At 38.8% G+C, this 72,089-nt stretch overlaps 3 protein-coding genes across 3 annotated transcripts in view; 2 read left to right on the plus strand and 1 right to left on the minus strand.

The window, feature by feature from the left end:
* Positions 1-415: 415 nt before the first annotated feature.
* On the minus strand, positions 416-33,852 carry LOC139713164 (cullin-2-like; the record flags this gene model as incomplete). The annotated part of the gene is made up of 20 exons (XM_071624913.1): positions 33,709-33,852; positions 27,770-27,934; positions 26,466-26,568; positions 25,964-26,058; positions 25,191-25,296; positions 23,780-23,862; positions 23,034-23,130; positions 22,326-22,436; positions 16,632-16,794; positions 14,876-14,965; positions 13,417-13,451; positions 12,198-12,305; positions 10,370-10,435; positions 9,274-9,402; positions 8,358-8,444; positions 7,138-7,284; positions 3,359-3,436; positions 2,326-2,392; positions 1,642-1,841; positions 416-517 (listed from the first exon to the last, which is right to left on the minus strand). Coding segments are annotated over exons 2-20 (1,986 nt in total), but the record flags the coding sequence as incomplete, so codon positions are not given.
* Positions 33,853-42,312: 8,460 nt separating this feature from the next.
* LOC139713166 (uncharacterized) lies at positions 42,313-50,957 on the plus strand. The gene is made up of 4 exons (XM_071624914.1): positions 42,313-43,064; positions 45,474-46,038; positions 50,207-50,345; positions 50,873-50,957. The coding sequence occupies exons 1-4, from the start codon at positions 42,369-42,371 to the stop codon at positions 50,955-50,957; spliced, it is 1,485 nt and encodes a 494-aa protein (XP_071481015.1). The 5' UTR covers positions 42,313-42,368.
* Positions 50,958-61,649: 10,692 nt separating this feature from the next.
* The window catches only part of LOC139713167 (uncharacterized), a gene marked incomplete at its 3' end in the record, with an annotated part of 15,403 nt that continues 4,963 nt past the window's right edge, over positions 61,650-72,089 (plus strand). Inside the window, exons 1-5 of the mRNA XM_071624915.1 lie at positions 61,650-61,769; positions 64,769-64,892; positions 66,744-66,836; positions 67,657-67,841; positions 70,959-71,123. Coding sequence (XP_071481016.1) covers positions 61,691-61,769; positions 64,769-64,892; positions 66,744-66,836; positions 67,657-67,841; positions 70,959-71,123 — 646 coding nt within the window. The remainder of the gene's footprint in view (positions 61,770-64,768; positions 64,893-66,743; positions 66,837-67,656; positions 67,842-70,958; positions 71,124-72,089) is intronic.

Raw genomic sequence — 72,089 nt, forward strand, 5'->3', positions numbered from 1 at the left:
AGATAGATACAACTGTAGATAGATAGACAGATAGATAGACAGACAGATAGATACAACTGTAGATAGATAGATCAATAGATAGATGGATAGATAGATAGACAGATGTATATTGTAGATAGATAGATAGATACAGATATTTAAGGAATTAAATTAACTGATATACAGATTAACAGGTAGTTAGGTAGATACATACAGTTGTAGATAGATAGATATGATAAATAATACATGTATGATACTGTAGATAGATAGATAGATAGACAGACCTCTGTAGATAAAGAGATACACTTGCAGATAGAAAGATCAATATTTTTCGGCTCTTGACCGATTATTGGCTGAATGTTGCCTAGATGTTGTAATTAGGGAAGCGACGATTGTGCCAACTTTGCTCATTAATCAAATACGCAGAATACAGCACCTGCGGTGGCTCCCTCTGTACGGCCATCGTGATCTTGAACTTTGTCCTCTTGTTGGAGTATGCCTGGTTCAGCGTGAAGCACGTGGTGTCGGTGAAAGCACCCTGGCAACGAAACAAAAACAAAACGAAATTGAGCTGGAATCAGATTCTCTCGATTGCTGTTCACAGTGTTTTTTATAACCACTCATCACATCCTGGTTTGTTATCGTATTTCCAATTTTGGCTGCCAACTTTCTCATTACACATCAGGCCGCAACATGGGTGAAAATTTTTAATATTTGCATCATTGTACAACAGGTATTAAAATATTTGTACCTATCAGTACCAATTTGATCTGACTTCACTTTCTTCTTTATCTCAAAGCAATGCATGATGTTACAAACAAATTCAGATACAATGTATTCGTAAATTTGACAAATACTTTTTTTTCTTTTTTATCCTATCTTTCTTTCTTTTTTCAAAGCAATGTGTGGTGTTATTAATAGAATTTATATATTTGTAGAACATTTTTTTTTTCATTACAAAGAATAAGAAGACATATGAAAAGATATCAAATAAGTCAAGGGTATTTTAGAGTGAAATCAACAAGCCAAGCTGGAGTGTAAAATTCTGGGCCTTATGCTAAAACTTGTGAGATTAGAAGGAGAGAGAAATGCTCTTCAAAGACTGAAAACGTACAAAGACTGAAAACGTACAATCTGCAACATTGAGTTATTCTTCACATTAACCTTTTTGCTTCAGTCCATGTGTTTTAACTTAATCTAAACCAGAAATGTGTACACAACACATCATTCCAATCAACCATTCAAGGTTTTGTGTCAAGATATTTGTCCAGATAATCAACGATGTCAAAAACTGCTGCAGTATCTGTGTTCAACAATCCAAAAATTTGTTTACCTGCCCTGTAGCTTGCAAGGACTGTATCTGTTTCTTTGTAAGAACATCTAAAGCCCATAAAATTCTCTGGATTAACATCACAAACTCATTCAAGAGACAGTTTTTATATTTTTTTTTTCTATTCAACTTGGATATCAAAATATCTGTGCAAATAAAATTGCCACTGATGTCTATTTCATTTATTTATTTATCTATTTTTTTTTTTTTTGAGGGGGAGGGGGGTTAGGTCTTTGATTGCTGAAAACAAATTTTTGTAACTTTCAGTGGTTTTCAATTTAGACAGATATTAACAGGAGGAAATCCCATGGCATGTCATCTGAGGAACTTACTGCGGGCGTCTGTTCCAGGAACTTGACGTCCACGAGGGACTGGACCGTCTTGGCCAGTTCTTTCTCGTTGATTAAGGCGCTGTTGACCAGCTCTGAATACTGGACACTGTCCTGGCCGTTGAAGATGAGCAGAACGGCCATCTGGAAGGTCGTCGCGGTGACAATGTAAGGCTTCTTCAGGAAGTTCAACTTCAGCTCAGCTGTCGGACGGCACGATGTGGAGACAAGTACGTGAAGGGCGCCGCCATTTCAGGTGAACGCAAAGACACAATTTGCAAGGCAAGAGGAAAACACAGTAAAAATATGTTTAATCCCTGCTGCGCTTCATTCATGAAATGAAGCATATCAGTGATGGTACTGATTGGTACAGAGCATTCTGAAAATGTATATCAAGGGGCCTGAAAGAATGAAACCCTCCTAATCCTTATCCTACCATGGTGTCTTGAATGCAAAAGGACTGCCACTTGCTACACCTGAATGGGATAATATAACTTACTGCAAAATATAAAAATTTTCCCACAAGTAGTTATCTATTCTTGTTCAGGAACATCGTGATTGATAGTCTGTGTTTTTATCCATTGAGCCATAACAACTCCTCGATATCTTTCACTGTCAACAGATCACGCTCCATTCACATACAATATCTGCAACATCCATGCCACAAATAATCCATATCGCACTTACCTGTACATAAATGATGCAGCCATGTTAGTTTTCTACCAGGAAACTTTTCACTGTAGAAAAGTTCAAACTGTGATAAAAATACAAGAAAATAATGATTGCTGATTCATTGATCCATAAGCACGAATGAAACATGAAAAACACACAACACTAAATATACATGAATACTCCAAACTTTCAGAGCTGTGGCTGAAATATAGTAGCCCTCTATCAGAAGATGACATTTCATTTCCACATATTAATCATAATACTTTCCCAATCAGGGATGAGATATCAAAAAGTAGTTTCTTTTCTTTTCTTTAATGTTACTATCAAATTGTTTCATGTGACCACCCAAAGCATCTTCAAATGTATCACCACATCGTGATCCAGTGGAAACAACGACTATAGTGTAGCTCCTCAGTTTAATAAAGGTCCTGTTTACCTTTGGGAAAAGTGATCTAAAAAATTTTCGAGATATGACATTTAATGCATATGTGTAGGTCTGTTGTACCACAAAACATCCCATCATGTAAAATTTTCGTGATAAAGCCTAGAATGTAATGAGATATCTGTATTTTTCTCAATAAACCGTAACTGTAGATGGTTAATAGTGGAAACATTTTTTATTATAACTATTGTGTTCGCATTTTGTATATTTAACAATACTTCACATCGATTTTACCAATTCAAATGTTTACAGTGATTGTTTCTATCCCTGACACATTTTAGAACTATTTCAAAGCACTAATGCTGGGTTTTTGTTTTTCATCTGCAAATGGTAAATTATGCCTTTAAGAATAGTATCAGCATAACATACCTTGATATGTGTCAATTATACTCACTGATACAATAAAGTCATCTATTGGACACACATCACGAAAGAAGGGATCACTCAAAGGTGAAATGATTCACAGCAAGACTATTCATACACCACCAGAACAAATGGGTCTATGGATGGCTACAAGGACTGCAACAAACACGCACACACACACACACCCCAACTTCATACACAGGTACTGTGTATATGGAAGCTGGTTGTCATGACGACACTCACCATTCTGACACTCTTCTCCAGCTCCTGTGATATTGCAAAGTGTGTGAGAGCTGACTGGCCGAGGGGCCACGAACCAGTCTGAAATGGAAAACACAGAATAAAGGGGGTACCACCTTACAGATAAATATGGAAATGAGGTTGCCAAAGTGCATAGGGACCATTGTCCAGACAACCCTTTGCCCATTTCAGACAAAATAAAAAAACAGCTGGCAAAATACTCAGAAAGATAGATTTGCAACAAGTTCTATAATGCATGTACAGTATTCTGAAGTCGGTCATTATTAATACAGAACTTTTACCTTTTCTCATTCTATACTTTACATGTACTTTGTATATTTGTGACCCGCGACAACGGTTTCAGGCAAAAGTCGCAAGAGCAAATTCCCTCCTAGCCGGTGTACAAAGTTTTTGACCATTATTTTTGTCGATTTTGGATTTTTGCAGAAATTGAATATTTGATATGTTTTCTACATCTACACTAAATTTCACAGCATAACACTACGTTTTTCCTACCCAAAATGGAATTTTAAACACCCTATGCTGGATCGCACTCGTCAGGTTCGATCTTCTCTCGAACGCCGCGCCACTATGCCCAGTGTTGCTACGGCGCAGCATCTCGCGTGCGATTGGATAGTGCGTTGCACACATTTACATAGTTCGGCTTTCGGAGATAAACCTCGCAGCGTGTCGGAAATGTTTTGTCCACGCATGCATGTTCCATTGTTGTTGCTACAATAGATACCAGTACGCTCGGTCTTCAATAGTGTAAGCTCTTCGTTTGGCTTTCTATCCGAGCTTTTCTACCGCAATGTTCGACAACGGAAGTGAAACAAAAGGTGAACAGCAACACTAGGCAGCACTAACTTAACGTGAAAATAGATACAATAGGGAACATGATTTAAGCGTATCAGAGTGGCAAATTGCCACACAAATCGTGCAACATACGATCGGAAACTGACTTGTTAATTGTGCGTGTAGTAAATATGACAGCAGCTTGACTCAAAGACAGCAGAAGAGAGAAAAGGAGTGGTCACAAATTACCAGTATTCAAATAACACTCTGTCGTAAACGTCAAAATTGCACCAAACTAAGTAAAGTCGTGTTTATTTGTTTGCTAGTTTGCTTGCTTGTTTACCGCATAATGCAACACATGTACAGCTTAAAAAAAACAACAACAGGAAGCATGACCTTTTTCATCTTTCTGCCTTCGAAAGGGTCAGAATGATAGAATTTACAAGACAAATCAACCGCTATGAAAACGTGATTCGTAAAGATGTGGATACGAATGTGCCATCCGCTCCCGTGACATACAAGTATACACACAGGCATAGCGTGTGGATGCCATTGAGTAATATGTGCACCATACACACGTAACCAGCAGTTTGTAATTATCGTATCCGCCATCTTGAAAGACGTACTGGTAAAAAACCCCGAGCGAAATGCATTGTGCATTCGGCACCATACGCCGAGTTCCGAGGAAGGTGCCCGGGAAATTTGACTCTCTCAGTGAGCCAATCAGAAGCCGCTGTGGTTGCTAAAGGTGGAGCTTAATCTCGATTGGCACCATTGTACGGATGGGTGATTCTCACCTCGCATCGCCGCTGGGCATTGTCTTCAAGCATGAGGGGAATCTTCAAAGCCCGTTTTCTCGCACTTTAGTCAGGCTAACAAATCAAAAAGTGCACTATATTTCGCTTTATATGACCAATTACAGTACCAAAGAATACAAGTATTTTATATCAATGTAAAGCTCAGGAAATGGGCAATGTGATTCAATGAAAAAATGAATTTTCAAAATTCCCAACTTTTGCCTGAAACCGTTGTCGCCGGTCACATTTCCTTGTCCATGCATATTTCTACAGTCAAGTACTTTCTTACTTTCACAAGATCCTGCTTATTGGTATGTTGGTGTGTTGTTGTTGTTGTTGTTTTTTTCATTATTCATGTTTATATGAGTAGGGAGGTACTTCTAAGCACTTTCATTGAGTCCTGTGCCACATCAGAAAGAGGATGGGATTACCTGTTGACACAATGCTTTTACGGTTCATGTTCATATACAGGAGGCAAGCACTTTTCTGAGGTTATATGTGACCGTGCATCACAAAATGAACAAAAAGTCGCACACACTGATTTTGTGTGAGGACTGAAAAAAGGTGAAATGGGTCAACCTAGCCGATCTTGACTTTTTCATATTTTCTGAAAGACCAAGTTTTCTTCTACATTATGCTAAAATTTGGGAACATAAAATGGGCAGGATAGTGTGTTTTGTAGCAGTTTATCTTGAACATTTTTTGGTAGAATAGTGTGATTAGGTGTGTCTTTAGAGTCCCCTTTCCATTTCTTAAAAACCTTGTACACGCTCTTCACTTTCAACTCTAATAACTTTTGAAAAGATGATGCTACTGCTAAGAAAGTTGGCATTAATTATGGTCAGAATGTGGTAATAAGGCATGTTCAATTTCAGTTTAATCTGATAATCCCTTTATTGTTGTTACTCCCGTGGTTTACATCCTGTTTTTTGTCCCATTCATTGCACAGCCTGCAGGGCTTGGTAAAGATTAAGCGCTTGAATAGACACTGTACTTCAGAGCCTCTTTTCTCAGTTCACACTTTTCCTGAGTGTGTGCTTTCTTTCCAATATTTAGATAGGTTAGGACAGTCCATTTGATTTGAGTTACACATCATTTTAAAGCTTTAAGTCTGCTCTTTCAGAATATACTCTTAACTCAAATTTCATGTCTGGTGACTTTCTGTTTGTTTTGTGATGCAGGGTCACATATACGTGTGAAGGACTACATCACACTGCAAGAGAAATGTTCAAGCAATTATTCCCTTCAACATCTTCATTCACCTTCCTCATGTAACCAAATACATAACCGCTAACGTTTAGAATGTGAATGTAATGTTTATACAGAGATGCAGGTACAATAATGTATGCACTTTTCAGAAGGCACATAAAGCCTTCTAAATTATACTATAACAGAAACATTCATCTAATTATGTCCTTCCACATCTTAATCCATCTTGCTAATTTAGTCAAATACACAACCACTCACGGTTAGAACGTAGACATAATGTTCATAGAGAGATGCAGGCAAGCACTTTACAGAAGGTACGTACAGAAAGCCCTCAAAATCACACTACACAAAGTAAGAGAAACAAATCATATGATTAAGCCAGGGCCATCCCCTGTCTGAAATCGTCACACTCTTTTTATAGTCAAATGCTTAACCAAGTGTAGCAAAAACAGCTGCTGAAAACTGCTTATCCAATAGTGGTGAGTCAATGGAAAAAAATGGAGTAAAAAGGGGCCTGAGCTTTCGATCCTAGCAGAATCTTCGTCAGAGGCAAAATGACAAACAGGCAGGGAAAGCAATCATATATAACAATTACAAACAACAAGAACAGTCAGGGGAGGGCTAGGGATACAGAACGAAGAAAACAAAAGGAGAGGGTTGGGGTCATGGGCAAGGAGCCTAACAGGTAAAGGGAGGGGGATTAAAGGAGGGTGGACAGACAAAAGGCAGAGGAGGGTCAGTGAGGATCCTGAGGACCATGGGGGGCAACCTTTGAAGGATAAGGATGAATAGGGAGGCAACATCAAACAAGATAAGGAACAACAGAGGGATACAGAAAGGAAAAGAGTGAAATAGCAACAGCAAGAATGGGGGGGGGGGGTGGGCTGAGCAATCAGCAAGCCCTATTACCTGGTGTACTATTAAGGGGCAACAATATGAAAGTGAGAGTCAACCAACAAATGCAAGTTATCAACCACTCACAGTTAGAACGTAAATGGAGAAGTTGATGCCGAGGTAGGTCTCCTTCTCCTGGCAGAAGTTGCTGAACTTGGCGTTGAGGTCCTCACTGACCCCCATGTCGGTGAACATCCGATGCAGCTTGTTGGTGAACTCGTACCCACACGCTTGCTGCCAGGGTCATGACGGCAAGAGACCAGGAGAGAGAAAAAGTAGCAATTGAGGTTCATGCAAGTTAGAGGGATACAGACCCAGGATTCAAAAGGGCGCTGTTGCGGAGACCCACAGCAGTTTCATCCAATTAACACCCATATAATATGCTATATCTTTGATGCTCATGCATCTGCAATGTTACGAAGATCCAAGTAAAACTGATTCATACAGTGATTATGTCAAAAGCAGACAAAATAGTGGTTACCTCAGTTCATCCCTTGATTGGGGGTGAGAACATTGAACAAATCTAACCCACTGCATATGGCAAATCTCACCACTGTTATTTGATTTCCCTCCAATGTAAGGTACACGGTGTACATAATGACATTCAGAGGTGGCAATTTGAAGATGAAAAGGTTACAATTTCTGCAGGCAAAGTTCTCTGAGAACTGAAAAGCGGACAAAATAGTGGCAATCTCGGTTCATCCCTAGATTTGGGAAGTAAACATTGAACAAATCTAGCCCACTGCATTTGACAAATCTAACCACTTTAATTTGATTTTCCTCCAATGTAAGGTTCAATGTACACAGTGACATTCAGAGGTGCCAATTTGAAGATGACAAGATTATAATTTCTGCAGGCAAAGTTCCCTGAGAACTGAAAAGCGGACAAAATAGTGGCAATCTTGGTTCATTCGTAGATTTGGGATGTAAACATTTAACAAATCTAGCCCACTGCATTTGACAAATCTAACCACTTTTATTTGATTTCCCTCCAATGTAAGGTACACAATGACATTCAGAGGTGGCAATTTGAAGATGACACGGTTACAATTTCTGCAGGCAAAGTTCCCTGAGAACTGAAAAGCGGACAAAATAGTGGCAATCTCGGTTAAACCCTAGATTTGGGATGTAAACATTTAACAAATCTAGCCCACTGTATTTGACAAATCTAACCAATTTTATTTGATTTCCTTCCAATGTAAGGTACACAATGACATTCAGAGGTGCCAATTTGAAGATGTTAACATTATGATATCTGCAGGCAAAGTTCCCTGAGAGCTTATTACAGTCCATATTTCAAAACTCACCTTGAGTTTGTTGATCATTGCTTCCTCTGCATCCATGGATGTGGAGAGACCGTGTATCAGCCTCTTGGCCAGCATCCGTGCGTAGAACTGTTCAGGGCAAGAAACATCCAAAAACCATACTGTAAAATGAGGAATGTTCGCATGCATTTCAATTTTGCAAATTTCGCTAGAGCCCAGTCTCGCAAAATTAAAATGCACGCTAAAAGTCTTGCCTACACTACATGCATTGAATGTCAGAGGCAACTCGCAAAAATGTCATGCAGCCAATAAGGCCGTCAGCTCCTATTCGTGAAAATTTCATGCCGCGAAAGTATTGTGCTTTACAGTATAATGCCGACAAGTGTCTTCTTGTATGAATACATCTCAAGCTTTCAGGACATGATATATAGTGGAACAGGGGCGGATCCAGGAATTCTGTAAAGGGGGGCGCAACTAATATTTCTGGTGCCACTTCCGGGTTTCACTTCATTGTTTTTTCTTTTTATTTCTTTTGTTTTAAAAAAAAAATAAAGGGGGGGCGTGCACCAGTTGCGCCCCCCTCTGGATCCGCCACTGGTGGAACCTTGTTACAAAGACGTCTGCTATAACAATATCCTCTCATAACAAGGAGATATGGCAGGTCCCCATGCTATATATTTCTTTGTTTCTGTACCCTAGTAGAAGAAGATAAAAGCTACAAAACACTCACAAATCCAGAGGGTTAGCTACATCTATACATGTAACAGTATATATAATCATTTTCACTGCTGGGCGACAGCACATTTTGGAAACTCAAATTTAAAAATAAAAGATATCCAGAAAGATACACATGTAATCATCCTTTACAAGTGAATTTATCTTTCTAGAATGCATTCTTTATTTCAGCATTTCAAGAGCCCCCGTGAAAAAAAGTCCCATCCCCATGCATGCATCTCACCCTCTGGAAGATGTCTTTGTCGTCGATGTACCGGAAGACCAGAATGCACTGGCCCAACCTGTCATCCAGCTCCGATTCGCTGCTCCCTTTGGAACTCTTCTTGAGTAGTGCATCGCAATGCCTGGCCAGCTGCATGATGGAAACAGCAAAAACACATGAGCAAAGTGACACAAAATTGGATAAGAATAGCAGCTCTGTTGAAAAAAAAAAAGCAACAACATCAACCAAACAATATATTATATTCAGTTCATCCACTACTCCAAGCGATGCTCTCTGTCAGCACAAGATAGGAACCTTCAATGAAATGCATGTGACTGCCAAGGTAGAAGCCCAAGTCAAGCTCCTTTGTTTTGTTTTGAGAGGGTTTTTTTTGTGAGTGTACGAGTTGTCAATACAGGGTCACATGTGTGCCTCGTCTATTATAATCATACATCAGAAAAGCAAAGTCAATTCAGGATACAAGATAAACACATTCTCCAATGAAATATTAAAGAAGATTTCTATCACAAAAAATATTAATGGCAAGGAGTCAGCAAACTGCACCACCAACAAATGGAAAATTTAGACAAGAATGGGTGTTGGACTGCGATTCAGGAGACAGTTTTAAATGACACATGTAAAAAGATAGACTCCCTAAACATGCTTTGCAAGTGCTTTGCAAATCTAGTTAGCACATTAATGATGCTTTCTGGTGAACATAATCTTTAGAGTCTTTGCATACATTGCAAGATCTGAAACCATCATTATCAAAAACATCATTATCCAAACAGAAAGTCTGCAATTAACTTTCGGGATTACAGGAATTTTACTTGTCTTCACTTTATTACAATCACATTATGGGAGTTGTCTTTGTCTCATTACAGCTATTTTGGGGTTTTTTGTTTGTTTGTTTGTTGTTGTTGTTGCTGTTTTTTTCTTTTTTTTTTTCTTTTTTTTTTTTTTTGGGGGGGGGGGGGGGGGGGGGGGAATACCCAAATGCTATGTAGCTTCATAATACACATACACTGTAGTGTATAGCCTCACAAGGGGCTAAAGTGATTTCACACAATGATACACTGTCAGTAGAAGAAAGCAGTATTGGCCGCTAGGAACTTACCAGTTCCGGCGATCTGCTGGTGACTTGTTTTGAAGAAATCTTGTGGTTGACTACAGATGAACACGCCTGCAGTGTGAATCGATTGTAAAGTCAAAGTATACATTAGTTTTCCTGGCTCTACAACCCTATTAAATTTATCTCTTTTGCAAGCTCTCTCTCACTCTCTCCCTCTCCCTCCCTATCCACATTCCGATCTATGCTTTGATTTATGTGTCCATCTACTGTATATGCCATCTATTTCGCAGTGTTTTTACACTCGTGAATTTTCGTGAGTCGGTTGCTCTTCATGAATATATCAAACAACACAAGAAAATATTATCTCTCATCTCCACATGAAAGTGATGTGCCTCTGTGTATTTCACTGTTCATCACTGTACTCGAAACAGCAAATTTAACCATTCACGAAATTGTCAGAAAGCCCCAATTCATGACAATATACTGTAGACCAACAATTTAAATGGCATATATAGCAGCTCGTTATATTTCTTGGTATATACAGTACCAAAATGAGGTGTATCTTTCTGTTCATAAATATATAAACACATTTCTAGAATCTGTTTTTCTACCAATCAATCTGTCTGTCTATGCATTTATCAACTTATTGGCAACTTAAGTATGAAATGTAACAACGAGGTTTATGCAACCAAAACGATATTTCAACAGAGCATAGTTTCTTACAGGAAATACACACACTCACACACACACACACACACACACACATACTTCAAATGCATGTGAAAAGAGTTTGCAGTGTCAACATGTAAGGGTTCTGAATGAGAGATAACTTCTGAGATATTTTTTGAAATAATTGACCTCACTGGTTTAATAGAAGCATTGAAAGTGATAGAGAAAGAGATTAATTACATGGCGCAGATCATTACTTCAATTACCACAGCTACGACGCTCACAACGACTTTTTTTTTAAATTAATTATTTTTAAATGACACCACAAACTCCTTACATATACACACACGCACACACACATACGCATCTATGGTGGAAACCAAGGACCTGTTTTACCCACAAGAATTTTACCACATAACAGAGGACCTGTGTGTAAGTAGGACTCTTGTCACTCGAGGACTCATTCAAACATTATCACACACCCGAAGACTTATTACAATAATGCTAATCGAGGACCTACAAACATGTACTCCTATATGCAAAAGCAGACCGTTTGGAATGGTCTGCAAACCGAGGATGTCCTCGGTTCTCTGTGTGTCCTCAGTTTAAATGTAAAGTTTGTGTGTGTGTCCTCGTTTTCCACCATGGGTAAGCGCACACACACACACACACACACACACACACACACACACACACCTAGTACCTACAATAATCCTGCAAACCCACACGTTCGAATTACATATGGGCCGTGACGCGAGAAAAGGGCCCTTAGGGCATTAAATACCGAAAATGAGGTTTCACCTCCACATTGTAGAAGAAACTCTGACGCATTTAGATATGCAAACCTTTTTCTGAAATTCCAATATTAAATGACCCCATTACGACATTCAAAAAAGCATGTTTTGCCCAAATCCTGTCACTTTTTGATACGTCTATGCGTGTGCGCGTAGTTATAGCCAGTTGATCTTTTTTGCGCGTATTGCTTTGTCAAACTTCCGCGCAGTTTTCTGGCGTTTGCGCGCAGCGGTGCTAAGGGCCCTTTTCTCGCGTCATGGCCCATATATATTTCGTACAGCCAGTCTGTACCCCAATTCTCGGACTCTGCACTTACAGATCATCACTAGGTAACTCAAATACTATTGTTACCACCATAACCACAACTGGAAATAGAGAGGAAAAAAAAAAACATGGCATCAGCACCTACCATATCGAGTGACTTGGTGAAAAGCTGATCCTTGTTGAAGACAGTAGCAATCATTTCAGAGAACTTTGTATGCAGGGTCAGCATGGCATCAACAAACTGGACTGGTATCTGGAGGACCAAAAGATGAAAAGAGACCCCAAGTCACATCCACCTCTCTTCTAATAAGACAAATATTGTTGTCTTGCTATTCAGTCTTTGTTTTACACTGACGGATGCAAACCATAAAGGCATATGTGGGATCCTAAGATTTGGGGTTGCTTTCATCACTTTTATTATTCTCCCTCTTAAATCTTGTCCACTATGAGATACATGTACATGTACCTTCTTGGTTTGGTGCTTTTAATTTCAGAATGATATCATATGTCTGTAATGCTGATCAGTTACATTCGCAGATTCGAGACAACTTGTGTGTCATATCGCGTGAAGCCAACACTACTGGCCACTACAAGATTTAACAAATGGCAAATGCATATCTGGGCATATGACCACCTGTTGTTGTTTTTTTTTTCTTTCTACGCTGTGACTTTCTACGCTGTGACTTTACAAATATTCACTCTGTGCAGTGACTTCCTTGATCAATTGTTCACATTACACTGTGCATGAAGAAGTGTATACTGTAAAAGTGGAAATATTCACACATTTCGCACTACCAGAAACTAGCGCAAAAATAAAAGCAAGCAAACCTTTTTGCTTGTGATATGTAATACTATCTAATGTTTTGACAGCGCAGATTAAAAACACACCAAAATCATTATACCTGGCCGAGCACAACAAAAAATTACTTGCGCCAAAGTACCCACATTCACAGTACACAGAATTGTAATCATAACATAATAAATGTAACGACACAAATATCACATCCTTAGCACTCTCACTGTCTCTTTTGGACTCAAGCTCCTAGAAACAACCGATATTCCTTAAGAAAAATAAATCTGAGTTTCACTCACTTAAAATACACAAAAAATAAAACATGTGCTGACAAGAACAAAGAACCCATTACACAGCATACAATTGTATCTGCTCCTGATGCTAGCATAGCATCATTCAATTTGTAAGATAAATATAATCTGAATGCATCATCGCATGTATGGAATGGGTCAATTCTCATAAGAAAATTAATGTTCCTTTTTCCTCAATGATATCCTCCATTTCTAAACTAGTCACAAGATTTTTACAGTGGCACATGCAAATACTGAAAGCACAAAAAGCGTTGTCTTACATTATCTCCATGCAGTCCGGCTATGGCTTGCCGACCTGGATGTGACACATTTAGGTGAGGGAAAAAAATTTCAGATACAAGGCTACATTTTTCTGAACAAAATCTTCACCAGAGCTTCAAAATTACCATTTTGACAGTAAATGCACTAAGTCCAGAGTGACAGTTCTCTCTTACAATCAGTGACAAGATTTGAACAGTCACAAAATGTTGGAATCAACACACACGACGAATCATGCTTCAAAACTCTGGACAAGATTTGACATTATGAGCTTAACAACAACAATAAAACAAGATGAAATACATATTACAAATGTATATTCAACTTACTAATGTTTCATTTCTACCACTGACTCTGTTTTGTCAATAACAATATCTCATTTCTTTCATTTACACTGGAAAATACACAGGAAACTTGAAATTGGAAGAGCATCAGAATGCAAGGAAATTTCAAGCAGAGAGAAATCTCACATTCCCGTTTAAATTGTAGATATACATGGGAGAAGAATCATAACCTTTCCAACTCACACTACCCTTCTCCTACACAGGTTTCTATTATTGATAAGTGCAAGTGCGAAGAGCAAATTAAAGGACAAGTTCACCTTTATAAACATAAGGATTGAGAGAATGTAGCAATATTAGTAGAACACATCATTGAAAGTTTGAGGAAAATCAGACAATCCGTTCAAAAGTTATGAATTTTTAAAATTTTTGTGCAGCAACCGCTGGATGAGAAGACTACTGCAGTGTATGAATAACTTGCGTACAACAATATAAGGAAAATATAAAGAGAATTTCACAAAATTCCATCTTTTGAAAAAAGTACACATTCCCCTGACTCGTTACCAACAAATGTTATGGGCAATATTATTCCCCCTGCCTTTAGAAAGAGGCAAGTCAAGAGCTCTTTTATTATGCGAAAAAAGTGAAAATATGTTGAATTTTCTTTTACATTTTCTTTATACTGTTGTACGCATATGACTCACAAGCTGTAGTAGTCTCCTCATCCAGCGGTTCCAACACAAAAATTTTAAAAATTCATAACTTTTGCATCGATTATCCAATTTTCCTCAAACTTTCACTGATGTGTTCTACTAATATTGCTACATTCTCTCAATCCTTATGTTTATGAAGGTGAACTTGTCCTTTAAACTTTCCAACAACCCCGCCCCCTCCCTGGGTGGTAACAGGACATTTGCTCCTGCGACAATTGCTCTGGCTGTATTTTTTTCCAAGGACTTACAGTCACAGTTGTAGGGTTAGGGTTGTGATAGGGTGTTAGATTTAGTTTGATGTGAGGATTAAGATTAGGGTTGGGATTATGTTTGGGGGTAGAATTTATGTTTGGCTTTAGTGTGCAGATATTTAATGAGAGCAATTGTTGCTGGAACAAATGTCATGGAACCCCCATGGATAGTCTAAATCTTGCTGGGAGGTATTCTTTAGCCACTTGAGGTCTCACCTGAGTCTACTATGTGTGCCTCCAGTTCCTGCACCATGATGCTGAGGCCGTTGGGGATAGGTTTCAGCAACTCGTACATCCGTGACAAATCTGCAGATTGCAAGGGGAGGGGGGGGGGGGAATTATTTTGTAGTCGTTTATCTGCAAAATGCTGACAGAAAGATAACAGTGTGTGTCATCTCAACTCTTCTTCAGCTGTTTCACACAGCTTGGTTCAACTAATAATCTTGTCCATGTCTCTGAGAATAAGTCTCTACCATGTCACATACATTAATGTATTTAAAAGCATGGAGCTGTCCAGCTAGTCTTGATGCAAGACATTGACTGGCATTAATCCGAAGATACATCACATCATTTCAGCAACTTGAAATGTCGCTACGGCGACTGGTGTATGCCTCCGCCATAATGCATGGTTCTCCTAATAGGTCTATAGCACAATGGCTTGACAATGTGTGATGACAGTTTCACACAATTGGCAAAATATTAAAATGACAGGTTTGCCACAAATGTGCTGAATGTTCATTTTCCTTGAACTAGGTTCAATTGGATGAATGATTAAAACGTCAGAGTGCAGGTATTTGGGGGAACTGATGATTTTTACTTGACTTTTGACCCTTTTATAAGTTTATGCATTGAGTAATTTTCAAGGTATTGAGAAAAAGTATAATTTCAGTATCAAATGGTAAAACAGTATTATCTAAACCTGGCCTTTGACCTTTGACCTCACAGTTCCAAAGAGAATCACTGTTAGGTAGAACATACATAAATATGTAAGTTTCATGATAATACCTTGAGTTACTTTTGAGATATGGAGGAAGAAGTGCAATTTAGCACTTTCACTTGACCTTTGACCTTTTGACCTTTGGGCAAGAAACTTCCCACAGAATATATATTGGGTTATACATGCATACATCAAGTTTTTTAAAAAAATCCTTCAGGCATTGCATAAATATAAGGAAAGTAGTGATATTTTGAGGAGTTGACCTTGACCTTTGACCCCCTGACCTTTGACCCATGACCCCCAACTTCCCTAGATAATCACTGCTCATCGGTACATGCATAAATACTAAGTTCCATGAAGATACCTTGAACCATTTGCGAGATATGGAGAAAAACATGAAATTTCAACCTTTTTTCACAAAATAACCTGTGACCTTTGACCTTTGACCCCGCAAACCTAAAATCCAAGCAAAGTATCATCCCCCCAGGATATACCCTCATACCAAGTTTGATGCAAAACCACCTCACGGTTCTTGAGATATCGACAAAAACAAAACGGGACGGACGTACGGACGTACGGACGTACGGACGGACGGACGGACGACCCGAAAACATAATGCCTCCGGCCACTTCGTTGGCGGAGGCATAAAAAAGGATTTAAGACAACATAATGAAAATCATGCAGTATGCAGGTATTCTACAAGAGAGAATATTGCCAAATGTGCTCTGATGTTTTCATCTTTCTCAGGGATCAATCAATAAGTCATGTGGGTGGGGAAATGTTGAAAGAGACATGGACTTGATCAAGTATCTTGAGCTTCGGCAATGCATTCTTTCTGACTAAAAGCCAATATAGGCTGATACATTGGTCTCCTAAAACAGTAAAGCATAATCGACTTATTTCAAATGTTGCAATGTGCGACTGGTCTGATGTAATGGTGTGCAGGCTAGCATTCTATTGAGTTAGCAGTCCACTGGACAGACACTTGAAGTGACTTTGGTCTACGGTAGAGACTGGTGCGCAACCACGTCTCACCTTGCCTCTGCTCATTCCGAACCATCGTCCGGCACTCTGCGTGCAGCAGCGCCATGTGGTCGGCCACCATTCTCTTCTGGCACTCTTCGAGCATCCGGTGGTAGGAGCTGGGGTGGAGGAACTTGTGGCTTCTAAGCTGCTCCTCTTGTAACCTCTGTAAGACCTGGGGGGGAGGAGATGGGGAGACAGGTGTGTTAGGTGGGGTGATGAAGGGAACTTAGTATTACTGTATAAAAGCTGTTTAATATTGTCACGGATGAGGAGGTCGCAGACATTTTCGTGAGATGTTGCTTTTCGCGATTAACTTTGAGGCTATCTTATGTGCACTGTTGCCTGTCCATAAATTTAGTGCGATCAAGAGCAGGCGGCGGTAATTATGCAAGTTATCAAATTTGCAGCCCAAAAGAGATTTGCAAAATTTGTGAAGCTTAACCCGTTCCTTATGGGAACCTGGTATACCAGGTTCCCGTGGGAGCAACTGATATACCGGAACCTGGTATACCAGGTTCCCAAGATGAAGACAAGAGTGCCTGCTTTCATGGTCTAAATTCATGTTTCTTTGTGTTATAATGCCCCCCAAAATCGGCTTGATAAAAAGATTAGAGTTTATTCTATCAGCATTTGTTCTCTTTCTGTTGGAAAATGCGTATATCACAGTATTATTACCCACGCCGATGAAAATCGGCAGGGGGTTATGTAAAGGGTTCCGTATGTTTGTTTGTTTGTTTGTTTGTTACCCACGCCGATGAAAATCGGCAGGGGGTTATGTAAAGGGTTCCGTATGTTTGTTTGTTTGTTTGTTTGTTTGTTTTTTGTTTGTTTGTTTGTTTGTTTGTTTGTTTGTTTGTGTACAAGATAACAAGAGAACGGGTAAACGGATTTGCACGAAATGTTATGGGGATGTTTGGATAATGGCAGGAAAGAATCGATTAGATTTTGGTGATAATCGGTTGACCCTTGCAAATTCTGTGTGACCTTGAAGTTTTGACCCCATGGTATAGTGACCACTCCGAAAATTTCCCGTTTCTCACTTTGCGATTTTCCGCTACCATACGAAAACATAAACTCCCAAACGATCCGACTTCGCTGCTCAAATGTTCGTAAGAATTCCGAAATTTACGTTTAGGCCTATTTGAGGGACTATGTCCTTCTAGATTTATGAAAGTTCGTTCTCCGTCATCACAAACTGGCCCGTATTTTGATGATTTTTCAAGTTAACATTGATTGTTTTTTTCGTTGGAGGAGCATTTGCTCGGTCGCAGTCACACTGCACGATATGCGTGCTCAATGTCAATGCGTGTGCAAGGCTGCTGAAAATGCATCGCGCTCTACACTGTTGGTGCAAAATTGCATCGGGGACGTTGCGGTGCTCGTTGGTGGCCGAATACTGGTGCAGTAGACATTTGCATTCAACCCTTGCATTGAATAATTCCCGTAGACACTAATCATAGGGGTAATTGCCTAGGGGGTACGTAAATTTTGTTTTTCTTTTGCGCTTTTGTGGATACCATCAAAGATCGTACACTCATACGACCTTTGATATCATCACACTCTTGGCTTGCTATAATCAAAATATCCCGCAAGAAAACGGCGTATTTCTCGATTTTAGCGCTTTTTCCGCGACCCGTCGCGTAGACAATACTCTTAAAACTGGACTTAATTCGCGCGCGCTTGGAAAAGTTCCGAATCTGCACGTTTGACGGTGGAATTTGGGATTTTCGATGGATTTTTGGAGGAGACTTAAGGACTTTCCTGTACGTGAATGAGTGTTAATACCGTATGTGTAATGATGTGATTTGCGTGTGATGTGACTGTAGAACCAAAGATCGTACACTTCAGTGTACGATCTTTGGTAGAACTCACTGGCTGGTGATAAAGCACACTGGCAATTAAGTGGCCGAATTCTGGTAAATGACCGAATGCACATTATGTTTATCCCGACTTTGTACTTAGGCGTGGGTCTGCCGCCTTAGACGGCCCCTCTCTAGTTTGTTTGTTTGTTTGTTTGTTTGTTTGTTTGTTTGTTTGTTTGTTTGTTTGTTTGTGTACAAGATAACAAGAGAACGGGTAAACGGATTTGCACGAAATGTTCAGGGGATGTCTGGATAATGACAGGAAAGAATCGATTAGATTTTGGTGATAATCGGTTGACCCTTGCAAATTCTGTGCGACCTTTAAGTTTTGACCCCATGGTATAGTGACCACTCCGAAAATTTCCCGTTTCTCACTTTGCGATTTTCCGCTACCATACGAAAACATAAACTCCCAAACGATCGGACTTCGCTGCTCAAATGTTCGTAAGAATTCCGAAATTTACGTTTAGGCCTATTTGAAGGACTATGTCCTTCTGGATTTATGAAAGTTCGTTCTCCGTCGTCACAAACTGGCCCGTATTTTGATGATTTTTCAAATTAAAATTGATTGTTTTTTTCGTTGGAGGAGCATTTGCTCGGTCGCAGTCACACTGCACGATATGCGCGCTCAATGTCAATGCGTGTGCAAGGCCGCTGAAAATGCATCGCGCTCTACCCTGTTGGTGCAAAATAGCATCGGGGACGTTGCGGCGCTCGTTGGTGACCGAATACTGGTGCAGTAGACATTTGCATTTAACCCTTGCATTGAATAATTCCCATAGACACTAATCATAGGGGTAATTGCCTAGGGGGTACGTAAATTTTGTTTTTCTTTTGCGCTTTTGTGGATACCATCAAAGATCGTACACTCATACGACCTTTGATATCAACACACTCTCGGCTTGCTATAAGCAAAATATCCCGCAAGAAAACGGCGTATGTCTCGATTTTTAGCGCTTTTTCGGCGACCCGTCGCGTAGACAATACTCTTAAAACTGGACTTAATTCGCGCGCGCTTGGAAAAGTTCCGATTTTGCACTTTTGACGGTGGAATTTGGGATTTTCGATGGATTTTTGGAGGAGACTTAAGGACTTTCCTGTACGTGAATGAGTGTTAATACCGTATGTGTAATGATGTGATTTGCGTGTGATGTGACTGTAGAACCAAAGATCGTACACTTCAGTGTACGATCTTTGGTAGAACTCACTGGCTGGTGATAAAGCACACTGGCAATTAAGTGGCCGAATTCTGGTAAATGGCCGAATTCTGGTAAATGACCGAATGCACATTATGTTTACCCCGACTTTGTACTTAGGCGTGGGTCTGCCGCCTTAGACGGCCCCTCTCTAGTTTGTTTGTTTGTTTGTTTGTTTGTTTGTTTGTTTGTTTGTGTGTTTGTTTGTTTGTTTGTTTGTTTGTTTGTTTGTTTGTTTGTGTACAAGATAACAAGAGAACGGGTAAACGGATTTGCACGAAATGTTCAGGGGATGTCTGGATAATGACAGGAAAGAATCGATTAGATTTTGGTGATAATTGGTTGACCCTTGCAAATTCTGTGCGACCTTTAAGTTTTGACCCCATGGTATAGTGACCACTCCGAAAATTTCCCGTTTCTCACTTTGCGATTTTCCGCTACCATACGAAAACATAAACTCCCAAACGATCGGACTTCGCTGCTCAAATGTTCGTAAGAATTCCGAAATTTACGTTTAGGCCTATTTGAAGGACTATGTCCTTCTGGATTTATGAAAGTTCGTTCTCCGTCGTCACAAACTGGCCCGTATTTTGACGATTTTTCAAATTAAAATTGATTGTTTTTTTCGTTGGAGGAGCATTTGCTCGGTCGCAGTCACACTGCACGATATGCGCGCTCAATGTCAATGCGTGTGCAAGGCCGCTGAAAATGCATCGCGCTCTACCCTGTTGGTGCAAAATAGCATCGGGGACGTTGCGGCGCTCGTTGGTGACCGAATACTGGTGCAGTAGACATTTGCATTTAACCCTTGCATTGAATAATTCCCATAGACACTAATCATAGGGGTAATTGCCTAGGGGGTACGTAAATTTTGTTTTTCTTTTGCGCTTTTGTGGATACCATCAAAGATCGTACACTCATACGACCTTTGATATCATCACACTCTCGGCTTGCTATAAGCAAAATATCCCGCAAGAAAACGGCGTATGTCTCGATTTTTAGCGCTTTTTCGGCGACCTGTCGCGTAGACAATACTCTTAAAACTGGACTTAATTCGCGCGCGCTTGGAAAAGTTCCGAATCTGCACTTTTGACGGTGGAATTTGGGATTTTCGATGGATTTTTGGAGGAGACTAAAGGACTTCCCTGTGGTGAATGAGTGTTACCGTATGTGAAATGATGTGATTTGCGTGTGATGTGACTGTAGAACCAAAGATCGTACACTTCAGTGTACGATCTTTGGTAGAACGCACTGGCTGGTGATAAAGGACACTGGCAATTAAGTGACCGAATTCTGGTAGATGACCGAATGCACAGTATGTTTACCCCGACTTTGTACAAGGCGTGGGTCTGCCGCCTTTGACGGCCCCTCTCTAGTTTACATTTTTTTTCTGATTTAGTTCACACTTACTCTGCTACTGTATAAAACTCGTATGAACATGTACATTTAATAGCGATCAAAGCTGAGCTCAGTAGATTTCTGTGTTCGCTGACCCCAGTCATCCCATTCAGGTGCCTGGTTTTGTGTAGAACACAAGAGTCTGTGAGCCCATCAGCGCACGCTCTATTCATACCTCACACCCAATCGATATTTTCATTGTTCAAAGGCACATGTAGTTGACCATGGAGAGGGGATACATGCACCGCTTGACTGCTTTTACACAGGTGGATTTACAACCTGTCTGTTTTCTGTCGAAGGGCAAAAAAAAATCTCGTTTGGGGGGCATAAAAACACTCAGAAAATTGCGAAAGGAACGGGCTAAACCCTCGCGAAAATAGCAGCTATAACAGTACATGTTTTAAAGACCCTGTGGCATGGAGATATCATGAAGTGGAAAGGCTGACCTGGCTCTGATATATTTGAGAATCCCTGTAACAAATTGTGTACAGCTTTATCACTGATCTTTTTAAAGTACACATACATCTGAAGAATAGCGGACTCTAGTCAACCATTACCGATGCACATATTTGCTGATCTGTGCTATTTGCGATTTTCGAATGCACCCCCGGTGGCAGCAAATGGATAGGGGCACCCATGAATTTCTAAGCTTCTGGGTCTTAAACCACCCTTCAGCCAAGCCTCTGTACAGTAGCCACTCCTGATATACATACATGGTGGCCTTCATAGGAAGGTGACCACTATAGACAGGCAAGCAGCAAATTGCCTACTACATGTACAGTTGTACATCAAGCTTGACTGCACTACTATATAGTATTGCTTGAGTGAGAATGCAGAGATTTCTTTTTTTTCCCCCTCTCTCTATCTCTCTCTCTCCTTTTTCTTGTTTTTTTTTCCTTTTCTTTTCATTTAATGCACTCAAGACCCGGACAGAATTTGTAGGAAATATTGATGATTACTAGTACTGCATGTAGTTCCCAAAGTACGCTTGCTCTGTACTTTTTCTACAGGACAACACAGCAACTATGTAAATTCTGAAGATCTTCCATATTTGCATAATTATTGTCAATAAGAGCAATTGTTTTTCATTATACATGTCAAGAAACTGAAGAGAACAAACGTACAGTAAATACCCCCAACAACTTTTGTATGGCTTATCATAAAATCTCTACTGCTTCAGTTCCTGGTATTTGACTGTCACAAAAGTGAAAGGTCACAGACTGGCTCGCTGCGCAGCGAGTCCTTACCTTTTCCATGTACTGCGAGCAATTGTGGTTCTGTAATAACCTGGCTGATTCCTTCCTGTAGAAAGCCCCTGTCTGCTCCAAGCACTTTGTTTCAAAGAGGTCTTGATAAAGCTGCAGCGGTCGAAAAGGAAGGAAATCAAGATAGTTTACTGAGCGAGGTCACCTCATTTCTGAAAACCATGTGGCTATTGTGTCATCAAAACTTTACCCTAATACTTCCACAGTAAACAAGGCCTGGTAAACGAGTCCTGAGCTAAAACTGTTGAGAAGTAAGCTTTGCTGTTTGTCTTATTTGGGCATGCACCTCAAAAATATGTTTTCAATTTCCAGGACTATTCATAGGAAGTTTAATTTACATATACAGTGTATATCAGCAGCTTGCCAAGAAAGTGAACATACAATTGCTTTGGGAAACAAATTCTGATTACAATGTGATAGCTGCTAAAACTACACACATCTGTCGAAGGTCAGTTTCACTCTCTGGCGTATTTTTTCTTTAACCAACGTGATTTCCAGGGTAAGATATTCCTAAATCTGAAAATAACAAGACACTCGACACTTGCAGACGACAGTTCTAGACCACACACACACACACACACACACACACACACACACACACACACACACACACAAATAGAACAAAGAAATGCTGCATACTCTTATACTTTGTTTCTTAGATATAGCAACACAAAGGAAGTTTGCTGTTACCTTCAGTTGCTCTTTTTTCCTGTACTGTTCCACTTCTACCAGTGAGTTGATGACACTATGCAACACGGACTGCTGAGTATCCTCCCCGGCTCGATCCCTGCAAACAAATGTGAAACACAGCTTTCATCACAACCAAGATATTAACCCGTTGAGGACGGACTAATTTTGCTACAACATGTATTTCCCATAGACCCCTGCCCGAGTATACTCAGGACTTGTTCTCAATGGGTTAACTGATACTTTGCCAATGCCCTTCAAGTCCCAACATATACATGTCCAACAAGCAGTTACATGGATAAGAGATCATACATTCAGATATGTGGGAAATATTGTACACGAGATGCCTTGATGTCCATTTTCATTGACTCAAGAGAAAATCTTGAACATTTTGCAAAAGAGGATGACTGCAAAAAAGTGAGAGAGAAAACAGGAACTTTCGTCTATAACGTACTGCGAACTTGAAAATCATTTATAGATTTAGCTAATAAAAGGCTTTTTTAAAGCCCTGCGATCAAAACCATAATTTTGAATGAATGACAAAGAGCTCAGATAAAAGACATTTCCTTTTTCTATCTGGCTGTGAAACAAAAACAAAGTACACATACAATGAAAACAGAAATAGATAGATACAGCACCAAAACACAGAAATGTGATTTCTGAAATTTGATGGGTTAACATGAATGAAGCGTGCTTCATGTGAATGGTAGACTAGGTGGGAGAGTGAAACTATTCTTTGCTGCCCTCACCTGTGCATATCTCTTAGTAATAGCCCCTGCAGTTGAGTGTCTAGTGGCATAATCATTAGTCTCTTCCAGATGTCCAGGGCAAGCTGTATTCAATAAGAAAAACAAGAACAAAACAAAGACAGAAAATTGAGAAACAGTTCACTGTCAAGCACCTACATGAACAAGGATGTGCAAACTGGGCCACAACCAAACCTTACGACTTCTTGTATTTCTCAGACAGCATCTGCCATCAGGGCAGGCTATACACAGGAAACTTTCTGAAGGTTGGGGGAGGTGTGTGGGGAGGGTTAAGAGCAAATTTACACCTCATACCCCTATGCTCTGAACTTCATGAAGTTCATAAGTCTTTATATTACAGTGGGTTTTAAGCATCTAATTGATGTGTTAGGCTAGTTCATTTCTAAAAGTATATTGAGTGTATAACATTTGAAAAATGCATCATTCTGATTAATAGGAGGAGGGGCAGCTGTCTGTGCTGCCTCCCCCCCCCCCCCCCCCCCCCCCCATTCCTCCATATCACAATACAGTCCCATCTTATCAGAATTCTGATACACACTATGACAACTCTTCAAGTATTCAAATATTTAAACGCAGATGAGCTGTCTTATAGGGAATGGTGCACCCCGAGTGGTATATGTGACCCTGCATCACAAAACCAACAAAAAGTCACCAGACAAGGATTTTTAGTTGAGGGCAGATTCTGAAAGAGCAGACTTTAAGCTTTAAAATGATGTATAACTCAATACAAATGAACTCTCCTAACCTATCTAAATATTGGAAAGAAAGCACACACTCCTGAAAAGTGTTAACTGAGAAAAGAGGCTCTGAAGTACAGGGTCTATTCAAGCGCTTGAATCTTCACCTATCCGCACTGGCTGTGCGCTGAATGGGACAAAAAACAGGATGTAAACCATTGGAGCACCAACAATGAAGGGATTATCACATTAAGCTGAAATTGTGCATGCTTTATTTACACATTCTGTCCATGATTAATGCCAACTTTACCATTATCCTTTTTAAGTTATTACAGTTGAAAGTTAACGAGTGTGCATGGGGATTTTAAGAAATGAAAAGGGGACTCTCTAAGACACACCTTATCACACTACTCTACAAAAAAGTGCTCAAGAAAAACTGCTAAAAACACAATCTCCTCTTTGTTTTATGATCCCAAATTTTAGCACAATAAAGAAGAAGATTTGCTCTTTCAGAAAATATGAAAAACTAAAAATTGGGTAGGTTGAACCATTTCACCATTTCACCATTTTCAGTCCTCACACATAATCAATGCATGCGACTTTTTGTCGGTTTTGTGATGCACGGTCATATATGTCGTGTGTTCCGATTAAAATAAAAAGAAAGTGTTTTGATTGGGATTTAAAAAAAAAAGAAGAGGACAAAAAGCTGAACTGACCTCTCCAATGTCCATCAAGTCTTCTTCAGCAGTATCTGCATAGGTTCCAGTCCTAAATCTATCTGGATCACTTGTCTTCTGTTTCCTACTATGCTGGTTTAAGTACCTTGAATTTGAATAGAAAACCAAAACAATGAAATCATCTCTTTCAAATGTGATATATATTTTCCTTCATTGCAAACAAGAATATAAAGACAAAGAAGAAGAAACAATAAAACAAAACAAACACTTGAGTACAATCACATAAACACATTTTTCCAAAAGTGAGTAGTAGTTCCATTCTAACAGGCCAACCCTATGAAGATCAATTCCATCGGGTCAACCTTCTCTCCCCACACCACCAGGGCCCTATTTCACAAAAAAGTTGATATGATAGCAACTCTGGCTTGAATGGCAACTTCCAATTTCACATAGCAATGGCCAATCAGGAAGTTGCATTTTTCTTGTTACCATGACAATTGTCATTCCAGCAAGAGTTGCTATCATATCAACTTTCTATGAAATGGGGCCCTGGTCTGTAAACTTGTCTCTAAAAATGCTCATTCCCTGATGTTTCCTTCAGGTCAACTTTGAGACAAAGGTTGTTGGGGGTTGTTTTGTTTTTCAGTATTGTTGGGATAAAGTAGAGCATGTTCATTAAAACTTTTAACCATTTGCGTGCTCTGAGTGCCTGATCGGCACTGAAAACCCCATATCATTGTGCATGCTGTCTAAAGTCCCTGGCACAGAAAGGGTTCAACTGGAATGAAATGGACAGAGTAAAGCATACTTACGAGTAGAGCTGGTCCATGTAGCTGGCTCCTTTGCTGAACTGCTGCCAGAATTTGTGGTACAAGGACAGGAGATTCTCCTCAGCGTTGGCAACTTTCTGGAAATTTTGGGGCGAGATGGGGACAGACATCAACACTCTCTCTTCTCTTCTCTGTGTGCTCATTGATTCACCCAGCTTATCATAAAATCACGAGACCATTCCTTATTCAGAGACAGAAATTTGCACATCGATTCCTAACGCAAGATTTCACTTTCCGGTACCCAAATACAATTAGTAATATATTCATAAGCTAAGATGACATTACAGAAGGATCTTTATCTTAAAACGCCTTCAACATTTTGCAACAAAACATTTCAGAAGTTTGAGATACGAAATTTCCAATATTGTACTGCTGACCAAAATAAATAACAATGTCTTCTATCATATTTATTGCTAAATGAGTGCACTTATTCCAATTAACCATACGGGTCATTATCTCTCTAGGAATCTCAAACTTCACTCACAATTCTGAGACTGTTGACATGGTTTTCCAGGAAACACTTAGTCTCGCTGTACAGCCTCTCACTGTGAGGCTCTGGAAATGCCACACATAAGGCATAAACATCCCTGTGGTGATGTCAACATTAAGGAAAACAAGAGTCAATGTTAAGGAAGACAAAAGTCTAAATTACACAGTCACTATAGATCAAAGATCATTTCAGATCTGTACATTCCCCAGCAAAATGATTGTAAAAAATGTTTTGCACGACACGCATACATGTGATATAATACAATTTCAGTCCAATTTTTTTTTTTTTTTTAAAGAACTAAAAGCATCTTCATAGTGATAAGATATATCAGAAAACTTGAGACAGAAATTGCTTGTAGGGATTGCTTAATCTTACGGAAAAGGATATCATTTTCATACTAAATATTCAACACTGAGTTCTTTTAGTTTGAAAATTGCAACAATCCCTTGTACATAAAATAAATATCAATGCAATATTGAAGTCACATGCCAAGTATGGGCACTGCAATTCAATGTGTTTACTCAGATCAACCTGATGATCGAAATAAAACACAGATTTACTTAGACAAGCTGGGATCTAGAAATGGGGGTCTGCTTGGAAGACTCTTGAAGCATATTTGTGTACAAGTATTGAGAGAAATATGTTCTTTATTGGGAAATTTATGAGAAAACGCCTGGGTGAGGAGTACATGTGTAGGTAAGCCCCATCCTGAAAATCAGTTTATGTAAACACAAGAAGAGAAATGACCGGAACAGGACAGCGAGTGTTTGAGCAAAGTCTTATGAAAGCTGAGAAAAGTGTGATTTTTTTGAAGTTGTGATCAATCTAATACAAAGTGGCAAAACTGTGATGCCACACACAAGCTCACTCGCATTCGCTCTGTACTATAAAATCAGAACTTTCATTTTTCTACAAAGCAAATTTCCTTCATACAACTGCCCTTAATGCAGTCATTGTAATGGTTTTTTTTTCCTATTACACAACCCCTGCATGCGAAAAAATATATTCAGTCAACAATAAGGAAAAGTAGACAGATTTTTATGGACATGGCAAATGGAAGGTAAACTCACATGCTACATCACAGAGTTGCTAATACGTGCTTGAGTGATAAAAATTTCAAAGAAAAAAAAATCATAACTTCCCAACTTTTTATCAAAATTTGCCTGAACATCCACTGTCCAATTTCTGTATTTTTTCTGCTTTTATTCACACAACCTTCTTTTCAGGATGCACTTCCCCTTTAAGGAGAGGGGGGGGGGGGGGGGGGGGGAGTCTACAAAAGATCATGGGAAGGATACGAGAATCGGTCGTTCCATGTACACCGCTTGATGTCAGCCAGCTGAATGACAGCCTGCACGGTCTTGAGAAGGCGCTCCCACGTCTCCTCAAAGTTGACTATTCGCGGCTTCAGTGACATGCTGTCTGGCCTAACCAGATGGCAAAGGCAGCTGATGAGGACGTGTCTGAATTGTCAAAGAGATGAACGGAATAAATCAGGGCAAGTCCAAGATAAGGTCCCCTCAGAAGGCAAAATTTCATCTTTGCTCAATATTGACATATTTGGTATCATTTTGAAGCTTATGAGTTGAAGTTTTGATTTCCATGGAGGAAAAAATGATATTATGTAAATTTATGCAAATTTCAAGGGCTTCATTTGCATAAATGTAAAACACAGCGTTACGTATGGGACATTTATAAAAATTCATATTTATTCAAAGGAAAGCAAATGATATTTGATTAATATGTGGACATAAGAAGTTCATCAAATAGTTTAACTTGGTATGAAAATTTAGGGATTATGCAAATGATTATGCAAATTAGCTCGTGTCCTATCATGAAATGTCCCATACGTAACAAAATGAGGTCATTTTTTTAGGTTTTTTCTGAAATTGCTAAGGTTATTTGAATGCCCTTTTGGAAAGTTCTAATTTATTGTTTAGAGAAAATAAATACCATAGAAAAAAGAAAAAACAGTAAAAGAAATATTCTTTATTAGGCATTGAAATAATGTTACGTATGGGACAAATGCGTTACGTATGGGACATCCTCATATATATTGCATGTGAATGCATGTAGCTAGCTGGGAAGGTCTCTCAGTGCACAAATGGTCAATCATCCTGGAGAAAGCATCCCAACTTTGGAGCTACTTTTTTGAGTTATAGACACTTGAAACAATACATGTACTTGACTGAACAATTTTCAGAAAGGGGGAGGGGAAGATGGCAAAGTACACAATGAAAATCAGCATTAAAGGGATGGTATAGTTTTTGTAGAAATAAAATGGGGATTCAGTTTTCAACATTTTATGAGATGACTGGAAACCAACAATATGAATTACTAAAAAGCATACAATTCTAAGACTAGAGGAATTCAAAGTTAATTTGATGGAGATCCAATTTGAAATGGTTGTGATATTAAAAAAAAAATAAAATAAAGTAAAATGATTTTTTTTTAAAAAAATTGCAAGTGATACACAAATTGTCCTTATTCAGTTTTCAATAGTAGCCACAACAAAATTCATGGGTATACATACTGAGGTGTGACTCAAATCAATGACCTGACTGCTAGACAGACATCATACATCTACTCGATTACTGGAATTCCACGCAGCAGGTATTGCTTATCTATCAAGATTAATATTTCTTGTGTCAAGTTGTTTTTTATTGAAACTAAATGGCAAACTGCCCTTCATCAATGGAAGTAAACACTTTAAAATATTCATTTTTTAGGTAGTAACTATCCTGATTAAAATAGGGCATACATACTCAGGTTGGTCATAAATAATATAGAATATGATTGAGTATGATTATGATGGTAAATTATTTGGGGGATGTTGTTCCCTTGACAATCTGGATCAGTATTTGAGTAATTTCAACTGATTCCACCTCAATAATTAAATGCAAAAATTTGGTTATGGGTATTTTGCAAAATTATTTTGCAAAATACCCATAAACATGGTTCTCCACACACTGAACGAATGGGGGACAAAGGGCATGCATACTCAGGTTGGTCATAAAAATATGAAAATATGATTGAATATGACTATGATGATGAATATTTGGGGAATATTGTTTCCTTGACAATCTGGATCAGTATTTGAGTAGTTTCAACTGATTTTACTTCAATAATTATGCAAAATACCCATAAACATGGTTCTCCACACACTAAATGAATGGGGGACAAAGTGTCCCATACGTAACTGTCCCATACGTAACACGTCATGTCTCTCTTTAATTAGAACCTGTAATTAGAGCCTTTTGCCTAATGACATGAAACTTACCTGTGATAATCTTGAGTGTTGTGACTTTCATCACAGTGAGTTACAAGTTGTAGAATGAAATACTTTCAGAGAGTTTTGAGGTTGAAAAAAATGTTCAAAAAAACAAAATTTTTCTGGTCCCATACGTAACGGCACATATTTTCTCTTCTAGAATATAATTGTCAAGGTCATTTTTTGCAATTTTTTACATGATTATACTTCTCCTAGATATCAATCACCATGATAAAGTTCAATATGATCAAAGGCCATTAACACTATTTTTCAGGTCATAAAAGTCTCTGAATGTCCCATACGTAACGTGCGTGTTATCTTGGACTTGCCCATCAATGATGTGGACTGCTTCAATTACAAGTGTACATGTAAGCAAAGAGTATGTTCCAAATATCTCGCATTAACCCTTATACTGTATATAGCAAATATTAGCAAACAGTAACAAGTTGAGGTACATACAACCAGTATTGGGTCGACACGCATGGCAATTCTATTTCCCTGATGGTTATCAAAATGATAAAAGCCAGACATGATTTTTGCCACTGCAAAAATATGTGCTAATAAGACTGTACCTATTTGCCAGATTACAACAAAACCTAAATTGTGACCCCTCAAATGATTACATGTAGATTGACCATTAAATATCAATGCTTTGGTACAACCAGTGGCTCCTCATGTTTCAAGCAAAGAAATAAGTATGTTCCTCATTGCTACAAACTCATCAGTCTTGGGCTTTCAATACATCAACACACATGAAGTGGTAAATCCTGAAGATAAATCTGGGTGTGACAATCAACAACACCCTTACTTACTACAATCAAACATTTTTTTTTAAAGAATTAAGCAAGATTGCTTGATATTGGTATGAGATGGCAATGTTTTGATGCTGTTTCACAACATCAAATGTGACTTTAAGTATACATGGTCACAATCCCTATTAGTCATGTAAACAATAGATTGGGTACTATGAATCCATGGTCTGGAGCCCACTAAAAAAACAAAGATGAAGGCATTATAATATACAAAATGCAATACAGAGAAATTCTGTATGGACTCTTTCCACAAGAGAAGGAATAGATTATAGAACAGATCTTACTGGATGGATGTCCACGACATAAAACCCAACCAGCTACTTTCTTCTTGAGTCACAATATACTGCATGCTTGCATTATCTGTCAATGATCCCGTCAACATCAGTATGACTAGAGAACTGAACCTAGCACTACTAAGCTATTGCACTATTTCCACAAGCATTATTATCTTGATATTCTTGAGGAAAAAAAAAAGTCGTGACTGGACATGAAACGGTCAAAAAGTAACATTGTTTCTTGTTGTAATATGACACAAACTCTATACTACCAGTTCAGGTGAAGGTTCAATGGCATTTATTTCAAGCAAATAATTCCTACATTGTATAAGTACAAGCACAATATGAAACGTGCAATCAATTGAAAAAAAAAAACTGGATGCACATCTAAAGAAGTACACATTTTGTACAAGTGACAAGTGTGCCCTTAACAACATATTTAAATTATTATGATATTCCAAAATCTATAATATCAGTAAATAGAAATACAAAACAAAGGTAAGGACAAGGACAAAAACAGAGACTGAGTCTCTCAGAGACATACATGCAGACAGACAAAAACAGAAACAACTAGTACTTACGTAACTAGAGTAACTGCGGCAGTAAGCGGCCGTGCAGCCGTTCGCGGCAGGTACAACATACACGGTAATATACCGCTTAACACAGCATTGCACTGTTACATGCACACCACCATACTAACACACTAGCAATCAACAAAAACCAACCGATAAAATGGGCACGATCTCTGACGAAAGTGAAATTTTCTCACTTAAATGACAACATATCACATCCAAAATAAAATTTTCGGTACTTCTTAACAATTAAGAAATAATGGTCCAAGAAACTTGATTTTTTGTCGTTTTTCCGATGCTCATGGATTTTGAAAACATACATGTATCCTCACATAAAATAGAACTTTCGCGAGCCGATGTGGGCCGCCATTTTTGTTCGGAAAGTGGATGTTACCATCGAAAAAATTCAGAAAAACACGAGAAAGACATCAACAACACCACCAGAATTGTGATCTTGTTTGCGGCCAATGCATGTGTGCCCGCTATTTTCACGTGCTTTCGCAATGGGAATTGGCGCTTACGCAATGTTCGCGAGACATGTGAAGGCGTTCAGCTAAAGATCGCGGAGCACGCGCATATTGCATAGGGATTGTACATCGTGCCGCAAGCAGAAATACTACGTCGCATATCGCCCTTATCGGCGAAAATTGTGCCGGGTTTTGCCCTGGTAAATCATGAAAACTGGGTTGGTCAATGGTAAATTTCTTTTATGAAAACAATTGCATTAATGAATAATCTTGTCTATGATAAATGAAATGGTTGAAAATAATTTGCCTGATTTGTTTACAAGTTGGAAAAACCCTTAACAATGCTTAAACTGCCGCAAACGGGATATTTTACTCTATTCTAGACCTATAGTTATACCAACACTGAGATGACACTATTGACAGGGACATTAACTTCAAGCAAGTTACAATATAAGAATCTAATAATACTAGAGTAAAATATCCCGTTTGCGGCAGTTTAAGCATTGTTAAGGGTTTTTCCAACTTGTAAACAAATCAGGCAAATTATTTTCAACCATTTCATATATCATAGACAAGATTATTAATTAACGCAATTGTTTTCATAAAAGAAATTTACCATTGACCAACGCAGTTTTCATGATTTACCAGGGCAAAACCCGGCACAATTTTCGCCGATAAGGGCGATATGCGACGTAGTATTTCTGCTTGCGGCACGATGTACAATCCCTATGCAATACGCGCGTGCTCCGCGATCTGTAGCTGAACGCCTTCACATGTCTCGCGAACATTGCGTAAGCGCCAATTCCCATTGCGAAAGCACGTGAAAATAGCGGGCGCACATGCATTGGCCGCAAACAAAATCGCAAATCTGGCGGTGTTGTTGATGTCTTTCTCGTGTTTTTCCCAATTTTTTTCGATGGTAACATCCACTTTCCGAAATAAATGGCGGCCCACATCGGCTCGCGAAAGTTGTATTTTACGTGAGGATATGTTTTCAAAATCTACGAACATCGAGAAAACGACAAAAAATCCAGTTTCTTGGACCATTGTTTCTTAACTGTAATGTTAAGAAGTACCGAAAATTTCATTTTGGATGCGATAAGTTGTCATTTAGGTGAGAAAATTTCACTTTCGTCAGAGATCGTGCCCATTTTATCGGTTGGTTTTTGTTGATTGCTAGTGTGTTAGTATATGTGTAGTGTGCATGTAACAGTGCAGTGCTGTGTTTAGCGGTATATTACCATGTATGCTGTACCTGCCGCAAACGGCTGCAAGGCCGCATACTGCCGTATTTACTCTATACGGACACATTGGACCAAACAAACGTGCAATACAGGGGATTACTTAGGGTATAAAGAGAATGGAAAATGGGAGACAGCCATCTGGCAGTAAAGTAATAAATCACATGCAGCTAGAGTGACACTGAGAGCAAGATGTTAAAAAAAAAAAAAATGACATGCATTCACAACAACGCCATATCACTACAATTATCAGCCACACACTAAGTTAGACCTAGACTCCGAGAGTGGTCTAGGCTAGTCATAAAAAAAAAAGTATAGACCAAGTAGATCTAGACAACAGAATTACACAGAGTTAACACGGAGTTAACATGGCAGCCTTGCTACTGTAGGTCTACCTACTACTACTAGTTTTACTAAGGGCTTCTACATTTACTCTTGGTATGACGGACGATATCGCAGTCTTGACGCAGATGCGATTAGATACCTTGCACAGTTTGACAACCCTACTCAGATAGTAGTAGATGGGACTACACACGAAAGGCCGGTCGACGCCTTCATTGAATAAGCCTCTTGGGATATTACACATGTAACAACATTACCTGTCACAACTTCACACTTCTGTCTTTTGCCAGTAATCTTCAGTTTATCCCAAAGTTGAAATATATCGCCACAACTGAAGTAAGATGATTATATAATCCGGCTTCTCATCTGATTTCTAATCTAACACCAGACCTGTGCTGTGGTGCAACTTTGGCAACTTTCTATGAAACTGACCACCGGTAAAACTGGAGATGGCGCTGTAATAATTATTCTTTCCGTCCACAGTCGGTCAGTCATTATTCTTCATTCAGTCTTGTCCAAAGAAGTACAAGAAGACTCTTTGGTCTTGTCTCCGGTAAAGTTACAATCTTGTTTAAAATTCAGACAGAATGTCGTGATGGATCCTACAGACATGAGAGAAATAAACGCTAGTTGTATTTTCTTAATGTTACTGTTGTTCTTCTTGAAAATTATACTTTTGATGACTGTGTCGATGGTTATCAAAATAATGATGCGGCACCATAGTGGTGATCCCGGTGGTCTCGGTGGTGAGGTGGTTTGTGGTGATAATGATGGTGGGTGTTCGTTATTATTACGAAGGTTCGTTAAATACGAAATTGAAATAAGCTTCGTTATTAATTCCAAAACACACAAATTCCGTCTACCTAGATGTTCGTTTACGATGTTATGATCCGAAAATTAAATATGGTTCGTTAATCCGAAAATATGTGACGTTATTCCACAGGTTCATATTAATCCGAAAAATGAAAAAAGAAAAGATTCATTATTCCACAGGTTCGTTAATTGTATTTTGTTTTCGGATTGAATGAAACCAAAGCCCAAAGAGATTAATGTGGATTTAGTGAAAGCAACATTAAAGGACAAGTTCACCTTCATATACATGTGGAATGAGTGATGCAGCATTTGGAACACATCAGTGAAAGTTTGGGGAAAGTCGGACAATCCGTTCACAAGTTATGAATTTTTAAAGTGTCTGCACAGTCACTGCTGGATGAGAAGACTACTACAGTGTATGATGTCACATACGTACAACAATATAAGGAAAATAACTAAAAATATGTGAAATTTTCGTTACATTATAAAGAAAATTTCACATATTTTTAGTTTTTTTTACAAAAAAAAGTGCACATGTCCTCGACTCATCACTGACGTATGTTAAGGGTAATATAATTCCCCCTGTCTTCTGAAAGAGGCAAGTCAAGCGTTCTTTTATCATGCGAGAAAAGTAAAAATATGTTGAATTTTCTTTCTGTTTTCTATCAATGTCGTTGTACACATGTGACATCACAAGCTGTAGTAGTCTTCTCATCAAGCAGTGTCTGAGCAGAAACTTCAAAAATGCATAACTTTTGAAGGGGTAGTCAAATTTTCCTCAAACTCTCACTGATGTATTCTACCAATATTGCTGCATTCACCCTATTCACATGTCTATATGAAGGTGGACTTGTCCTTTAAAGTTTGAGGAAAATCGGACAATCAATATAAAAGTAATAATGAAGAGTTTGTTCGCAAATACCGATAAGTCCACATTTGCCAAATGGAGATATTATTTGCGATTAAATGTCAAGAAAAATAAAGAGAATAGTAAGAAAAATGTTGCTTCTTTTGACCATAACTTCAAAAATGTACCTTTTAGTGACCAATATATCAGAAAAAAGGTATTATTTTGTATTTTATGACAGAGACCGTACTTCAAAATCTTCAAAAATGGACTTATCGGTTTTTGCGAACAAACTCTTCGTATATGAATTGTAAAAGTTTTGGTGTTGGAATTACTGGACAAGAAGACTACTTGAGTTTATAACATCATGAGTGGACAACGATATAAAGAAAATATGACGAAAATTCAACATGCTTTCACTTTTCTAGCGTAATGATAGAGCACTTGACTAACCGCTTTTAAAAAGCAGGGGGAGTATACCCTTAACATTATTATGTTACTCAGTATCAAGTTGATGGAATGTGCAATTTTAATGAAAAATGAGTTTTTGTTGAATGCGCTTTATATTTTTTTATATTGTTGCCCACATGTGATGTCACGAACTCTAATAGTCTCCTTATCCAGTCATTATAACACCAACACTTTGATGTAAGAACTTTTGCATCGATTGTTCGATTTTCCTCACACTTTCACTGATGTGTTCTACTAATGTTTCAGTTTCAGTTTCAGTAAGTTTTACTTCTCCACCTGTACATAACAATATCAAACATAATCATTCACAAGTCATGAAAATACAAACAAAATTTCACATTACAAGTATATAATCATAATGAAATAATACATGACTTTCATTACAGATCTTTAAGTGTACAGGTGGGGGAGACCGTTATCAATAAGCAAATCGCTTGACTTGGACAACGGCCTCTGATTATATCAACTTCAACTATATTTTTCATTTCCATTAGATAAACAGGGAAAATTATATACAATGCATTAAAAGAACATATTTGTAACGATTAAAAAAAAAACGTACATGTGATCACGAGTGACAACATAAATTCATTTTCTAAGGTATATTATGCAAAATACAAGGATTGGAATAGAAATGGAGGGTCCCACTAAAAAGCAAAGCTTGCAGGGTATATGGGACCCTCGGAAAATACATAAGAGAACAAATGATGACAATATATGCCTTGTTACATTTTTTTAGAACTATATAGGAACGGAATGTTGCTGCTTTCACTCAGTCCACATTGCTCTTTGGGTTTTGGTTTCCTTTAACGAGCCTCCGGAATAACGCACCTTTCTTCAGCGTGTAAAGGACTATTTCAGGAATAACGAATCTTCGGAATAACGAACATTGTTTCATTTTCGACTAACGAACCTTTGGAATAACGAACTAAAACGGGTGGTGGTGGAGGTGGTTCACTGGTGGATGATCTTGTATGGATAGTAGATGCTGGGGGTGGAGACGAAGATCTCAACTTTTTGTCGCTGCAAAATCAGCTTTCTTTATCTAGAACATTATACTTCTTTCACAAGCTTTCCTATGATTCTTAATTACTATGGACAGTCTAAAGATTCATTAAAGTTATCCACTTTAGAAGTTCTGTAAATTAAAACTATAAGTCATCCCTTGAACTGGATTGCAACACTACTAAACACAGTCATTATATCTTCCTTATACAATCAATATCTTGAAGTTCTTATTGCTTCATATTCGTCTCCTCGAAGCAGATTTTCGAGTGAAAACTTGAATTATCTTTGGCAGAATTTCCTCATACAATCTGTGTGATTACTATAGTAGATGTCATTGTAAAGTTACACGAAATGAAATCATATCCCCTTGAGGACCCCCCCCCCCCCTCCTTTCCACCATCAACGTTATTACAAAGTAGGATGACCTTTTACACAGTATGTCATTCCATCGGGTATTGTTGTGACAGGGAATCTTCTGGGTTTTGTCTCTTGGTGTCCCCGTCTACCCCCCCCCCCCCCCCCCCCCCCCCCCCCGCCGAGCATAACGTGATCGGCCTATACGTACCCTTCCTTTCCAGTGGCGCTCGAAAACTAATGCTCATAACCTTTTGTTTGCCCAACATTGAGTTTGATACACCTTAATTGCCAAGCTTTTCCATCAGCACTCAGTTAATCCCTCTTAACTTGACATCTATAGCACACTCAAAGGTGTTTAGCAATCAATGTGCCTCAGCCAGCATCATGAAGGACACAGTGACACATGGGAGATAAGGGGGATTAGGTAATCTCTATTCTTCAGCGATGGATTTTCAACAATTTAGGAGAAGAAATCATCAATGCAGCGGATTTGCCGGTAGGAGAAGAACGGCGTATCAATAGTAAAGGGTAATCTGGTTACTGGACAGGTTAGTCAATTCATTGCTTTGTTTACGCCGATGTAGGGCAATTTGTCAATCAGTTTGCAATAGGATCAAACTTGTTTTGAATTACGTATAGTTGGCATATACTTCTCACGTGAAACTATGGGACACAGTGTCCTCACAACTCTACAGGACTGGTGTACCTCAATAATTCGCTTGATTCGTTTTGACATTTTTTTGTGTGCATGTGTGCATGTGTACGTGTCGATGCAGCTGTTATGTCTCATTTGAATGAACTTGCTCAAAGTCACCACCACCATGCCAGTTCTGCGTACATATAAAACGGAGAAAAATATTCTAATTTCAGTGAGCTAACCCGGGAACTATACCCAGTGGCGGATCCAGAGGGGGCGCAACCGGCGCACGCCCCCTTTATTTCTCGTTAAAAACAAAAGAAATAAAAAGAAAAAAACATGACATGAAACCCGGAAGTGGCACCAGAAATATTAGTCACGCCCCCCCCCCCCCCCCGCAGGGGCGGATCTAGCTTTTTATAAAGGGGGGGGGGGGTTGGGGCGGTATGCGAGGGAGCGTAGCGAGCGAGGGGGGAGGGTGTGGGAGGGGGTGTCCCCCTCGCACAGTAGGGAGAATTTTTGAAAATCTGTGTGTGAAAATGGCGTTTTCCTGTATTTAAAACTCCACTATTTTTGGTATAGAGGTCATTGCCAAATTAAAAATTACAAGTTTAAAAAAAAGATAAGATTTAAACAAAGAATGGTCCCCGGATTTTTTTTTTTTTTTTTTTTTTTGGGGGGGGGGGGGGTTGCAACCCCCCCCCCCTCTAGATCCGCTTCAGCCCCCCCCCCCCCCTTTACAGAATTCCTGGATCCGCCCCTGATACCGTACATGCTACTGTGAGTCTCGGTAAAAATGCAAACTTACGTTGCCAGTCAAAACTTAGCTTTTTTCTGTTACAGGAAACATACAGACACACACATACAAACAAACACGAGGCAGCTCTCTTATAAAAGAAGGAGAAGAAGAAGAAGAAGGAGGAGGAGGGAGGAGGAGGAGGATTAGCGTTGAAGGAAATTGAAGAGTTTGTTCGCAAAAACCGATAAGTCCATATTTGCCAAATGGAGATATTTGCGATTAAAGGTCAAGAAAAATAAAGGGAATAATAAGGCATTTTTTGCTCCTTTTGACCATAACTTCAAAGATATACTGTCACTACAGCTATGTGTAGTGAGGTCTTAGCAATTTTATTGTTTTTGTGTGAAGTTACAGGCCAAGACTAACTATCGTAAACAGGTCTGAAATGGTCAGTCTAGGTAAACCCAAGGAGGAGATAAAGCCCTACGTCCCCAGCTAATGTAAACATTCCATAATAACCCCCTTGTTTTAACTCAGTGAAGGTGGTTGGTATAATGGGGAGGAGCCCCTTTTCTGTGCACTTCTGTATAGAGAAAGGCATTGCAGCAGAGGAAACCGTATAAGAAAGTTCTATACAGCATTCACTTGATGATCTCTGTGTTTCAAAGCCCGAATTCGATTATTATCTCCGCTCCACTCCACTCCACTCCACTCAAGATCGATGACAAGTTGGATTCCAGGATTAAACAGGATTTAATCGTATATCTATGTTTCCAGTGTCGTCTGTTGAATCTTATGGCGAATAATAATACAGGGCGTATAACAGAGAACGAAACTCCTCAGCAAACGAGGTCTTCGTGAGCTGAGGCAGCCACAATAATAATCGAAGGCAATCTAGCAAAGCAAGAACAGTAATTGCAATACAGTGCAGAAGTCTGCACTTCCTCTGTCTGTGTCAAACTTGTGTTGCTATCCATTGCAACAAGATGTCTGCATCACCCTCAGATAGAAGTGAAGCAGCGATGAGTGACATCAGCTGCGTCAGTTCCGTTTCGAAAGCTTCAATCAAGAGCGAAAAGTTTGAGCTCAAAAAGAAAGAAGCAGCCCTGAAGGCCAGGTTGGCTTTTGCAGAAAAGGAAAGACAAGTCAAGCTTCAACAATTGGAAGAAAAAAGGAGGAAAATGAATGAGGAAATGCAGGCAGAAATGCTGAGACTGAAAGGGGAGGAAATGCTGCAGAAGTTGCAATTGGAGAGAGAAATTGCAGAAAATGAAGCAGTCCAGAAAGTGGTTGATGAGATGGGTGATATGCTTGGGATGGATCAGCCTGAGTTGCCAGGAGAGCAGCAATCTGGGAAAGAAAATGATCTGAGAAAGTTCTTGGATCATGCACAGTCAGATCAGCATCAAGCGCCATCTCAACAGAACCCGCCTTCACATGTTCAAGTGGAAACAGCGCATATTCATGCAGAGAAGCAACCCGAATCAGAGCAAACAGCGACTGCATTGGATCGAATCTCCAGTACAATGGAAAGATGTATGTTGCACATGGCAGATGCAAGCAGGCAACAAGGTGCCATCAGTCTTCAGCTGGCTGCATCTGGTCAATTGCCAAAAATAACGGTTCCAGTTTTTGCCGGAGATCCTCTCCAATTTCCGATGTGGAATAACGCATTTGATGCTCTGATCGATTCGAAACCGGTAGATCCCACTACGAAGTTAAACTACCTTGGACAATATGTGAGGGGAGAACCAAAGGATGTGGTCGACCATTACCTTCTCCTTGCGGAACTGATGATGCATACCAGAGGGCCAGATCTGTGCTGAAGTAGCGGTGTAGCGGCAGAAGTGTGATTTTTCCTCTATATTTGACTTATAATGCCTACACTCATTCAGAATAATGAGATGTCAGTAGAGGAGATCTGATATGTATATAGTTCAAATATATTCATAGAGAGACGTGGGTCATAAGGGTTATGACAGAGGTCAAAAGAGGACTAACCGTGTCAAGATGACGGATCACTAAGGGGAATCTGCCCGACCCAGTGCACTTAGCACCACTGTCGGCACTGTTTCAAGTATTTTCACTTCTAGAAATCTGGTTTTTTTTATATAATTTGTATAGAGAAAAGGGAGAATTGGTTTTAAACAGGCGAAACTTCTGACACTTCTTCACTGTGCAACTATCGGTGATAGAAGGCAGTCAGAACCAACGAAGCAGTGGAGGCTGCAAAATACAGTATGGGACTGTATGGCAACAATTGACTGGGGTTCTCAAACAGTTGGTAAGTTGAGATAGAAGCTTAATACTTGTTATTTCAGCCACACATCAATGATTGTCCCGATTCAATTGTGATATAAGAAGAAATGTTTGTTGTCATCATCATTTGGTATAACTAAAGGTGTGTACAATTGTACAGTTGTAGTAGTAAAGCTTTACAGCAATTTGTATGTCAAAATCTCAGTTATTTGAAGGAGATTCACACACACACACATAATTCCATGCATTGTTATGACTGTATGCAATGATTATAAACACTCCGTTGACATTACCTAGACAGGTAGTTTATATAATGATTTGTAGAAGGTTATGAAGTGAACCCTTCAGAATGGTGAAGTTATAAGACTTTGTCCGATTACATTGTAAATATCATTCAGTTCAAGTACAATTGTATTATGTTTATGTTCATTGATTACTGTACTATAATCAATTATTGTTTATTAGTAATATTAGTCAAGTATAAACAAGGTGAGCTATAACGACGCTTATGTACCATTTGCAGTAGGCATTTACAGTATAATTAAAGTGTATTATACATGTATTCCTTTGTTACAGTAAACCACTTCACCCATGAGACACTTTCAGGACACTTCTCTACGACACTACACTTCATCACATCACTTCATCCCACGTTTGAATCTTAAGTTCACGTCGTGATACACATTGGTGTATTTATGTTCAGTTGTGATTCTTCAAGGAATGTTTTGATGAATCGATCATTAAATCAGGACAGGCCTGGATTATTGATTCAAGCAAACAACGAGTTGGACAGTGTTTCATTATTTTCTCGACGACTGGTCGTGTGCCGGTGATGCAACAGTGCGTTTACAAGAACGAATCCCACCCAATGTAGTGAAGCTACAAGCGGTATGGAGACAGCACGCTAGTGAGCTGTTCCTACATGAACCGTCTGGAGAGGTGGCCCAAACTTAATGCCAGGGATGGTAAAGCTTTGAGAGAGTTCTCTGATTTTCTGGACAAGGTCACTGCAGCCAAGGTCATGGTACCCAACCTAGGCATTCTGGACTACCCACAAGAGAACGCCAAGCTCTTGGCTAAGTTGCCGCACTATTTGGATTCGAAGTGGCGGGACGTAGTGCTGAAGAAAAAATCACAAGGTGGAAAATGCTGCTATCCAACATTCACAGAGTTTGCAAATTTTGTGAGAGAGGCAGCTGAGAAGGCCAACATGCCTGAGCTAGAGAGCCCGAGATATGATGTGCAGGCAAAACCTGCGTCTGGTAGAACCACAAGCAGCAACTCTGGGCGAACATTCTCCACATCTGGAACAACAAGCCGACCAAACACAAAGCACGGGCAATATTCCTCATGCCCATACTGCGAACAGGCACATCACTTGGATGAATGTCAAGAATTTCAGAAGGTTTCATACAAGTCCAAGAAGGCCTTCTTCTTTCAAAAGGGATTGTGCATGGGATGTGCAAAAACAGACGCCCATCGAGTGAAAGATTGCACAGAGAGAAGGAAATGCAAGGTGTGTGAGGGAACCCACCTAGCCTGTCTCCATCGGGATGTGAAACCGCAGGGCTCAACCAATTGCACAACTGTGTGTTCCTTGCCAGACCAGGATGGTCGGGAGCACTGTATGATAGTTCCGGTCTGGGTGAGGCACAGAAGTAATCCTGGAAAGGAAGTGCTACAGTACGCCATCTTGGACGACCAGTCGAACGTTGGGTTCATTTCTGAGGGACTGCGGCAAAAGCTTGACATTGAAGGACCAGACACAACACTCCAACTGACCACTATGCACCACAGTGCACAAGTGAGGAGTAAGAAAATCAGTGGTCTCGAGGTGCTGGACTTCAATAAAGAGCACACCATCAAGCTACCAGACTGCTTCACCAGAGATGAGGTCCCTGCAAGGCGCTCCCAGATCCCAAAGGGCCAGGTGCTAAGACGTTGGACTCATCTTGCACCCATAGCAGACCACCTGATGCCGTATAACCCTGCAGTGGAGGTGTCTCTACTCATTGGAAACAATTGCCCCAGAGCCATCAGGCCAAGGGAGATCATCTGTGGTGGAGAGGACGACCCCTATGCGCAGAGATCTCTCCTTGGCTGGGGAGTCGTTGGGAGTGTCTGTCTGACAGCAACCAGTGATGAAGGAGTCTGTAATAGGATGACAGTGACAGAGAAACATCCTAGGTTCACCTTTTCCAGCAAGGTAAAAGAGGTTTTCAGTGCTGAGAAGGTCCTCCAGGTCCTTGAACAAGACTTCAAGGAGACAGACTCTAAGGGAGAGCCCTGCTCAGTGGAAGAGACCAAGTTCATGGAGATCCTGGAGAAGGGTGTTCAAAGATGTGAGGACGGGCACTACGAAATGCCATTGCCACTCAAGGCTCAGGAGCCAAATCTCCCAGTCAACAAGCCCCTCGCAATCAAGAGATGGAACCAGTTGTCAGCCAGACTGAGGAAGAACCAACAGTTCTGCGATGATTACAGAGCATTCATGGATGATGTCATCCAAAACTATGCAGAGAGAGTGCCGACAGAGCGTCTAGGAGTCCAGAAGAGAGTGAACTACATACCACACACAGGTGTGTATCATCCTAGAAAAAACAAAATCCGCGTGGTTTTCGACTGCTCTGCGAAATATCAAGGTGTGTCCTTGAACGACAATTTGCTGCAGGGACCAAATATGATGAATAGCCTTCTGGGTGTGCTTTGCAGGTTCCGCAAAGACTACATCGCTGTGACTGCAGACGTGAAAAGCATGTTTCACCAGTTCTACGTCACTCCTGAAGACAGAGATCTGTTGCGATTTCTCTGGTGGGAAGATGGGAACCCAGAGCGGCCTGTGGTAGAGTACCGCATGAAAGTTCATCTTTTCGGCGCAGCAAGTTCACCAGGCGTAGCAACATTTGGGTTGCGGCGAGCGGCAGATGATGGTGAAGGAGAATTCGGATTCTCAGCAGCCGACTACATCAGGACAGACTTCTATGTAGACGATGGCCTTAGATCTGAGCCAGATGTTCCTTCAGCGATCCAGCTCCTGAAAAGCAGCCAGGGACTTTGTGAGAAGGCAAGGTTACGTCTTCACAAGATAGCCTCCAACAGCCAGGGAGTGTTGGAGAGCTATCCACTAGAGGACAGAGCCATCGACACTGAGAGCCTTAACCTTGACAAAGGCCCCCAGACAATAGAGAAAGTCCTTGGAATTGTATGGTGCATCGCGAATGACATCTTTGGCTTCAAGATTGAGCTCAAGGAACGCCCCTTCACCAGGCGTGGCGCTCTTTCAGTGGTCAGCTCAATTTATGACCCGTGTGGCTTCCTGAGCCCTGTCATGTTGAAGGGGAAGCAGATTTTACAAGAGCTCTGCCGATGGAATCTAGACTGGGATTGCCCGATGCCAGATGACCTTCAACCGTGCTGGGAAAGGTGGCTGAATGATGTACATGAGCTAGAGAAGCTCAGGATACCCAGGTGTTTCAAACCAAGCAATTTCGGGGAGATCCAGGCTGTGGAACTTCATCATTTCTCCGATGCGAGTCAAACAGGATATGGGCAGTGCTCATACATCCGACTTGTGGACGATCATGGGAAGACACACTGTACACTAGTGCTTGGCAAGTCCAGAGTGACCCCTTTGAGACCCATTACAATTCCAAGGCTGGAGTTGGCAGCAGCAACAGTTTCTGCAAAGACAAACTCATTCCTAAGATCCGAGTTGAAGTATGCTGACATGAAGGAGTTCTTCTGGACAGACAGCCAGGTTGTACTCGGCTATATCAAGAACGAAGCCAGGCGGTTTCACGTGTACGTGGCCAACAGGGTACAGCTCATCAGGGACCATACCAATCCTGACTCATGGTTCTACGTAGACACTACTCAGAATCCTGCAGACAAGGCATCTCGAGGCATGACAGCTCAGCAACTCACTTCCAACGACATCTGGTTCAGAGGGCCCGACTTCTTGTGGAAGGATGGAGTGTTCCAGCCGACCGCAGAAGATTCCTGCACCATCGATGATGATGACCCCGAAGTGAAACGTGCAACTGCCCTGAAAACACAGCTGGAAGAGAGGATGGGCCACTTGGAGTCAAGTCGCCTTGAGTGCTTCTCTACTTGGCACTCTGCCAAGCGAGCAATCGCACACTGCCTGCAGTTGAAGGAGAAGTTGAAAGGGAGACACGATCGAAAGATGACCACTGGAACAAGGGAAACGAGAATTCCACCCATAACAGTGGCTGAGATGCAAGAAGCGGAAAGAGTTATCCTAAGGAGTGTACAGCATGAGCACTTCCATGAAGAACTGCAGGTACTGAGAGGTCTAGAGAACACTGGTGAAGTGGTGGACAGAGGCCAAGTCCGCACAAGAAATGCAGCAATCAAGAAAACCAGTGCCTTGTTCAGGCTAGACCCATTCCTAGACAGTGAGGGAATCATCAGAGTTGGTGGTCGGATAGATCGCGCCAACATGTCCAAGGACGTCAGACATCCCATCATCCTTCCTCGTAAGTGTCACATTAGCACGCTGTTGATTCGTGACTGTCACCAGAAAACCCAGCACATGGGCAGAGGAATCACCCACAATGAGCTGCGCCAGAAGGGATATTGGGTGATAGGAGGCACATCAGCAGTGTCACAATGCATTTCCTCTTGTGTGATCTGTAGAAGGCTTCGAGGTCAGCTGTCCCAGCAGAAGATGGCAGAGCTGCCAGAGGAAAGGGTAGAACCCTCACCACCATTCTCCTACTGTGCAGTTGATTACTTTGGGCCATTCCTGATCAAGGAACGACGCAGTGAAGTAAAGAGGTATGGGGTGCTGTTCACATGCATGTCGTCCAGGAGTGTCCACCTGGAGACAGCAAATAGCCTCAGCAGCAGTGCCTTCATCAACGCGTTGCGACGCTTTATGAACAGGCGTGGATCTGTGAGGGTGTTGCGGTCTGACCAGGCTACAACCTTTGTTGGGGCACGTGACGAGCTGAGGGAAGCCTTGTCAGAGATGGACCAGGAGAGGGTGCGAGAGTATCTGTTGGAAAACGGATGTGACTGGGTACCATTTAAGATGAATGTGCCCCATGCTCCCAATATGGGAGGAGTATGGGAGAGACAGATTCAGTCAGTACGTAGAGCACTTGAACCCTTGCTAAAGTCAGCTGGTAGTCAACTGGATGACGAAGCATTCAGGACCTTCATGACGGAAGCTGAAGCTATCATCAACTCTCGGCCTTTGACAACCAGTAACTTGTGCGACAGCGAAGCTCCAGAGCCGTTAACGCCACACCATCTGCTGACAGCCAAGCCAAAAATAATTCTCCCACCCCCAGGAGTCTTCCAGCGGGAGGACATCTACTCACGGAAGTGGTGGAGACGTGTGCAACACATCTCCAGTGAATTCTGGATGCGATGGAGGAAGGAGTATCTCCAAGGGCTGCAGACGCGGCAGAAGTGGCAACGCTCTGGCGGTTCAAAACCACTAAATATGTACAATTCAGTGAAATACTTGTCGCAATAGTTTTAACAAAGAAAAAATAAAGCAACGACCGATTGTCATAAGTTTCGGGTAATAGTTACCGTTAGTACATTGTTAAGTAGAACTGCCGAGAATTTGAACATCCAGTTATGATTCTTTCGGAAGTTATGCATTCATAAAGATGGTAAACCCGCCAAAAACAGCATGTCGCAATTTGATAGTTTTGCCGATATGTTACTATTATGCCAATGAAAGCACGATCTTTTTTCATTAAAACTTGTTCTAAGGCAAATTAAGCCATTTGCCTACACGTTAGAATGAAAAGAAATATAATCGAAAACTATTCAGTTGAATTATTTTGCAAGTCAAATTTGTCGCAAAGGCCTGTGAAACATACGTTACCATGATTTCAAGTTTTCCTTTGAAACATTCCCTGGGGTTGAAATTGTGTATTATCCATCCTAAAAACTTAGAAAATGTCTCGTCCAATGCTGTAAACAATAGTTGTGCCACCTGGTTATCTGCTGCAGAGAAAAAGCTTCAAGCACTAACATTTTTCAGACCGTATGGTTAAGAAATGAAACATACGTTACCACCGCTATGGAAAATTAAAAATGAAAATGTTACAAGGAATATACCAAACATAGGTATACAGTACCCCAATCTCTCCACTGAGTTTTCAATTAAGAGCCATTACTAATCGCTTGAAAAAGTCACATCGAAGGTCAGATGTAACTTACGTTACCGAAACATACGTTACCCCCGAAAAAATAACTTGATTAGATTCACTAACATTGCAACCATTCATCGATAACAAGTGCTATCTAGAGCCATCTCACTCCATAGTTGCTTAGAAACAGTCCTTGCGACAAAATGGCGCATCACGTTGACGACTCACAGGAAATTGACTGCACGAGATCTTTCTCAGTATCTGAGCGAACGGTATACATATTTTCAAAGTCATGATTAGCGTAATTACATTCAAATATTGGTACTTTTTTACTATAAGCAAGTACTTTGGTGTTTGTTTTGTCAAGGAGAATAACAAGTTTACATCTCACTCAGATATTTATACAACATTAAGGTACCTAAACATAGGGTCAATATTGTAACGTAGGTTTCACTTAAGGTAACGTAGGTTTCAATTTTACATCTGCATGTACACTGTCGTACTTTTCACCAAAGCTTTATCCTAAAAAAGACTAACATCCATAAATAAACAAATGAAAAACATATTTCAATTTCACGCTCGCACTAACCATTCTTTTTGGCGATAATCATTGTCAATGAGGCCCTGAATACCCTGGTAACGTAGGTTTCAATCACTCTAAATCAATCCAATATGTATGTTAATGATATATGAATGATGAAAATAATGGTTTTGATTTTAACTATCATATCATTTACTTCAAAGTTATAGTGATTGTAGTCTACCAAATTAATTACGTGACACTTCATTCCTTGCAATTAGAGGTAACGTAGGTTACGCAATTATGTAAGAATATCTTATTACTGATATGCAGTATGGATTTTCTTATTTCTCTGTTAAGGGAATCTTATCATTACCACTTGGGTTCCAAGAGGTCAAAATGGGAAAATCAAGAGCCAAGATTCAGGCCGATTACTGAAGAAGGAAAAAGGAAATGATTGGAGAAGAAGCCTTCCTTACTCTCTTAAAAAAATTGAGTGAAAATATTCACTCTTCATGGAGTGAATACAAAAAAAAAGTAAAATTGGAATGAATTTTGAGTGAAAAAAGTACATTTTCACTCATTTTGGGGTGAGCTCAGGGATCACTCGAAGATTTAGGAGTGGTCCCTGAGGTCACTCTAAAAAGAGTGAAAATGAACATTTTCACTCTAAATTCACTCTTATTTTTATTCACCCCATTAAGAGTGAATACTTTCACTCGATTTTTTTAGAGAGTAAATCCGAGAAACAACGTGTAAAAAAGTATTACGTTCCTGTGGAAAATCTTAAAAGTTGAGAAAAACAAGAACGCAGAAATAAAATGAAAGAGTTAAAAAGCACAGAGCCTTCGGCAAGAAAATAAAATAAGACTTAAACCGATCTTAGCAAAGGGTGAATGAAGGTGATAAAGTCGACTTGATTGACAAGGCTTGACAAGGAAATTGATTCACAAATTTAAAAATTTGCTAATGATGTATACTTATGTATGCTTTACAATGAAAGGTATACTGGATAAAAGTGTTGGCTTGTAGATATCAAATGGAAAGGATTAAATGTATGTAAATTTCTTTGTATATGCACCGTAAATCATCCATAAAAATTTCTACCCAATCAAACTCTTCCGAAATATTAATGAAAATATGAAGTTTAACCAAGAAAATAGAAGAAGGCGTCACACTAACGCTCTTATACAAACTTTTATATTATTTCACTTTAATACAACTCGCCACTTTTCCATTATTCTCTCCTACACTGGCTCTTACGCAGTGTACCTTTTATTGAAAGTTGCCTTTTGCAGAAAAATACCAGATTGTGAGTTTACAGTTGTCTTTTACAATGATGTAATATACATTGAAGACATTTTATATGTCACAGAACTTTTATTCTATGTAATGGAAATAGAAGAATTGCAATTTGTTCTTCTGACATTTCTATGCCTTTTCCATTGCCTCTCCCCCCCCCCCCCAAAAAAAAAGGGGGGTATCCAAATTATGAAAGGTGCGCCTTTTTGTGTTTATCATTGTTGTCTTTATAGACTAGTGTGTCATGGGTCAGTATACTCTCAATCTAAAACCGTGAGAAAGCTGTCTATTTACGTGACCACTCTTAAATTGTTCATAATTCTGTATTTTTGTGACTATTACCCAAACCATGCATTATTGTTGCTTAAAACGTAGAGATTTCTTGGCACATTATTGAATAATGTACCAAGAAATCTGTACGTTTTAAGCAACAATAATGCATGGTTTGTTCATTAATGAAACTCGTGATAATCATGCATTATTAATCATAAAGCAGTGCTGGTGTTTGCATTTTAAACTTCATAGGCGCTCTGTGATTTATTTCACATTTTTCACTCTTATGCCTGATATACCTTATTGATGTAAACTTTAATATGCTAAACAGTTAAGTGCTGACCAGTTTGTGCACTCACACTGTGCAATGTTGTTTAGCGATGCATCATTCCTTTTTAATGCACTTTCCAATGCATCTCCACTTTCGAGTGATTACAATCTGGAAACATATGAAACATACGTTACAATTGTTTATAGTACACACTGATACATTTTAGGGGTTCTTGACAATGTCTTTTGTGACTCTTATATAAATGCATTCCTTTGGTTTTAAACAGGGCACTTCAACAGGTAACTTTGAAGTGAAACTCATAATATTCAGACAAAATAAACTCTTGAAATTTAAATATTTTATTCAAATTTTTCATTTTAGGCCAAATGTATATACTATAAGGACGATAACATCATACGACAATTAAATAAATCTGCTTCCAGAAGTACTGAAGGTCTTGCAACGCTGGTACTCTTGATATTTATTAGAACTCTTAAAATGTATCTTCTTTTTTAGTGTCTAATACATTTATGTAACATACGTGACTCATATGCGTAACAAACGTTACCAAGTTTTGAACAGTCACATTTTCATTTGTCATATGGTGACTGAGATTGTTTGAGAATATGTGTAGGACAAATCCATCTAAAATCATCTGGCAGTTTTCTGCAAGTAATATGTGTACGAATAAAAAAAATATAGGAAAAAATCTAACTTTACATAGTTAACAACCTCTATCATATATATCAATATCTTAATTCACGGTTACAGTAACTCATCAAATGAATGAAAAATATAGCAGGCACATTGAAATAAGAATGGTCATATCTTCGAAACCATCCACCAATAGAAGGATAGTTGCGTTGTCCATCCCTAAACAGAATGAATATGGTCAAAGAAAAATAAGCGCAGTAACGTAAGTTACAGTGGTGAAATTTTCATGTTCAACTTCAAATTTCAGAACATAAAAAGTTTTCAACATTTGTTGCTCATTTTTGTTGAAGTTGAAGTTCAGTGTATCCTCTAGCAATTTTTCGTTGTCGGAATGTTTTTGAGAAAACTTTATTTTTTCAAAATTTCAAAACCTGAATTGTACATTTTTAATGGTTTTGGGCCTGGCGAAGATCTTCAGATCGGCGACATCGTCATCTCCAAGGAGAATGATGGACACCGCTACCAGTGGCCCTTGGCTCGAGTAATCAGTGTCTACCCAAGTGCCGATGGGAGAGTGAGAAAGGTGAAGCTTCTGATGTCTGATGGACTGTTAGATCACAAAGGTAGACGCACAAGTCCTGCTACAGAACTCGATAGACCTGTAAATAAGCTAGTGCGACTTCTCTCTGCCCCCCTCTAGTCGAACAATTTGCTCTGTGGTCTTCACTTCCTTGGTAGTCCATGGTGTAAGTGTCATGCGAAAGACACAAAAGAATCCCCATCAAGGAGCCAACACAGCGTCAATATTAAGCCACAGATTGAAAATGGTAGTATCAATGCATGACAGATGTTTGAGTAAAAGAGAAGACCTTCTACTGTGACCAAACAAAGTGTTTATATCGCTAATTGCACTTGATAAAGTTATACATGTGTTAGAATTAGAAATACATGGTATTGGCATGTTTGCTGTCCTATGGTTTTTCAAAGTAGCCTTGTACAATATCATAAGTGATGTAGAATGTAATGTTGCAAATCAAGAGTGCTAGTAAATGACAACATCATTTAAAGGAGCCATGTCACTACAGCTATGTGTAGTGAGGTCTTAGCAATTTTATTGTTTTTGTGTGAAGTTACAGGCCAAGACTAACTATCGTAAACAGGTCTGAAATGGTCAGTCTAGGTAAACCCAAGGAGGAGATAAAGCCCTACGTCCCCAGCTAATGTAAACATTCCATAATAACCCCCTTGTTTTAACTCAGTGAAGGTGGTTGGTATAATGGGGATGGGGAGGAGCCCCTGTTCTGTGCACTTCTGTATAGAGAAAGGCATTGCAGCAGAGGAAACCGTATAAGAAAGTTCTATACAGCATTCACTTGATGATCTCTGTGTTTCAAAGCCCGAATTCGATTATTATCTCCGCTCCACTCCACTCCACTCCACTCAAGATCGATGACAAGTTGGATTCCAGGATTAAACAGGATTTAATCGTATATCTATGTTTCCAGTGTCGTCTGTTGAATCTTATGGCGAATAATAATACAGGGCGTATAACAGAGAACGAAACTCCTCAGCAAACGAGGTCTTCGTGAGCTGAGGCAGCCACATGTACCTTTATATGTAATGACCAATATAATCCCGCAAAAGTAAATCAATAAGACAGCAATACACAACAAACAAACACGTATAAAATGTTAAAGTATCAGTTTCAATATAGTCGAAATTGTTTTTTTTTCCTCGAAAGTGTCAACCAACCCTCCGTATTATGCTCGTCTGTAGGCCTATACAGTGTCTAATTTTTGTTTGTTTGTTTCGTTTTCCATCAAACAAGATGGCTGGATAACCCATATTCAGCTGCAAAAGCTGGTCTTCTCTAATATGGGGTCCCGATGATGTTCTGCTCTTTGCGATGAATAAATGAAGTGGGATCTTTTACGTGCATGAGTTGTGACTCTCTCACACATGGGACCTCCATTTTATGTCCAATCCGAGGGACATGTGCCTGTATATTCTAGGTTTTCCCGATCAATTTCATACTTTTGTCATTCAAGTTCCTATTCCGAGCATTCGATTTCACGCATTCCACGCTCGCAGCACTGAATCAGCAATCAAATTCGAAATCCGGTCATTCGAATTCACTATCCGAGCATTCAAATTCACTTTCGGAGCATTCAAATTCCTTATCGGAGCATTCAAATTCACTATCGGAACATTCAAATTCACTATCGGAGCATTCAAATTTAAGAGAGGAGCACGCATTTCATCAATGAGCATTCAAATTCATGTCAAGCTGGTGACGGAATCTCGTCGGTCATTCAAATTCGTGATTAGGCAACCATGTTCCAAATAACTGCATTCAATCTAAAATAAGTCCTGAATTTAGTTAGTTTGGGGCCATGTATGCATGTGTTTCTAATTTGGCTTTGATTATATTGGGATTTATGATGATTATTTATTTTGCAGTAGAGGTCCACCTGTTCATTGACAATTTTGAACTCACGCTTAGCAAACAGGAATATACAGGCACATGTCCCTCGGACTATAGACATAAAACGTAAAATGAAGGTCCGCATGTGTAAGAGAGTCACAACCCATGCACGTAAAAGATCCCACTTCATTCATCGCAACTGAATATGCAGCTGAATATGGGTTATCCAGCCATCTTCTTTGATAGAAAATGAAACAAACAAACAAAATTTAGGCACTGTATAGGCCTACAGACGAGCATAATACGGAGGGTTGGTTGACACTTTCGAGGAAAAAAAAAACAATTTCGACTGCATTGAAACTGATACATGAACATTTTTTTACGTGTTGTTTGTTGTGTATTATTACTGACTTATTTAATTACTTTTGCGGGACTATGTGAGATCATTGTGTGTCAGTTTGTCTTTAAATTGATGAATTTTCATTATGTGGTTGGTGTTGGGGCATTGTCAGCATGCAGTATATCATCAAGAAATATGATTACTAGTCGTGTTGTTTGGATGCACTGCTGATTAGATATTGCAATTTGAAGTTTATTGAGATTAAAAACAAAGAATACATGAACAGAGAACAATGTAGAACATGTAAGCAATCCTAATTACACTATATGCAAGCATTCATTGGTTGTGTTGGCCCCTTTTCCTTTCTTAAAAAGTCTCCTCCATTTTACTCGTTAAATTGATTGCACGAAGTAAGAACTTGATCGCCTAAAAATGAATTTGAACGCTCCAGACAAGCTCATTGGGACTATCGCGTGAATATCGCATGAATTTGAATGCACGAGTAGGAAAGTCGGTGCTCGCATTTTGAAATTGAATGCCCAATCGTGAATTTGATTTCACGAAAACTAAATAGAACGCTCATAAATGAAATTGATCGCTCGGATTCTGAATTTGAATGCCCGAATATGTTCGCGTGCGTGCGCTGCGTGAATTTGAATGCACATTAATGAATTTGAGTAACAAAAGTATGAAATTGACCGGGAAAACCTATCCTATTTGCTAAGCGTGAGTTCAAAATTGTCAATGAACAGGTGGACCTCTACTGCAAAATAAATAATCATCCTAAATCCCAATATATTCAAAGCCAAATGAGAAACACATGCATACACGACCCCAAACTAACTAAATTCAGGACTTATTTTAAATTGAATGTAGTTATTTGGAACATGGTTGCCTATTCACGAATTTGAATGACCGACGAGATTCCGTCGCCAGCTTGACATGAATTTGACTGCTCATTGATGAAATGCGTGCTCCTCTCTTAAATTTGAATGCTCCGATAGTGAATTTGAATGCTCCGACAGTGAATTTGAATGCTCAGATAGTGAATTCGAATGACCAGATTTCGAATTTGATTGCTGATTCAGTGCTGCGAGCGTGGAATGCGTGAAATCGAATGCTCGGAATAGGAACTTGAATGACAAAAGTATGAAATTGACCGGGAAAACCTATATTTATAAATGAATAAATGAATGAATAAAATTAATGAATGAAACTTATACAAATTTGATTGATGGAACTTTTTCTGTATTGTGACTGTATCGTACAGGAAAATATTCCACGGCAAATTTTCAAGAGAATTACTGAAACACATACATTTAAGGTTTTTCTTTTAGAATGGACAACTTATAGCTCTTAATATTAATTGAAGTAATTTTACTAATTCAATATTCAAACTATCAATCAACATATCAGGATCGGAATTGTAGAGAAACATCAGCAAATAATAATGAATTAATACTTAATGATTTCGGCATATCATTGATATAAAGATTGATAAAAGATGTCCAACCAAGCTTCCTTGAGGTATACACCATAATTGACATTTTGGATAACAAATGCATAATCAATGATACAACGTGATTGGTACAAAACGGTAACTCCAGAACTACGTTAGGCTCTTCCTCTGATACCTAGTGAAATAATATTCATGATATTTTTCAATAGAACATGAATACCGTCGTACCCTGCGCTTTTTGACATAAACAACCAATATTCGGTGTAAAACGCATGTCGCTGAACATCAATTTTGTATGGATCGTACAGAACATCTTAGGCATGCATGTACTTGACCATGCAGTTTAATGATTATGTTGTTTTTGTATTAATTCTGTATCGTACGCGCAATGATTACAGAGTTAAGTAGCAGATATCTTAGTTTTATACTTTAATGCAAACAATACATTTCACAGTTGAAAAAGAATACACCTCTACTTTCAGTCAATATATCAGTTTTCCGAGAGAGAGAAAAAAAATAATGTACACAGACATTATGCTTCAAACAGACACACAAAGCTGACTTTTGGGTATCCACTTTTATATTTGTGTATATAGGTGCCTAAATAGTTTTATCATTCATTTACTTAAACTCTTTTTCTTATTTTGACGCTTTATGTATGTATATGTATGTATGTATATGTATGTATGTATGTATCTATCTATCTTTCTGTCTATCTATCTATCTATCTATCTATCTATCTATTTATCTATATCTGTCTACTTATCTATATCTAATGAGTCATATACTTTTTATGTAGGGCATATATTATATACCAATACCGATACGCATCATTGTACAAAGCATTTCAACAAGAGTTAAAATCGCTAATGTAGGTATTTATCATCTGAACCCGAAGGCGAGGAGTTTTTCTATATGTTTTATGGATAACCCTTTCTGTGCCAATAAGTCAAATGTGCTCAAAATAAATGTCACACACAAACCTATGAAGAGGACATCAATGTGCACATGGCATTCAGAGGGTTAAAGTATCATGAGAGTCCAACCACGCATCTCTTGAAAAGGCTCATTCGTCTTTAAAGCGTATATCCGGGCAATTACCCAGAGGGCAATTACCCCCCGGCTAAATACTGGTTAGTGGTAAGGTTAGAGTTAAGATTATGGTTAGGGTTAGGTTTGGTGTTAGGAATTTGGGTTAGGGTTAGGATTAGGTTCAGGATTAGGATTAGGATTAGGATTAGGGCCAGGGGAAGGGTCCGGGGTAATTGCCCAGGGGGTAATTGCCCTAGACCCCTTCTTTAAAGTGATGTTATCACATTTCATGGTTCGGGTCTACCACTGATCTCCAAAATAGGAAGATTTACTCCTATGATATAGATCATTGGATTTGGATTATGCAGGTGATTTGAAAGCACACGAGAATGCTAATTTGAATAAAAATCGATATTATTTGAAGGCAACAGAATGTACAGAATTGGTCGTAAATTCCTCCAGTTTACAAAGATATAGTTAATACACTTTGAATTTCAATAAGTCCAGTGTAAGCTTGACGCCCATAAAGGAACTCCAAAAACCAAGCAGTGTTAGTCATAATCTGTAACGCCACTTGCGTATCGATACCTGTGGAAAGAGTTTTTAATAAATACCACTTTAAGTTTGTAATACTTGATACATTTTTTTAAAACTCTAAATAGTGAAAGGGACAAGTCACTATTTCTTGGTAGGATGCATATGACACAAACGACACTGCTGGTGCGCGCAGTGAAAGCTTATCATTGTTATTACACATTTTTAGAAAAACCCACTATTTTCTTGTAAATCACAAGGATAGAAATTATCACTCTCTCGTGACGTCACATTCACTTAAATAAAGACAGATTATTCTTCCTGTGGACATCGACGAAATATAATCCGATGGTCGAAATGTCCTCCGCTTTTTATTTGAGGAGGCCTGATACTAGTACTCGCCTATTAGACCGGTATGATATGCCTCCTCTGTCCGATAGGCATGCGGTTTACTATTCATCACGTTTACACAACAAAATGTTGGTTCCCGACAACCAGTAGAAGTTTGCGTCTTGATTGACCACATCCCCGCGGTTTCCGTGGTACCCACTGTCTAGCTGACCTGATCCCCAATGACCGGCCCCATGTATTCATAAAAGATGTTAGGATAGCAACTCTTGCTGATTATGGAATGGCAACTTCCATAGCAACAGCCAATCAGGAAGCTGGATTCTTGTTGTTACTATTATATGACAATTGTCATTCCAGCAAGAGTTGCTATCATATCAACTTTTAATGAAATGGGGCCCTGATCTCGCCTTACATCATGATCATCGTCAGTCATCAAACTATAGTCTTGAAATACTCTTCATGAACGACAGAGAGAGAGAGAGAGAGAGAGAGAGAGAGGTGTATGGGGAGGGGGGAGATCGAAATACTCCAATTATGATAAAGAATGATAAAAATACCACATTCCTGAGTGCATTTATTATAACTTCAGTTCAGTTCAGTTTATTTCTGCATATCGCTTGCAATATGATAAAATAACAGCAATTGAGAATAAAGAATTATGTCATTAATATAATGAATAAAATTGTTCCATTGCATCAATATAAATGGCTATACGATCGTATAAGGAAAGCATTATAAGGATAAAAACAATGTCAAATTTATTGAAGGTATATAGGGCCTACAAAGTATACCAAAGGGAACACTAGCTGGTATCTCACTGAGCGGCGAACGTTTGCGAACGTAGCGAATTTGAGATTCGTCAACTTTTCTGACGAATGTTTGCGAAAAATCAAAGTTCGCTTCTGCCATTAGCGACAGTTAGCGACTTTTAGCGATGTTTAGCGACAATTAGCAACACATTGGCGAATGTTTGCGAAAGTGTTTGCGAACACAGGTGGCGACTGTTAGCGAATGTTAGCAAATGTTAGCGACAATTTTGCAAATGTTAGCAACAATTTTGCAAATGTTAGCGACAATTTTGCAAATGTTAGCGACAGTTTTGCAAATATTAGCGACTGTTTGCAAATCCTTTGCGACAATTTTGCGAATGTTCTTGGACCTAGAACAGTACCCATAAAACGACATAAAACCTTCCACTGAATTCAGATCTCTTGTGACAACCGTTCAAGATGGATTTCCAGGATATGGAAATAAATTTCTGCCGAGAAGAGGCTCAAGGTGTTGCTATCCTTGAAGAGCTGCTTTGTCAGGCTGCTGCTAATTGTGCAGCATAAGAGAAATAAAATAAAGAAAAACAAGAAAGGAAGAAGAAAAGAAAGAGAGTCAGAGAGTGCTTGTTGCAGAGGACAGACTTTAGTCAATATGTAAAGCTTTTGAAGCAATTACAATCATGATGGAGATGTCAAGAGCTTCAAGAACTTTCTTAGAGTGGAACCTTGTCTGTTTCAGAAGCTTTCTCACTGAGCGGCGAACGTTTGCGAACGTAGCGAATTTGAGATTCGTCAACTTTTCTGACGAATGTTTGCGAAAAATCAAAGTTCGCTTCTGCCATTAGCGACAGTTAGCGACTTTTAGCGATGTTTAGCGACAATTAGCAACACTTTAGCGAATGTTTGCGGAAGTGTTTGCGAACACAGGTGGCGACTACTAGCGAATGTTAGCAAATGTTAGCGACAATTTTGCAAATGTTAGCGACAATTTTGCAAATGTTAGCGACAGTTTTGCAAATATTAGCGACTGTTTGCAAATCCTTTGCGACAATTTTGCGAATGTTCTTGGACCTAGAACAGTACCCATAAAACGACATAAAACCTTCCACTGAATTCAGATCTCTTGTGACAACCGTTCAGGATGGATTTCCAGGATATGGAAATAAATTTCTGCCAAGAAGAGGCTCAAGGTGTTGCTATCCTTGAAGAGCTGCTTTGTCAGGCTGCTGCTAATTGTGCAGCATAAGAGAAATAAAATAAAGAAAAACAAGAAAGGAAGAAGAAAAGAAAGAGAGTCAGAGAGTGCTTGTTGCAGAGGACAGACTTTAGTCAATATGTAAAGCTTTTGAAGCAATTACAATCATGATGGAGATGTCAAGAGCTTCAAGAACTTTCTTAGAGTGGAACCTTGTCTGTTTCAGAAGCTTTCTCACTGAGCGGCGAACGTTTGCGAACGTAGCGAATTTGAGATTCGCCAACTTTTTTGACGAATGTTTGCGAAAAATCAAAGTTCGCTTCTGCCATTAGCGACAGTTAGCGACTTTTAGCGATGTTTAGCGACAATTAGCAACACTTTAGCGAATGTTTGCGGAAGTGTTTGCGAACACAGGTGGCGACTACTAGCGAATGTTAGCAAATGTTAGCGACAATTTTGCAAATGTTAGCGACAATTTTGCAAATGTTAGCGACAGTTTTGCAAATATTAGCAACTGTTTGCAAATCCTTTGCGACAATTTTGCGAATGTTCTTGGGCCTAGAAAAGTACCAGGCGATTCTGTATAGTAAGACCCATAAAACGACATAAAACCTTCCACTGAATTCAGATCTCTTGTGACAACCGTTCAGGATGGATTTCCAGGATATGGAAATAAATTTCTGCCAAGAAGAGGCTCAAGGTGTTGCTATCCTTGAAGAGCTGCTTTGTCAGGCTGCTGCTACAGCTATTCTCTCTAAAAAAAAGAAAGAATGAAAATGTTCACTCTTGAAGAAGTGAATAACAGAAAAGAGTGAGTTTCAAGTGAAATTAGAGTGATTTTGGACTGAAAATGTTCATTTTCACTCATTTTGGAGTGACTTCAGGGATCACTCCAAGATTTTCGAGTGATCCCTGAGGTCACGCCAAAATGAGTGAAAATAGATATTTTCACTCAAAATTCACTCCAATTTCACTCAAAACTCACTCTTTTCTGTAATTCACTCCTTCATAGTTGTGCAGCATAAGAGAAATAAAATAAAGAAAAACAAGAAAGGAAGAAGAAAAGAAAGAGAGTCAGAGAATGCCTGTTGCAGAGGACAGACTTTAGTCAATATGAAAAGCTTTTGAAGCAATTACAATCATGATGGAGATGTCAAGAGCTTCAAGAAATTTCTTAGAGAGGAACCTTGTCTGTTTCAGAAGCTTTTATATAGGAACCATGTGGTTACTTGTTCGCTTACAGTGGCGAATCATATAAGAACGTTAGCGACACCGTATTACGACCGTTTGCAAATTCTTACGAGTGTTTTGCGAATGTTTGCGAATGTTTGCAACTGTTAGCGAAAATACAAATTCGCAAAGGTTCGCAAAGAAATTTTGAACATGTTCAAAATTTCTTTGCGACAAGAAAAACTGTTTGCGACAATAAAAACCGTTTGCGAACTTTCTTGCGAATGTTAACGAACCTTTTGCAACCGTTTACGAACCCTGGCGAATTCCCAAATTCGCTACGTTCGCAAACGTTCGCCGCTCAGTGAGATACCCCCTTAAGTTTAAAGAGAGAATATGTACATTATGTGTGTGTGGGGGGGGGGGGGGGTTGGGTGGGGGAAGGGTGCCTTGTTCCCTTCTGTTTGATGTTTTCTATATCCCTTTTTCATACAAAAATCTTTCTTTTTATTTGTAATATTGACAAAGTGGAATTTATGCTGTCATAATGAAATTTGTATTATTTTACAATATAGTTTGTATATCATTGTCCATATGAAAAAGAAAGAAAATGAAAAGATTGAAAAAAGCAAAAAACGTGTGTGTGTGTGTGTGTGTGAAATTGGAAAAGCAGGGGACTATCTGATGATTCACAAGCAGAGCTTGACTATATTTAGGAAGGTGACCCCAGATAAACTTACGACACAAAGTTAAGTACATCTTTATGTATAGCCAACCACTGTATAGCGAACAGCAGTATACAGAGGGTATAAAGTGCACTGTGACTAAGTGCGTTGTGCTGTGATGACGTCGATAGCAATAAAAGTGCATTCAGTACACTACATTGTATGTTTATGTTGTGTGGAAAACATAATATTAACATCATCGATACCTTTGATTTATTGTTTAGAATAAGTTACAAAATCATGGTATGACTTTACTTAGGCCTATGCAATATTGGGATATGGGAATGTCTTTTATTATATTCTCTTTAAAATATTCAATGATTTTACAGTACAGTGTTTTAGATTTTGAGGCAGAATATTCCATTATGGTCCATGATGTTTTAATGATTTGGGGGCTATGATGATTCTAGGGTTTTCGAGATGATAATCGGATGATTGACTAGTTGGATATAAATGAACAGCAGATACTGTAATTGCCGTGAAAAAAACCATCAAAAATGTTAGGAAGACGGTCACATGCGTATTTTTTACATAAAAATGGCAGTCTGAAAAGTATAAAGTATATCATTAACTTTCATTCTTTTCAATGAAAGATTGGAGGGGGTTAAGTAAGGGGAACTGGTGATTAACAGCATATTAAGTGCGTTTCTAAAGAACTTCAAATCTAGTTTATTCTACTTGAGCCATGCTTCTCTACACATGCAGTATATGTTAAATGTAGGGCCTATGGTAAAATTAAAGCATTATACAATAATAAAGGAATTTTTAGATAGAAGGTTTTCAGTGGTATAAAATAGATTGCTTTTGAATTAATTCATTGTGTTTGAATTTTGTGAATATTATCACTTCGATTAATTAACAATCTGTCAGAAACATCGTGGCCGATATCATACACTTTTCATTACAGTATTTGAAGCTGATGATCATAATATAACGCATCAAGAAATTACTTAAGGGCCTACTTCAAAGGGGCCCGACCTTAGGGCCCGACCTCAAATTCGTCTCCCCCCCCCCAAAAAAAAAATAAATAAATAAATAAAATGAAATCAGAACGGAAAACAAATCATAAACACATTAAAGAACAAACATAAAATTGAGTATATTTGATGTTCTGTATTGTTTTCTCTCTTTTGTTTAGTTCATTATATCGCTGATTTCTTGGATTTTGTTGTGATTTTTAAGCACTGGCTATATTTTGAAAAGGTTCAATATGAACACTGGTTATCATCATTATCATCGTATCATTCATGTTACACCACCAGAACATCATCCACCTGCTTGTATTCAGTCGGGTCTTATAAAGAAAGCTTTAATTTTGATGATTTAACGTCTTTCCTAAACCAAACACTTGAGTAAACAAGTCGAGAGAAAATTCGGAGAGCGAAGATAACGGGGATTAATTCGGAAAGAACACAATAGCATCTTATCCCCAGTTTCAATAGCAAAGCAGTCGAGTCATCCGCAAGGATGCGAGTCACAGCGCAGTTCTCCTTTTTTGCGTGCATTCCGACTTATTTTGAAGTCACACCGCAGACCCATTATTTCGCTCCACAGTGTTCAAGTTATACCGCACCCATCAAATGCTACTACTGGAAGTGATGCGAAAATGTAAAGCATCATTGTCCACAAACCCAGCCTACTACACACACCACCACCACCGGCGTTTGCTCACAGACGACGCTCCGCTCGTCAGCTGTCGCTCCGTAGAGAGTCGCACCGCGCCGCTCCACACTCAGTGCTATCGTGCTATCGTTTCGCCAGCTACCATGAGAACGAGCAACGCACCTTTTGACCAATATATACCACGTATAATATACTAGGCGCTGGTCGTACGTATTGAGTATACACTTTGATACAGTGACGGTGGATTTTTGTGGAGACTGCGACACTACTGCCAAACTTTCGAAAACATCTCAATTCTTGGAAGATAATGGAACTTAAAAGACGGCGGGAATGGCGACGAGTGGCTCTTCTCTAGCCTTTTCGCTGAGATTATGCCTTCTTGTGATTCTATCGATTTCTTTCGCGTCAGGTGAGTGATGTAGCGGTGATTTTGGAACACGACTTTGTCAGAGGAGTTTGACGAAGTTTTCATAATAGGTTGGGTGTTCGGAGTTTGGCACACGGGAACTCACTGGCTTGAGACTAGAAAGTGTCGTACGCTCCTACCGATCTTGACGTAGTATAGACCACAATGGTTATTGAATAGATCTATATTTTCTATCTCCCTGTGATTAGTGGAGCTGAGATCTTATCAAAGAATTTAACGCCACGTAATATTTGATGTCCTCCATAGCAGTCTACAACTTTCCCAATATATTATTTCCACGGTTTATCACAAAGATTTAAGATATGATAATGAATATTGTTGAGAATCTTTGCAAGTCCCCAAACTGATTTCGCTTACGCTCGTCCAGAGCGCATCATACTGCACGGCGGACCGCGGACCGTGGAGATTGCGATGCTCCTTCTTTATAATCTTCATAATAAAGTACCGGGTAGTTGTCTTTGTAGAACATCTAGTACCCGTATTGAATAGGTTTGGAGCTCTTTAATGTTGGTCGACAAAATTTATGTCATTTCTGGAAATTTCTGGGGCTGATAATGATTCTTCAGTGGTAATACTTCCTTCGTCAAGTTTTAGTTTTACTTGCTGCTGTGTGAATTTTCCATTTATTGATGTTGCATTGAAACAAAGAAATCTGAATTGTAACAAAATACAGACACGGTACCGGTAGATATTCTATTTTTAATCAGTATTATGGCCCAGCCGGCATTTATCAATACAGATATTGTCTCCCAATAATATTGAAAATGACAAAACCAACTTGATGTGTTACCGTAATGTCAATTTTACAACAAAAGGGACTACAATCTGGATATCTTGGATGACCACTGGCCTGGCCACTTTCACAAACTTTGAACTTCTTTGCAGTCACCCACTTGAAAATGAATATCATTTTACCTATGAATCATGTACAAATGTAATCAAATCAGCAAAGATGTAAGTACTTATAAGATTTGTTTAGTTGAAAAAATGAAAAAAAAGGAGCATCAATCAATTCAGTTCTTTTGATTTTGATGATTAGATGTTTAATAAACTGAGTATTATAAATGGCAGTTAAAAATGACAGTCTACATAAATATACATGTAGTGTATTAACAGGTAGGAAATATGTATAGAATAACTTCCCTTGATTGGTTGCATCATTCCTTACAGAAACTATCAATGTCATAACATTTTACATGTAGCTCAAGCAGAATCTCAAATATTTCATTGTAAGACCTACATGTAGATCCTTTCAATTCAATTCAATTCAATTTGTTCAATTCCACCGAGAAAACAAAGTACAGAAATTGTAATACCTCGGTATTGGGTGAAGACAAGAAATCAATGATTACACAAACATGACAGATAGCTAAAAAGAGTTAACATAGTACATGAGGTGGAAAAGATCTATAGGAGTCCTGCTAAGAAGCAAAGCTTGTAAATTGCAGAAACTCCTATTTACAGATACAAAACAAAACAACAACAAAAAAAACCCCACCAGATACAAGAAACCTTTATAGAAACCTTTCAAGAAACCTTTATAGTGTAGCTAGAAAATATAGTGTAAGTCGAATTTTGCTGATGTTATACACTGTATCTTAAAAAAGAAAGTCGACATGATGATGTACAATCCTTATTCGTTCAGGTGAGTATTTGGATAGTTAGATGATTTTAAAGAAACCTGGTCAGTTATCTGTATCTGTGAAGTATTCACATATTTCAAGTAGGATTCAAAAGTGACTATTTTTTTCAGTTAAACATACAATGTAAAGCACTTTCATCAGAAGTGGGCCAACAAGAAATGTAAAATAATTGTGATTCAAAATAGAATTGTGAATTGCATATAAGATTGAATTATCTGCACTGTATTTCACTGGAAAAATGTAATCAATTCTTGAAGTGTACAATGTATCATAGATGTCATTGTTTTTATTAATTTTGTTTGATTTAAGTTATTTGAAGTACTATGTGCTGTTTAAAGTGTCCTTTCAAGTTATGAATTCCTGCTATCATTGTATCGCGAACATTTTTATTTCAAACCAAGGAGGTTCAAGTGATTGAGGCACAACAGCCTTGTTTGTTATGATGCCACTGTTGTGCCTCAATCACTTGAACCTGTGATCGTGTGCCAAACTGGTATTGCCCCAAAGATGGGAAGACAATTTGTTCATTTCATTGCACATGTATAATGATTAGTCAATCTCTTACAGGCATAATTTACCATTTGCAGATGAAACAAAAATCCAGCATTAGTGCTTTAAAATAGTTATAAAATGTGAGTTAGGGATAGAAACAGCCAACCTGTAAAAATTTGAATCGGTAAAATCAATGTTAAGTATTGTTAAACATACATACAAAATGTGAACAATAGTTACTACATGTTGTACCTGTATTATAATAAAAGTATTTCCAGACTAAACCGTCTACAGTTACAGTTTATTGAGAAAAATACAGATGCAACTTTTATCTCCATATATTTTAGACTTTATAAAAAAAAATTTATATGATAGGATGCTTTGTGGTACAACAGACCTACACATGCATTAAATGTCATATCTTAGAAAACTTTTAGAATCACTGTTCCCAAAGGTAGTTGTAAACAGGACCTTTAAGGAAGATATCAGCATGTATATAATGTACAAGTATGTATACACGTGTGTGTCTTTCTGATGGTTATTCCTTTTTGCCAAAACTAAAATTGGAATTAGCAGTGAAACCATTTTAGGCAAGCAAACCTACATGATTTCTTGCCTCGTGATAAAAGTATTGTACATCTTGTACCTTTCGGTAAAGTTACTTTAATAATAGAATACTTTATGATTTCTGAATTGTATCTGATGTGTTTCACTTTAAGATCTTTTAATCATGAATCACAGCTAAGATGAAGATGAAAGTGAAAAGAGGACACATCATGTTACAACAGATGATGTATATTTTTAAGCAGAAATACATGTATTTTTTTTTTCTGTGAATCTGTACAGGTTCTCAGTGGTATGAAGGATGTTACTGGTCAAGCATTACATCACCCTCTCTCGGTCAGTATATTGTGAATGAAGATGTAACAGCAACTCCGGCCAGTTGCTGCGCTCACTGCTATAATGATGGGTAAGTGAAACAAAACGTGTACATTATAATATGTACTGTATTAACTGTAAGTCGTGACAACAAAAGTAATGCCTATTATGATCAAATTGGAATGCACTCGCTGTTTGGAATACCAAAGCCATTTTGAATGACCAAAGGCACAACATATACAGTTTGGTTAAAGATGAGTTCTTATGGGGAAGTGTGTATAGTTGTAAAGTGTGTATAGTGACATGCTCTCACTCTGAAATAAGGTTATGTGTATAGAATATTACTTTGTTGCATTGCAATTTCATGGTTTTGAAACAATACCATGATATCCCCCCCCCCCCTCCCAAAGTTACTTGGATTTGTATGAATCTTTTGAGGAAAGTGGAGAGGGAGAGAGAGATAAAGAAAGAAGAAAGTCCCTGAGAGAGTTCAAACAGAGAGCATTAACAACCTTTTCTCTAGGTCTATACTTTTTGTTTTGAGATTTAATCTTGCAATGGACTGGATGAATATAGGGCTAAATGACATTCATTCATTCTTGATCATGTTGAATGCACTATTGATGTCTTAATGACATTGGCCAAAACTATTATGTACTGATTGTGTGTTCGTGGAAGATCAATTGACAAATACTATAATACATGTCAACTTTTTAGAAAGCCTCGTCTGGCATTTGGCACACAAATTTCAGTTGTTTTTATCTTTAATTCCTACACATATTTCAATGCATTATTTTTATTATGGTCCAGAAAATCTGAAGAAAGTGTCACTTTTTTCCCCGGGAATGGATTTTTAGTAGATTCTAAACCTAGTTACTTTTATATGATAATAGTTATTAAGATGAGACAGTGTCACACCAATTTCTATGTTCATAGAAATTCATTTGTACTGTAGGTTGTACAAGTACATGGTTTGAAGAAGCAAACAAAAAGGCCTCTACATTCAGGTGCAATCATAATAATACTGACTGTTCATACATACTGTATTTTACTCTTTATTTGTACTTCATAAGCAGGGTTTGAAATTGGCGATGGTCCGCTGGCCATTGGCCACCCAAAATCATGTCGGACTGTAGCTGAAATCATAAAATTCTGCAGTAACTAGTCCGTCTGGCTAGCCAAAATATTGCTTCAGTGTCAAAATTGATTCTAAGTAGTCCGCCTGGCTAGTTAAAAAAAAGGTTAAGTGCGACCCCTGATAAGAATAAGAGCAAGCGTGTAACAACATGAGTCATGAGTTTTAGAATTGTCGGAGATCCTTGCCTCATCATTCTTGCAAAATTTGCTGTACAATGACACATACATATGTACATATGTAACTACTTGTATAGTACTGTACATTGTAGCTGAGTTCTGTAATGTAAACTGTGAAAACTTGAAATGGAAACTTCATGATACAATGTACATAATACAGTATGTATAAATGATATAATAGAATGATACATTTCTTTTTCCGTGAAAAAAAGAAGACATATAGAGCATAAAAACAGTTTGCAGGGGCCTTTTACTTTTGACTGACAAGCAACTACCCATTCACATTTCTTGCCTAGTGTAACTTTACAATAATGAAAAAAAAAAACCCAGCAAAACTTGTAGTTCAGGCAGATGGATACTGTATAGTGTAGCTCGCCATGACAGCTGTGTTATTCACCTCTCTCTCTTTTTTTTTAAAATTCATTACTGCATTGTTTGGTAATTTGTGGGTCATTGATTCTCTTGGTTTAATTCATTACCATATTTGGATGGATACATTTGTACATAAATACATCAATTCAATGTACATTGTACATTGTATCATCGTATCTTCTATTTAGGAGTGTGCTCCTTAACAGTAACCCTATACACTTTTGTTGTTGTTGTTCTGTATTCAATCTGGTTTTAGCTTTGACTATGCTGCCTTGGGAAACGGCAGCTGCTGGTGTGGGACCTCCACCAGCCCCGGCCTCGAGGCGCCGGAATCAGCATGCAATACAACGTGAGCAATTTGTTTCCTTTCAGCACCGATTTCATGATTTGTATGATTCTCTGTTGTGGAATGTATGCTATGTACAAATGAAAAAGAAGGATATAAGTGAAGAAGATTCTTTCCATTTATATGATTGTCCCTCCATTTTGTCATACATGTATTAATTCTGTTTTCTCCTTGTAGTATAGAGAAAGGAGAGACAGAGATTCAGAAAATAAAGAAGGGAGCAAGAGATAGACAGAAAATACGATAATAAAAATAAAAGGGAGAAGCAGTTTGCAAAGATGTAAATAATTAGTGAAAACATAATCTTCAAATTATTCAGCTTTTTCCATTCTCAGTAATGATTTTTTTTTAAAGTATTTGAAATGGAATTGAAGCTGATTAAAAGAATATCTTCCCTTGTTCAGTGGTACAGGTGTTCCTGAATATACTTGTACACTGTATGTAATGTATAGTGTGTCATTGCTCACATTTTAAACAAAGCATTTTTTTTTTCTTTTGAGATACTGGTTGTGGTTTACTTGTAGTATGGTTGAAAATACTGCATTTTCTGGAATGGCAGGTTTCTCAATAATGTACATCTTGACAGTGTTTTCCAAGATGGTACTTGCATTTATACTGATTCTTTTGGATACTTGATCTGACAAAGTCACATTCCTCATGTCCAGTGAATCATTGAAATAAAGATTTGTCAAGAAGAGAAAAAAAAAGTCACAATGTCCATTCATTATTGCAATGGCAATGTCAAGGTTGTCACTGGAAGCTCCGTCGTGATTTGCTGACATTCAAAATAATTTCCCCCGCTGTTTGTTGTGTGTTTTTTCAGGTGTTTTGTAGAAAGTTCTTATTTGCCATGTGGAGGTGGCATGGAGGCCATGAGTGTGTACTCCACCCTTGGACCATACATTCTGACTGTCAGTCTCAGTAAAGGCTCCACCACTGTTCAGACTGGCACTACATCACTCTTCGATGCCAGAATAGAACTAGCGGGCAGTGTGAACACTTCCACAGGTGAGAACCAATCTTTATACACTCTTTTCACTTGTACTCAACGTACAGTACCTCATCGTTGTGTATTTCTTCACAGTGTATTCAAAACAATGCTTACAACAGATGGTGTTATTTGATTTGTGTATTTTTTAAGGACACCAAAATGCTTTTATAGATGTGTTGGTATGCTGATAAGTACTATAAAAGCTTTCACAAATTTCATGAATCATTGTTGGGCTGTGAATTCAACAACACGCAAAAATATCGCCATGTACAGTAGAGTGGCGTGTACTTACAGTGTACGATAGCCTTCACGTCAAATCACGAAAGCAACATCTCATGAAAATGTTTGAATAGTGACCCTCTCGAAAAATGCAAAAATAACAGCTTTTACAGCACCAGAAAAGTTGAAATTCAAATCCTGATGGTTGTAGTTACAAATGTGTACGTGCTATGCTTGAAACATCGAACACAAGAAGTTCAGTTCAGAGTGAATGTCATGATTTGGGGTATCCAATGGAATTTTGAATTACTTCCTAGTCTCCCAGAGTATTTCCTGAATTTCTTCCTTCATGCCGATCAAGAGTTTATTGTCAGCAGTCTACTGATCATGTGCCAATAAAATCTAATCTGATCTTTATTGAGTACACCCTTTCGGTGCATTCTGATAATGTTCAGAAGTGGTGTTACAAAGTTTATTTTTCCCGTGAGTGTGATTTGAAATAAAGGGAGTTCTGTTGCTTATTTTTCTGAGGTTTCTAAATCCTACATTTTAATGCATCAAGGTAGATTTTACATTATTTTGAATTTTGAGGTTCTGATGCTTCCACAGAAATTTGAGGGCAAGATTTTTTTTTGTTTTTTTTTTAACCTTTTAAAATGCTCTTTCTGGACTGGGTGTTGGGTGTTAACATCCCTTTTTCCTTTTCTTTGACCTGAACTTTAACCATGAAATCGGGATTCGAGCCGTAGTATCTGTCAGCATCTTGTTTACCATCAGCTACAATTCCGCATGTTGCCACAGCAACTCTGCGAGAAAGTGCGATTGTACCATTTAGCCTTGTAAGCCCACAAAGTGTAACGGTGTTGCAAAAGAATACAAGACATCTTTGCTGATGGAATCCATTGGAGTAAATAAATGTACTGCAGGTGTCGTGATGAAATACATTTCGATAAGAGGATAAAAAGTTGCTTTGTTTTGTTTTGTTTTGTGTTTTGAGAGGAAAAGAGAGGGAGAAAGAGAGAGGCAGGTACATATCGGAAGCGGGATAGAAAAGGATGAAAAAGATCATCTAGCATTAGCTGTTCTTAACTTTGTCTGAGCTTTTTTTTCCCCCATTTTTCCCAGAGGAATATGTTGATTTTCTCTTTTGCTTGGATAAGATGAACTTGACAATGGTTGCTTTGTTTAATGTTCAGCCAAGCTTAAATGGCACCTGACACTGATGCGCTCTGTCTGTCTTTCTGTCTGTTTTTAAGTCTGTGTCTGTTCATCTTGTGATTTGGGGGGACTGGAGCAGCTGTCTTTGGTACCGGGATGGTTTTTGGGAATCTGATGAATTTTTCAGTTTTTGTGTAGTGACAAGCTTAACTGGCTTCCCTAAAACTAATGTGTTTCAGACTGTCTGTCTCTGTTATGAGTGAGTGAAACATCTGCTTTGAGTACTCAAATTCTGTGACTTTGAGGGGAGTGTGATCGCTGGTTTCAGAGCTGGGCTCGGCTGGTAAGCCTCGCCTCTCGCCCCCTCGACCCCAAGATGACGGGGGTGTTGGTGGTCTGCACTTCCCAGCAAGAATCCCACAGTTGTCCTCATTTGTACTTTGCCTTCATGTTTTCAGACGCATTGACTTTACCACAAACTCATTGTTTAAATAATTCTGTTGTGATATTTTTCTTTGTTGTTGTTTGTTTTGGGTGTGTTTGTCTTTTAGGGTGCATTATTTAGTCAAATACATATGTAAATTACTGTGCCTTATGCCGTTGAATTCACTGTCCTAGCTTTGCTGTATAATTTACAAAGAGATCCAAAAACTGGATGTACCCACTCACTTTGAGTACATGTAAATGCTGGATGTGACTTGTTCTCAAATAAACTATAATGTCACCACTGTCATTTAGTATTTCTATTTAGTTTTTCTCATTTCATCCCATCAAATTCATAAACATGTATCCATTATCTCATTGGCTTGGGATGACAAGAATAATACAAAGTTCTAGTACATGTGTGTGTGTGTGTGTGTTGCTGCTCTTCAACTGTAGGTCCTATATTGTAATTTTGAATATGAATATCTGGGGCCCGTTTCATAAAACTTGTCATCAGTGACAACTGCCATGTTTCTATGACAAATTTGCTCTCAGCCAATCAGATGCAAGGATTTCAGTAGCTTGTCACATCTATGACAACTTGTCACTGATGACAAGTTTTATGAAACGGGCCCCTGATCTTACAATTTGGGATTGGACTCTGTTTCTTTCTGCAGCAATGTTCAGGGGCATTTCTGGATGGAACATTGTGTAACACTTCTATTTTTTGCTTCAAGTTTTACACGTTGAGTTCATGTTTCAAACTTTGTCACTGGCAATTTGCATTTCAAAAGCAAGGAAACTGTCAAGATATGAGTTTGACTATATTGTGTACGGATTGTATATATGTGTGTGTTTGCTGAGCACATGTTTGACCAAACACTATTGAAGGAGTATGAAAAGTCCTTGAGGATACACTTTTAACAAAGACTAAATATGTTTTAGACTTTTTTTTTCTGATTTGGACTCTTCTTCCCAAAGGATTGGTGGATGATATGCATAATTGACTTTTAAATGTAAATGGGAAATGATTTTTGCTGATGTCACATGTGCGACAGATCATTGCTATTAAAAGCAGGATGCTTTTTGCAGGTTTTAATAGCTATATAGAACAGCATTTAAATTTCATTTGATACATTTTTTAATGTGATATTGCTGATCAAATTTGATAAGGATAATTATTCCCCAATATGTCCTACCTACAAATGTTCATTTTGAATATGGCCTTAAATGCTTTTACACATCTTTGCCAAATAATGCTGAATCTGCTTTCCTTTTAGCATTCATGTGTAAGAATGATCATAATTCTCAGTGATTTCATTCACCCATTTCAGGGCTTGCTCTTGGAATAAATGAGAATGAGGAGCTCCAAGATGCTGTCAATGTGACCTGGTCCATCAATGGGGTAGTGCTTAAGCACACCATGGCAGCCATCACCAACACTTCAGCAGCTGCCAACTTCCTCCACACTTTCAACCAGGTTGGATCTTGGTCTGTAGGTGAGTCTGTGTGTGTGTGTGTGTGTGTGTGTGTGTGTGTGTGTGTGTGTGTGCGTCCACATACTTGTAATCTCATGACAGGTTCACTCACACACGAAAATTACTCCTTTTTTTTTCAATTGTTAAATGCAAAGAAAAAAAATTGTTTTATTTGCCATTGTTCAAACATGACCCCCCCCCCCCCCAAAAAAAAAAAAAAAGTAATCTGGCTGTATTAAAGTGCTTTAAATAAGTCTCTGAACTGTGCATACCTAAACAATGGAAGATATGATTATAGTGTACAGTGCACATACATACGTACACACTTGTACTGTAGGATATGTACACATAGATATGCTCTGACTATGTAGATATACATTCATTAGCAATTTGACAGACAGAGGAAAATGGGACGAGAATGACTTGAAAAGAAGCAAAAATAAAGCTGATGGTATATAGAAATAGAGACAAAAAAAGGGTAGAATTAACAATTGATACCATTTGAATAGATTGATTGAGAGATGCAGTGTAGATACATTGTAGATACATTGTAGATAGAAACGATATACATGAGTAACAATGATGTCATCTATCACAGCAAACTTGCTTCACCACCACTGTTGGTGTAGAAAGAATGTGGTGGATAGAGAAAAAGAGGAATAGAATGATACAAAGGAAAAAAGGAAAAAAGCAGAAGAGAAAGAGAAAAAAGATTGGAACATTTTTAGGTACATGTAGATAGAATAATACATCTATGGAGAAAGAGGGGAGAGCGATCTATAGATGAGTATGTGTCAGAAATGCTTTCAACAAAAAGAAATATTGTGTAAGTATAAATGAACATTCAATAAAGAGAGAGAAGATAGTAAGACAGGCCAAGACTCGATAACTATCAGAAAGATGATATACAACTGTATGAGAGTATGATCTAGATAAAACAGAAACTTATGGACAGAGAGAAAGAAAAGTGTTGTAGTAAACTTGCGT

Source organism: Diadema antillarum, unplaced genomic scaffold (genome assembly GCF_040938485.1).
Source record: "Diadema antillarum isolate AM-2024a unplaced genomic scaffold, OU_Dant_1.0 seq00001919_RagTag, whole genome shotgun sequence".
Lineage (NCBI taxonomy): Eukaryota > Metazoa > Echinodermata > Echinoidea > Diadematoida > Diadematidae > Diadema > Diadema antillarum.

What these genes read in the sequence shown, in the direction of transcription:
- LOC139713166 (XM_071624914.1), top strand. Translation starts at nt 42,369, where the DNA reads ATGCACCACAGTGCACAAGTGAGGAGTAAGAAAATCAGTGGTCTCGAG. An exon ending in AACAGTTCTGCGATGATTAC is followed by an intron (nt 43,065 to 45,473) that starts AGAGCATTCATG and finishes ATCAACGCGTTG; the next exon opens with CGACGCTTTATGAACAGGCG. An exon ending in CTTCTGATGTCTGATGGACT is followed by an intron (nt 50,346 to 50,872) that starts GTTAGATCACAA and finishes GTGAAGTTACAG; the next exon opens with GCCAAGACTAACTATCGTAA.